This window comes from Enhydra lutris, unplaced genomic scaffold (assembly GCF_002288905.1).
Source record: "Enhydra lutris kenyoni isolate GAN:26980312 unplaced genomic scaffold, ASM228890v2 scaffoldscaffold86, whole genome shotgun sequence".
Lineage (NCBI taxonomy): Eukaryota > Metazoa > Chordata > Mammalia > Carnivora > Mustelidae > Enhydra > Enhydra lutris.
This window is the reverse complement of record NW_019154170.1, coordinates 4,741,828-4,809,379: the sequence shown is the minus strand read 5'-3', so window position 1 is coordinate 4,809,379 and position 67,552 is coordinate 4,741,828. Positions and strand designations below refer to the sequence as shown.

Below are 67,552 nucleotides of genomic sequence, written 5' to 3'. Positions count from 1 at the left end.
GTAACACATGCCTTGTCTGTGTCGACTGTTTGCAAAGACACCCCGCCTCCTGCCCTAGCCCCGGCTCCTGCCATCTCCTCTCTGCGGGGATGGGACTCCTCTGGGGCACTCCTGGGAGTGGGGTCCTGTGGGATGTGTCGTCTTGGGTCTGGCTCCTCTCCCTGAGCCCCGTGTCCTCATGGTCCCTCCGTGTTGTATCAAGTGTCAGGATTCCTTTGGGAGCAGAATAAACATGAAATGGCTAGAGGTGGGAGAAAAGGGTAGCGAGTGATGAGTTGGGGAGGAGAGTCAGGGCCAAGACTTTGAACTTGGTGCTGAGGGAAGTAAGGAGCTACTGAAAGGCAAGGGAGTAGCGCCATCATATTTGTATAGACCAGCGACTCTTCCCCTGGGCACTGCAGACATCTGGTCCCTCTCTGTGGGGGTCTCCTGGGCACTGTGTGTGATGGGGTGGTGAGCGGCACCTCTGACTCCCACCCCTTCAATGCTGAGAGCACCCTCAGCTGTGACAGCCACAAACATCCCCCAACATCTGCTCAGCGTGCCCTGGAGGCAGAATCACCCGGTGAGATCGCCGGGTCCAGGCAGATCGCTCTAACTGCATGAAAGAGGAGTAGTCTAGGGCAGGCCTGGAGTTAGCAAGAGCATCGCTAGCCCAGGGAAGCAGGAACGGCTGAGTGGTACCGCAGGAGAGGAGGAAGGTAAGCGGCTGGATTTGGAGGTGACCAGCAAGGAGGGGAAGGAAGAGGAAGTGATGGAAGGTGGGGTAGGGTGCTGTTCTAGAGCTGCTTTGGGAGAGGTGGGCCAGAACTCAGGGGAGGGAGGAGTGAGTGGCTTTGCTGGGAGAAGACACATCCCACGTGGGACACGCTGAGGTGCAGGTAGAGAGGTCCAGGTGTCTGTTCCCACCTGAAGCTCCAGGAGAGACACGAACTGGAAACTTCCATGTAGGGGTTGCTGGTGGATAAGTGATCACTGGTGCTGTGGACCCCCCCTTGGGGCAGCAGCAGAGAAAGGAGCCTCAGAGAGTGGGGCGGGAGGGGGTGTACAGATAGTGGTGACAAGGAGCTTCGGCACGGACTCTGGCATAGGAACGACAAATGCCTCGACATGCTTTGCCTTGTGGCTACTGCCACGGTCCCGATGAGATCTGCCCAGCAAGGGAGCCAGCTAGTGAGAACACAAAGACCTCCCAGGAGGCCGTTCTATCACTCCTGCGGCCTCCAGGGATCCCCTTGTCAGATTGGAAGAGGAGCTTAGGATGGCGTTTCCTCTCCGGACTGGGAGACTCCGGACTGCTGGGTGAGGCCGCGTGTCTGTGAGTCAGCGAAGGCCGTGCGGGATGGGCGCCCCGACGTGGGGGGAGCTGGAAACAGCTGGAACTCCAACACCCCTGACGTCGTGTTGACTCTAGTGTTCTTGTCTTACTGAGTCACAGCTGAAGAGGTGGGCGAGGAGCATGTCCTTGTAGAAGTCACTGAGCAGCTTTGGTCTGTCCATGAGCCACAGATCTTGATCTTGGAAGGCCAACAGCCCCATCCTGCAGCCGTTCAAGCAAAGACTGCCTCCTTCGCATGGGCAGTCCGGAAGGCCTGGCCTCTGGCAGAGCTGGGTCAGTCTGTCCTGTCCTCTCAAATTATTCCCTGCCTGTGCCCCTCACATCCACCCGGTCTCTTCCTTCGGGGCGTTGATCTCGTCCTCTTTCCTGCTGGTGGTCAAGATGGCGGCCAATGGCCGCTACTGTGAAGAAGGATGCTTGTTCCCTCGGATTATTAGCTGAAACTGTATGAAACTGCTCACGTCCCATTGTTTTTGTAGGAAAAGGGCAGCTTCATGTAGCTGAAACTCAGGGAAGAAGGTTGGCGTGCTTCCAGCACGTTCCACCCCTTGGACCAACTGCTGACTGGAGCGAGGGGCGGGCACTGTGACTGACAGGCGGGGCTCAGTGTGGCCTGGCACAGATGGGGGTGGGCATGAGAGCTGTGATTGGCAGGTCTGGTGGCCAGGTGGGTGGGCAACATGAGTGGGGTGAGCCCTCCCCAAAGAAAGGGATCGGGGAAGACAAAAATGATGTTGCCACCCCACGTGACATTGAACTGAGAACTTAAGGGATAAAGCTGACCACGGGCCATAACGAGGCCTGAAGAGGTGAACTGGCTTCCTGGGGGTCATAGAACTAGTCTGGCTAGAGCTGGCACGTGCGTTACAGTCTTCCAATGACCAGCATTCCTTCCAGTTGACTAGAGAGCACTCTGGGGGAAGGGCAGGTTCTGACTTCAGGGTTTTTTCCTACAAAGATGCCCAATGTCCTGAATCAACGACTCTCTCCTGGGTCAGCATTGCCCACAAAAAGCCCGTATAAGCTTCCTGCTGCTGCTGTAACAATGCAGGTCTACCAGATGGGGGCGGGACTGGTTGCCACCGGGGCCCCAAGGATACCCAGCTCCTGCCTTTTCTTGGCCTGTAGCCCCCCTCCATCCTCTCTGCCAGCAGTGCAGGGTCTGGCTATCTGTGGGACCCCCACCTTCTGCCTCCCTCTCATGATGACCTCATGGGGATGCCGGGCCTCCCGGGAACCCAGGGTCACCCCCACCTCTGGTGCCTTGACAAGGTCCCACCTATAAGGTCCCTTTAATGTGAGGTGACATCCAAGGTCCACGGGACGAGGACATGGACATCTTTGGGCCATTATTCCGCCTGCCACAGGGTCTAAGCAAAATGCCGTCTCTGTGAAGTGCCCAGGGACATGGTCGGATTGTTTGGACCAAACAGTCACTGCCTTTTCGGGGCCGTGCTTGGTTCAAAGGCAGATTTTGTAGCCTGATTTTTATCTGCCCTTCACCATGCCTGCCAACTGCGGGATGAGGTTTCCCTGCCCTTGGAGGAGGCCGCGTGGGGGTCGTGCCGGGGCGCGGATGCGCTGGTGCGAGTCCAGCCCAGGGTTCGTCGGGACTCGGAGGAGCAGCCAGCAGGCGGCTGGGCCCAAGTCTCCTTGTTTGCTCAGAGGCGGGCTCCTGGCTCTGCACGTTCTGGATGTTTCTGCACGGAAACAGCTCAAGTGTGTCCCACTGTTCCCCGCGGTTCTTGGCTTGCTCCGCACCTCCTCCAGTTTGTGGCATATGTGCCTCCTCTCTCTCCCTCTCCCCTGATTCCTCCCTTCCTCCTTCTGTTTCTACTTTTTTCCTTCCTTCCTTGTGGTAAAACACATGAGACATAAAATTCACCATCTCAATCATTTTAAGAGCACAGCTCAGTGGCGTGAAGCTTGTTCACCAACCCCAGCGACCACCCCCACCCTCCCCTCCATCTCCAGAAAGTTCCAACTCCCCGCACAGAGACTCTGTCCCCACAAAGCACGGACCCCCCACCCCCTCCTCTCTGTGTGCACGGGACTCCTCTGGGGACTTCCTGGGAGTAGGGTCCTGTGAGATGGGTCCTTCTGGGTCTGGCTCCTCTCACTGAGCTCTGTGTCCTCGGGGTCCCCCCGCATCGTGGCAGGGGGCAGGCTGGACTGTGTTCCGCGTGGGGATGGACCACGGTGTGTTTATCCTCCACCCACTGATAGACACTTGGGGTGTTTCCGCCTCCTGGCCGTTGTGGATGCTGCTGGCGTGAACACAGGTGTGCGAGAGCCTCACGACCCTGCTTCCGGTTCCCATATAGTGGATAATTCTATGTAATTCCCATGGTGATTGTATTTCACTGTTTGAGGAGACACCAAACCCGTTTTCCCCTGCGACCGCCCCATTTTCTGTTCCCACAAGACTTTTTTTTTTAAAGATTTTATTTATTTATTTGTCAGAGAGAGAGAGAGCACACACAAGTAGGCAGAGAGGCAGGCAGAGGCAGAGGGAGAAGCAGGCTCCCTGCCCAGCAAGGAGCCCGATGCGGGACTCGATCCCAGGACCCTGGGATCATGACCTGAGCTGAAGGCAGCGGTTTAACCCACTGAGCCATCCAGGCGCCCCCCCACAAGACTTCTGATTCCACATCCTCATCAACTCTTGTCGGTGTCTGGTTCTGGACAACAGCCCTCCTGATGGGTGTGAAAGCTCCCCCTCTTTAATTCCTCCTTTGTGAGGAGTGTACGGCCAACTGTGAAGTCGGAGGCTAAGACTGCCCCCACGTCTGATGCCGTGTGCAAGTGCTGGGGTGTTCTGCACTGAACTGTGTCCCCTCAAACTTCATGCTGAAGTCCGCACCCCCAATATCCCAGAACTGTTATTTGGAAATACGGCCTTTACAGAGGTGATCAAATTAAAATGAGGTCATGAGGGTGGGTCCTAGTCCTAGATGACTGGTGTCCTTATAAAATGGGACACTTGGACAGACATGCACAGGGAGTACATCCTGTGAAGACAGAGGCAGAGCTGAGGTGACGCTTCTACAGGCCAAGGGTCACCACGATTGCTGTGACCCGCAGGATCTAGGAGAGAGCTGGGGGCAGGTTCCCCTTCTTGGCCCCGGAAGGAACCAGCCCTGCTGCCACCTTGAATTTGGGATCTGACCTCCAGAGCTGGGAGACAATCAGTCCCTGCTGTTCGTGCCCGTCAGTTTGTAGAGCCCCATTCCGGCGGCCCCAGGAGACTCGCAGGGAGATCCCCATATGACTCTTGGCTGTGACAATTCCCTAGAACAACTCAGAACTCACTAAAAGCTGTTAGAGTTGCAGTCGCGGTTCACAGGGATTAACACGGCAGATTAAGACCAGAGAGAGGAGCACGCGGCAGAAGGTGGCTGTCTCAGGACACGCAGGCAGCTCTAGCCAGGACACCACTGCCCCAGTAGCTGATGAACAACACACCTATTTACTTCTCATGGTTCTGGAGGCTGGAAGTCCAAGTTCGAGGCACTGGCAGCTTCCATGTCTGGTGAGAACCTGCTTCCTGGTTAACAGATGGCCGTGTTCTCACCATGTCCTCACACGGAGCGGGGGGCTCTCTGGAGCCACTCTCGTAAGCGCGCTCTTCCCATTCATGGGGGCTGCACCCTATGACCTAATCCCCTCCCGGAGCCCCCACCTCCTAATACCATCACCTTGGGGAGTAGGGTTTCAGCATACGGATTTTGGGGGCACACAGCCATTAGCCCACGGCCCCAGGAGAACACCAACATGGCGCTTCCACCGCCCTCCCCCTGGGCAGTGAGGGGGTGTTGTTCTTGGGACATGTGGGACGACACACATGGAGTATCACCAATCCAGATGGCCCCCCTAACTTCCAGTTTTGGGGTTCACAGTTTTTACTGGGGCTCCACTGCATAGTCGTGACTGATTCGTTGACTGATTTGCTGATTGCCCACATGGCTGATTTCAGCCTCCAAGAGCTCACCTCCCAGGAACTGAGGGCAAAGTCTGGCCCTTCTTTTTGAGCAATCCTAAATTTTGCCTACACATCCTTTTAACAAGCTCTTTGCCCCCTTGAATTCCCCCCTCGGCTCTCTTCTGGCAAGACTGGCCTTCTCAAGACTCTTCAAGAAAAAAAAAATTTTTTTTAATTTTATTTATTTATTTGACAGACAGAGATCATAAGTAGGCAGAGAGAGAGGAAGGGAAGCAGGCTCCCTGCTGAGCAGAGAGCCCGATGTGGGACTCAATCCCAGGACCCTGGGATCATGACCTGAGCTGAAGGCAGCGGCTTAACCCACTGAGCCACCCAGGCGCCCGAGACTCTTCAAGAAAAATTTTAAAAAGAAAGCTAGCACGCTGGCCCCATGAGTACCCCATGGGCCATGGGGACTAGAAGGGGTCTTGCTTGGGACAGTAAAACCCAAAATGTGGCCTTCTCTTCCAAGGACACCAGGACTCCAGCCGCTGACCTCCATGCGGTGGATGCTGTGTGTGGGCTGAGACTGGCGATCTGTGTTTTCCAGGGAGGGTCAGTCAGATGCTGGGGACCATAGCGTTTTAGCTGGCGCCTGTCCAGCACGTGGTTTGATGTAACACTGACGGTGACCGCTAAGGACAGCTTTGGCTGCATCCAGCATTTTGTCATGAAGCATTCCCTATTGTTCAGTTCTAAATAGTTTATTGAGGGGCATCTGGTGGCTCATCAGTTAAGTGTCCGACTCTTGATCTCGGCGAAATATTTTATTTAATTGGCTATGATTTCCTCTTGGAATCATTAATATGCTAGAAGTAATTTTAGATTTTCAATTACAATTTCATTAGTTCCAGCTATCCAATTAAACTGCACTGCTGTGAGACATGTGCACTGAGGGTCGAATTTGTGGGTTTCATTGATATTTGCTTGGTGGTTAGGTACGTGGTTAACTTTTGCAAATATTTCGTGTCTGCCTAAAAAAGTAAGTTTATCTCCTAAAATAGGGAATATAGATCCATTAAGTCAACCTGTCTAGTGCTGAGTTTTGGTACCGGGTACACAAGAGTTTAGGATTTTTCTCTCTTCCCTTTTGTGCCTTTCATTTTTTACAAAAAAACACTAAAAACACCTACCTGGCTTAAAATAACAAGAAACCTAAGCTCACAAATTCTTTTAAGCTTAGAATATTTGTACTTTCCTCCCCTTCTCCTGCATTTTATATCTTTCTCGCTCTACTTTTTGGAAGCTATCGATTTCAGTTCTATTACTGAAGTTGCTCTTAAAATTTTATCACGCGTGTGCGTGCTTCATTTAACGAAGGCTGAAATTCATCACTAATCTCGCCTTTTCCCTCCGGGCCTTGGAGTCTTTCAACTGTACTCATCCCTCCGTCTTCTAGCTGGTTCAGCCTTGGGATCCGTGCACCCCAAGTTGTCATGATCGTTATTTTACAGACAGTGCTTTTCAGATGTTTCTCCACGCTTGCCAGTCTCTGGGCTCATGGTGCTGCTCGTGTCTCTCCTCTTCCTTCCGAATCCGATTTTATTCTTCCTCAGCACACCCTTTAGTAGTGTTTTCAGTGCAGGTCTGTTAGTGCCAAGTTTCTCAGTCTTCCTGCAAATGTCTGCATTTTGGTCTTTTTCCCGACCAGGTGGGTTTAGATAGACGATTGTTGATGGACCCTTATTTCCACCTAGCACTTTGAAGACGGTATTCCCTCACCTCTGGTTTCTGTTCCGACATCCACTGGTGCTCTTAACCAGCATTCCTTTGTGGGTGGCCTGTCTTTACTACCTAGTTACTTCTATAATCTTGTCACTGTTTTTATTCTGCAGATTTACTCTGAGGATTTATCTGTAATGCTTGGCACTCTGCCCTTCAAATCTGAAGATTCAGGTCTTAGGGCAGTTCTGGAAAGTTCCCAGCTACTTTCTAAGACTGACTTCATTTGTCTAGTCTCTCCTTCTCAAACTCCAGGGAGCTATGCACTCTGCTTACCTCCATGCACATCTCAGACTGCCCCTCCTCGTGATTACTGTAGTAGGCAGAATTCCAAGAAGTTCCTAAGATCTCTGCCCTGGTACACACGACCTGGATTAGCCCTTCCTCCCGAGTGAGAAGAACCACTGAAGATGACGGCACGGTCACTCCCTTAATTAGGCCACGCTAGAGCAGACGTGGCTCCTACTGTGGCCTGACATTCTGTAGAACTCCAGCCCAGTGCACTGCCGCGAGTCTCCTCTGCTGGCTCGGACAGAGGGGCTGCCGTGTTGTCAGGGGCCTGTGAGCTAAGACCAGCCCCTGGCCAACAGGCGGCAAGGAAGTGGGGGGCCTCAGCCCCATAATGCAGGGACACAAATTCTGGCAACAACAGGGAGTTCAGCAGTGGGTCCTTCCCCAGCTGAGCCTCCGGATGAGAATGCAGCCCGAGTAACACCTAACTTGGCACCTAGTGAGACCGTGAGGACCCAGCTGAGATGTGCCAGGATCCTGCACACAGAAAGTGCAAGAGACTCTGTGCTGTCGTAAGCTGCTTTGTCTGTGGTAATGTGTGGTGGCCACAGCTGGCGGACTCACGCTCTCTGCGCTGGCCCCCACTATCCCTCCTCCTGCTACAGGGCTTTATGCATCCTGTCCTCGCTGTGTGGAAATCTGCTCCTTCCATGGCCACTTACTGAGTTCCTGCTTGTCCTTCAGAACTCAGATAACACATCTCTCCCCCAGGAGGCCCTTCCTGACCACCTCCTCCCCCCCTCCCCCCCGGCTAGATCAAAGCTCCTCTTTATAGACTCAAAACCCCATGGACACATCTTGATTTTCAAACCTTAATTGCAGCTGTAATTTTAATTTATCTGGGTCCCTGCCACTGAGGTTTAGGCTCTCTGAGCGCAGAGAATCTCATCTACCTCATTCAGGGCTGGGTCCTCGGGACAGAGCATCTAGGCTTGGCCTGTCATAAACATCAGATGGCGGGAAGCCGGATGAATAGTGCTTCTATATTCGAAGCTAAACAGCACCGGCCCCTCTGCGGTGTAATGACAGCGGTGACAGGACGATTCGGAGAACACAGGCGTCCTTAGAAAACCCACGGGCTTGCGGGGGCACCGGTAGCAGGGGCAGCTGGGCTGAGTGAATATAGTGTGTGTGTGTCCGGCTGGGGGCGTGTCAATGAGCTCACACACTAAAGTTGAGTTTCCAGCCCTAATCGCAGAGGTGAATCTTGGTGTCTTTGTCCCGAAAACATTTCGTCAAGCGATTCTCGGCGATTCCCTGGCTCCTCAGAGGGCCCTGCAGCTCAAGTGTAAGAATAAAGGGGTGAGTGTTACACAGCTCCACTCCCCGCCGCCCCCACGCATCTCCCCTTTCTCATCAGCTCGGGAGGGTGGCGTTGAGGCAGGGACTGGCCATTCCCAGCAGGGACACGCTCCCTTGAGGAGGGGATACCTCGGCCGGCCCGCGCAGGGCTCCGGACTTAACAATGAACGCACAGCACAGGCTCGTAAATCTGAATTTCAAATGAGCAGCAAATGCTTTTTTTCTTAGTATGAGGATGTCTCAGATGTTGCACAAGACCCGTGAAGGGCTGTGTTAGGGAGGTTCTCTACAGACACACAGCCAGCAGGGAGGAGAGACGCGTTTAAGGAACCAGCTCACAGACCACGGGGCCGGGAGTCGGAAACCGCACGCGGACTGGAGACGGGGGGCGGAGTGGATGCTGCAGCGCCAGCCCCCTCCTCTCCTCTGAAGGCCGTCAACGGATGGTATGCGGCCCACCTGCAACCCCAACGGTCACTTGCTGACTCGACCTCTACTAGTTTGAAAGTTAATCACATCTGGGGACGCCTGGGGGGCTCAGTCGGGGAAGCGTCTGCCTTGGCTCCGGTCCTGATCCTCTGGTCCTGGGATCGAGCCCCGTCTTGGCGGGGGAGGTCCCTGCCCAGCAGGGAGCCTGCCTCCCCCTCTCCGCTCTGTGCTCTCCCCGCCCCCTCAGCTAAGTAAGATCTTAGTAAGAAAGGGAAAGGGAAGTTAGTCCCATCTAAAAACCAGCGTCAGAGGAACACCTAGAAGAGCGCTGGGCGGAAGCCAGGCGACGCGAGAAAGTGACCAGGTCGGGGACACACTTACCCCAGAAGGATGCTCTGCTCCTCGGGGACCTGAGCGTCTCCAGGCGTCCCCGAAGCCTCTCTGCGACCCGCGAGGCCCGCGCAGAGAGAGGGGTGGCAGAAGAGCCGCAGCCTGGGCGGGGGGTCCGGTTGGCACGTCCCTGGAGGGAAGGTGGGCGGCGGGACGCACTCTTCGCCCCTGACATGCGGACGCCGTGAGCCTTCCCCCGAGGGCGCGGGCGCAGGAACTGCTCGCGATGCACACGGCCTCGGAGCCCGGGGTGCAGGCTTGCGGCAAGGCCTCCTGGGTCCTCGTGGCGTCTCTTGCGAGACTGCGACGACGACGGTCTGGCCTAGTGAGTCACCCCCCCCCCCAGCTTGGGTCTCCCTCGAGACTGCCTCAAGCCCAGCCTAGTGGGGTCCCGGCGAGGTGTCTGGCGGGACCATGATCCAGGGGAGGCCTCCGCGGAGTCTCTCTGCGATCGAGGCTCCGTCTAGTGAGTCCCCATCTCAAGTCTCTCGCGAGGCTGCCATGAAGGGGCGCGAGGAGCACATGGCTGCTTCCGGTCCTTTAGGTGCCGAGGCCCTAGCGAGGCCCAGCGTCCGGCAAGCGGGCAGCGGAGGAGGCAGTGGCCTGTCCCTCCAAGGGGATGCTGCGGGTGGCTACGCAGGGCCGGGCTCCGTCTCGTTCGCTCGGTGTCCGCGGCTTCAGTGTGGTCAGGCCGAACGGCGGTCCAGGACGTGCCTGTCTCCGTCCTCGACCTGCGGACCTGTCCCCTCCTGCGGCAGAGGGGACCTCGTCAGGGCCGCGAGCTGGGGGTGACCCTGGGTTCCCGGGGCGCCCGGCGTCCTCACCAGTCCTCACGAGAGGGAGGCAGAGGACGGGGGTCCCGGAGACGGGCAGACCCCGCGCTGCCGGCGGGGAGGGTGGGGGGGCCGCGGGCCAGGAAAGGGCGGGAGCCGGGTCTCCCTGGGGCTCCGGGGGGACCAGCCCTGCCTGCGCTGGGGTTTTAAGACTTCGAGCCCGGAACTGCTCAGCAATAAATCTGGTTCCTTCTCAGCCCCGTTTGTGGCGATTTTTACAAGGGTCGTAGGAAAGCCACGCCTCCCTGGGTGGCTGCCACCCCGGGGGCCCGTGCAGAGCCCACGTGCACAGTCCCCGCCAGCTCCCGACGAACCCATGTTTTGCTCTTTTTGTTCTTGGGTTTTTTTTGTTTAAGATTTTATTTACTTGTTTATTTGTCAGAGAGGCCGAGACAGGGAGAGAACTCAAGCAGGGGCCGTAGGCAGAGGGAGAAGCAGGCTGCATGCCGGGCTGGATCCCACCCGAGCTGACGGCACAGGCTTAACCGACTGAGCCATCCAGGCGTCCCGAACCCATGTGTCACCAGGGAGATGGGCACCTAGGGCGCTGTGGAAGGCTGCCACGTCTGCACAGTGAAACCCTTGCTTAGGGGACAAGAAGTGTCCTCCAGCTCTGACCCCGTGTTTCCGTCCTTTCCTGCTGGGATCCAGGTCGCCTTCCCCGTGTCCAGGAGCCATGGAGCCCACCGCTGGTGACCTACAGCTTGTGCCTGGGCCAGCAAAGGAAGTCTCAGCTCCCGGTGCCACGTGCTGTCGTGTGGCCCTCTCCGCTGCGGTGGCCACTAGCATTGTCACGGTCACCCTGGCAGTCCTCGTGGGTAAGTGGCTGTGAACTCGCACGGGTTCACACACTGGGCGACTTGCACAAAGATGTTGAGTGGCTCGGTGGTACCCATGCTCTGACTCCAGGACCAGAGGCCTGAGCGTGCAGGCATGGACTTGAAGGCTGGCCCTCAGGTCACCAGGAGAAAAGGCAGGCAGGCCAGGAGCTGGGGCCTGGTGTGCACTGGTTGGCTGTGGGGGGCGGGTGGGTGCGTGCGGGCCCCACCGGGCATTCATGTCTCCCGCGGACTGGGCTCTCCCAGGAAGTTTTCAGCACGGGGTGAAAAAGGAGACAAATGGGGACAGTGAAATGAACTATTTTAAATATTGAAGAATTTGAGAAGCGCTTATACTTTCTGAAGCGTAAAGGACGAACAGTGGGGGCGTCTGGGTGGCTCAGTGTTAAGCGTCCGACTCTGGATTTCAGCTCAGGTCTCGACGTCAGGGTTTGGAGATCAAGTCCTGCATCAGGCTCTGCGCTGGGTGTGGCAGCAGCTTGAGATGCACGGTACAGAGAGGCCGTGATTTTGTACGGGTTCACCCAGCAGAATGATCTAGAGATGCCCACGTTAGAAGCAGAAGGGAGAGGCGCTGAATAGCAAGAAAGGAAAACCCGTCCGCCTGAGTGCGTCAGTTTTTCTGGGGGGGTGGCCCGGACCCAGGTCACCTCCGGGAGGGACAGCCCACGGGCCGGCCCAGGGGCCGTTTGTCACCAGCTGCCCTTTGATGGCTTCTGATTTTGAAGCTGTGGCTCTATCCACAGTGTCGTCTTGTTGTAAAGCACAAAACGGGTCACCGCAGCTGGCCACAGCAGCCCTGGGTCTTCCTGCGACATCTCTGTGGTTCACGGCCCCGCAGGTCTCCACACGCACGCGTTTCCGGGGTTGAGCTCTCCTGCTGTCTTGTGAGAATTCGTGAGGGGACAGCGGGGCCTGCGTGCCCTGGGGGACTTGCCCGCTCCTTCCACCGAGTGTTCTAGATTCCCCCGCATGCTTCTCTCTCTCTCTCTTTTTAGAGATTTATTTACCAGAGAGCAAGTGAGAGAGAGAGAGAGAGAGAATACGAGGGCACAAGCAGGGAGGGCGGCAGGCAGAAGGGGAAGCAGGCTCCCCGCGGAGCAGGGAGCCCGATGCGTGCTCGATCCCAGAACCCCGGGATCATGACCTGATTACCGACTGAGCCACCCAGGGGTCCCCCGTCATGTTTCTACGAACGGTCTCTGTGAGACCACGAGCCATTGTCATTCCTTCCCACCACAAAGGGCAGCTCTTCCCGTGGTGTCTGCCGCCATGTGGCCGGGGATGGCAGCGCTGAGCCCCGGGGGCTGGTTGCTGTGAAAGTCGTTAACACTAAATAGTGTTTACGAGTCAGTTCCTGGCAGGGATGAGACAGTCTCTGTCTCCGGATGGTGAGTTACTCTGAGCCCAGCGTGCAGCGTTCTTGAAAACAGAGTCCATTCCCCGTCCCCACTGACCACCTGCACGGGCAGCTCATGGAGGACACTGCCTGGACAGTGCGTGTCTAGAACATTCTGTCATCACAGGAAGCTTGCGGGGCGGCCCTGACCCGGAGCGGGCCTGTTCTGAGCTGGTGGGCTTCCGGCAGCTTCCCCTGGGGTGTGAAGGTCACCTTGCCGCCTCGAAATAGTGATGGGAAGTGGCAGTTTGGGAGAAAAGGTTCTCCTGTGGCAACACAGTAAGCTGGGAAGCCCCTGTGGGTTTCCGTGATCTGTGTTCCGTGTTGGAGACGTGTGTTACCGGAGCGGCCGGACTGCCCGGTGTCCCTGCCGCGGGGCGTGCCTGGCGGAGCCCTCTAGTGGCCGCGGGTGCGGGTGCAGGAAGGTCGGTGCTCTGGGTGCGCGCGAACGTGCGAGTGTGCGCGTGTGCGCCAGTGCGCGTGTCCTCGCGAGGGGGAGGCGCGGGCATCCCGGGAGCACACGCGTTAACAACAGCATAAACACGGCCCCCGGGACCCCTGAAACTGAGGCAGGCTTTAAGAAACACACACTTTTTAAACTTTTCTTTAATTAAAATTAAAACGTATCCCCTTCCCACCCAGCTCACGATTTGAGCCGGGGACGCCAGCCTTGGGGGAAGCTGGGTTTCCCGTGCGTCAGTCGTCATTTCAGAGGGAAAACGGGCTCGTGCGCAGGCGCCCGGCGGGCTCGGTCGGGTGAGCGACCGACTCTTGACCTTGGGCTGTGAATTCCAGAACCAGGTCGGGTGTAGTGAAACGAGAGGGAGGAAGGAGAGGCTGAGGTGGGGCGTGGGGCACGAACACTCCGGTCCACACAGCGGGTGCTCGTTTCTTTCGTTCGTGTCCCCAGTGAGAAAACAAACTGTGTTCGGGATTGGCTCCGAACCCATGTTTAAGTAAACGGGGACCCCAATACCTACCGCCGGACGGACATGCAGTCGCGACTCGTAGAATCGGGACCCAGCATGAAGGGTTAAGGTGGCCACTACTTTCACTGTTTTAATATCCTGATGATGGTCAATTTTTTGGTTAGCGTGTCTTTCTGTATGTTCTAACATATTTTCGACACATTTTCCGTGGTTGCTACTGTGTTCTTTGTTTTTAAACTTCGCGTGGCTCTTAGTCTTGGCTGTCGTGTACTCCTTGTGACGGGCAGCATGGGCGCGGGGCGGGACGTCTGCAGGCGAGTGGCCTGCGGTTGGACAGGTCTGCGCTGGTGCCGGGCTCCCCGCCCGTGCCACGCAGCCCTCCCGCGGGATCCCTGCCTCGGGCCAGCTCCTCTGCAGCCCCTCTGCCCCTCCCCACCCACCAGTGCTCCTGGGTCTGAGTCTCCGCGGCTGCGTACTTTTGACACGGTGTTTCCGACGGTTGGAAACCTGTGTTCTCTCGTGGGGTGGCATCGTGGGGCTGTGGCTGTGGTCAGGCCCCTGTGGCATCTGGTGGGAATTGCTCCAGACAGGAGGTAGGGTCTCCGGAGGCCATCTCGGCCACTTTTGGCTGAAGCCAGCTTCAGGCCCTGAGCCAGGCACACCTGGTGAGACAGGGGTGAGAAGGAGCTAGTCCTGTCCTCAAAACACTGGGGGACAGCGGGCGCCTTCAGGTGGGTGACCGTAGAGTCCGTCATCCAACCCAGAACACGTGTTGGGGGTGGGAGGGGGCACTGTGGGTGATCACTCGGGGCCTCCCAGGAAGTCGGCCCACCAGCTGTCGGGGTGATGGCCCCTGGGTGGCGGGGGCCTGGGAGGCTGACTTAACTGCACCCTGACCCCGAAGTGGGGCTCTCACGGGGCCCTGGTCTCGTCCGCAGCCTTCCTCTCTACACAGGGTGTGGACGTGGAGCACACGGCCGAGCTCCGAGGGGTCCGGTACGCCGGCAGCTTGAAGCAGACCACCTCCGACTACTACCGCGCGCTGACGTCCACGCTGGAGAGGCTGGTGAGGGCGGCCGGGGGCTGTGACCGCACCAGCAGAGCCGAGCAGGGGGGACGCCCGGGCAGGGATGAGGGCACGTGGGACGAAGAGGATGAGGCCGCTGTCCCCGGCGCTGGTGGGCTCTGGCACGCAGGGGAGTGTGGCGTCGGTGGGGACTGGCCACTGCTGGGCCCGGAGCCGCGCCGGAAGGTTGTAAGTGCTAGTCCAGTGGTGGCGTCAGAGGCCGCACACGGGGGCGGTGGGGTCCTGAAAGAGGGCAGCCGCTGCGGAAGGAGGCAGGCGGTCGGGTGGTCAAACAGGTTTCTGCGGGACCCAGCCGTTGTGTGTGCCGTGTCCACCCGAGAGAAGTGACAGTTCACGTCCACACAGAAAGCCCGCACACCCGCGTCCACACCCACGCAGCAGCACTCACAAGAGCCAAAAAGTGGAAGTGCCCAATTGCCCATGGGCGGGTGATGGCGTCAGCACAGGGAGGTCCCCACGCATGGGGGCGTCCCCAGCTGCCAGCAGGGGTGAGGCCCCCACGCGTGGCCCTGGGCACAGACCCCGAGCCCATGGCACTCAGGGAGGGACCCAGACACAGAAGGCCCCACGGGGTGTGAGTCCGTGCGTGTGACATGTCCCAAGCAGGCTCGTCCGCCGACGGGAAGGAGCTCGAGGGGCTGGGGCTGGGGAGGGGGAGACTGCTGGGGGAGACGGGGCTGCTTTCAGGCCGACAGATTGTTCAAAACTGGGCTGCGGTGATGGCAGCACAACCCCGGGAAGGCCCAGAGACCCATCCGGTGCGTTGTACGGCGCGGGGGTTACATCTCCGTGGAACAGTGTTCCGAACCTCCTGCTGGGCGGAGTCACGGTCACCGGGTGAGCAGTCGCGGTGTGAAAGGAGCCCCCTCTGCCGGGGCTGGGAGGTAGGATGAGGAAGCAGGGGCTGCGTTGCTGAGTCCCACCGTCCACTCCGGGCCAGCGCGCTTTTCCTCCAAGGCCAGACGGGCAAGGTTGTGGGCTTCGTGGGGCCAGACCCTCCGGCCCAATGACTGGGCAACTCGGCTTGGCCTAGGCAGCCGAGAAGTGCCGGGGACAGCTGACGCCTGATCTGTGGGCCCTGAAGCACACCCTTCAGCTAGCCTCCACGTGACCCGAGATCTTCCTTTTCTTTTGATTTTTCTCCAACCCTTTGAGGACGGGAACGCCATTCCGAGTTCGTGAGCTGTACACACATAGGCGATGACGTGAGTTTGGCCCATGGGTGTTGGGTTGCCGATGTCAGCCCCACACCCTGAAGCAGCGTCCAAAAGAAATAGAACGCAAGCCCCGTGCATAATTTAAAATTTTCTAGCAGCTATGTTAAGGGAAAAAGGTAAATTTAATTTTAACAATTTTTTTATGTAACTCAGAACATCTGGAATATTATCGTTCCGTGTCACTGACATCGGTAAAGTGGGGATTAAAGAGAGAGTTATATTCTTTTTTTATTTTATTTTTTTAAGATTTTATTTATTTATTTGACAGAGAGAGATCACAAGCAGGCAGAGAGGCAGGCGGGGGGGGGGTAGCAGGCTCCCCGCTGAGCAGAGTCCCATGCGGGGCTCGATCCCAGGACCCTGAGATCATGACTTGAGCTGAAGGCAGAGGCTCAACCCGCTGAGCCCCCCAGGCGCCCCTCTGTTGTAGAGTTTAAGCATGAATTAATGAAAATGTAAAAACCAGTTTCTCTGTGGTACCAGCCGTGTTTCAGAAGTGCCGTAGCCAGTGTGGCCAGTGGTGGGCCCGTGGCCAGGGCAGCAGAGAGCACCCGCTGAAATCCGAGGGCTGCGTGCGGGCTGCAGGGACGCGGACTGGAGAGCGGAAGTGAGGGAACGAGGTTGGAGGGAGTTTGAGGAGGGAGAACCGTGTACTGCGGTCTTCCGGGGCAGGTTGGCGGCCGGTTTAACAGCCACGCCGGAGCACTGACCGTGCACGGGGCCGCTGCTAGTAACTCCACTGGGAGAGCAGCTAAATTGGGACGTCTTGTCGCCCTCGGTGGAGGTCCATGAGGTGCCGGGGGCCGTAGGAACCCCCGGCCTTGACGCTGCTGGGGCAGCACCTGGAGCAACAGCCACGCCAACTCCCAGGGCGGGGCCTGTCGCTGCTAAGCCGGTACCGTCCCCGGAGAAGAGGACAGTGGTCACTTGAACAGCACACAAAGGATAAGCAAGTTCCAGTAGCATCTGTTTGCACAAAGTAGGATTTTCTTGATGTAAAATTCACATAAATTAACCACTTGTTAAGTTTATTTAAGTGATCTCTGCACCCAGTGTGGGGTTTGAACTCAGAACCCCGAAATCAAGAGTCAGATGCTCGGGGCCCCTGGGTGGCTCAGTTGGTTAAGCACCTGCTTTGGCTCGGGTCATGATCGTGGGGTCCTGGGGCTCCCTGCTCACCGGGGAGCTGCTTCTCCCTTGGCCACTCCTCCTGCTTATGCTCCCTCTGCCAAGTTAATAAGTAAATCTTCAAAAATAAAAGTCAGATGCTCTACCGACTGAGCCAGCCAGGAGCCCCCAAATTAACCATCTTTAAAGTGAACAATTCAGTGGCACTTAGTGTAGTCACAAAATCGTGCAACCATTACTTCTGTCTAGTTCCAGGACATTCCATCACTCCCAAAGCAACCCGGTCCCCGTCGGCCGTCACCCCCCTCCCCGCCCTCAGCCCCCACGAGCCCCCTTCCCGTGCGGGGAGGGGCCTGGTCTGGGCGTGTCGCACGCGTGGACTCACACCCTGCGTGGCCTCCTGTGTCTGGTTCCCTCCCTGCGCGGCATGGGCTCGGGGTCCGTCCCGGGGGCAGCACAGGGGGCCTCGCTCTTCCTGTGGATGGACCATGTCTTGTCCGTGCATCTGCTGATAGGCCGGTATTCTCACCCAGATAGTTTCAAAGTCTGCAGCTCTGTGACCGGCGCGTGTACCGGGAGAAGGGGTGCTCTCCCGCGCGCTCTGGCTCTGCGCACGCGGCAGGTCCCCGTGGGGCGCGTCTGCCCCGCGGCCTCAGGGTGTGCCGCTCGTGTTTCTGTCGCAGTTCGCAAGCAGCTTTCAGGAGACGGCGCTGGAGGCCAGCTGTGTGGGCTGCACTGTGCTGGGTTACAGGTGAGTCAGGGCCGCCTCCGGGGGAGGGGACCCCGGTGGGCTCCCGAGAGATTCCAGAAGATTCCAGCAGGAGCCCCCCCTCCACGGGCTTCTCTCTCCCTGCAGTGATGGGAATTCCAGTGTCTTCGTGCATTTCCGGCTGCACTTCCTGCTGCGAGGCCTGCGGTCCCTGAGTCTGGGCCTGGAGGAGGAGCTGCTGCAGCAGGGACTCCGGGCGCAGCTGCAGGGCCGGGGCATCCCCCTGGCCGCCCACGGCGCCATCCTGTCCGCCGAGCTCACAGGCAAGTAGGCGGCGGACACTGGAAGGATTAGGCGGCGGCCGTGGGAGAGGAAGCTGAAAGTTGCATTGAGCTCCAGGCTTCCAGGGTTGCTCCCTCCGATGACAAGTGGACGCCCCCAGGGCGCTTTACTCTGGGCAGCACAGAGCCGGTAACCGCAGCCGGTGGCGGCGGAGTGTGATTGCTTCTGCCTTGGCCGCCCTCGGGACCTCTGTTGAGACCAGTTGGCTCTGCTGTGACAGAAGCTTCCAGACGGCGCATAAACAGACGGGCCCAGCCATGTGTCGGCAAAACTGTATCTACAGAATCAGACGGGCTGCGCCTGGCTCGTAGCCATTGCTTGGCAACCCTGGTGTAGGTATAAGAGTAAACGCGATTACGCCCCAAAATCTGATGATGCAGATTCCCGTCCTGTACCAGAACCGCATTAAATCTGATGACGCGTGCATCGTGATCTGAGAGCCAGGCATGAGCTCGGCGTGCCGTCCGGTTAAACACCGATTGCACTGACCCTGCCTGCCCCGCAGGACAGGACGGTCCTTCCCCACCAGCCCTGACGTGCTAGCTGAGTCCCGGTAACCTCTCCACCAACGCGGACTGAATTCTCCTCGGTTTCTTGCCTGCGTGGCCCACAGAGGAGACCACCAGCCCCAGGTGGCTCTTGAGCGCGTGTCACACAGCCAGTGAGGCCGGGCAAGAGATCGTTTCATTGGATTTAACTTAAATTGATTTAACTTACAATTTAGGTGGCTCCCATGGTAGGCAGTGCAGCTCTCGGCTTTGCAGTCCGACGTTTTCAAAGAGCTACAGAGCTCCCTGAACGCGCCTACAGCTCTTGTCTGTTCCCTGCAGGAAGCCGGAAGGGGCCGCTGACAGAAAGAGACTTGAAGTCAGGTACGTCTTACCCTCTCACAGGGAGCTCCCCGCCCTCTGCAGGGTTTGTCTGATTGCAGGCTTGCGAAAGGTTTCCCGGACTTCTTTCCAGTACACAGAGGAGTCCCTCGAACGCAGTAAATGCTGCTTTTGCGCACCAGTCTCCTCCAGGGGGCCGGAGGGGACAGGTTCGTAGTCCTGTGTGGGCAAAGGGTTTAAAGAGGAGACACTTTGAATTACACATGGCCAGACACGAGGGAGAGAAAACATTAACGATTTTTTTTAAAAAGCGGTGGAAATCTGCTGTTGAAAGACAAAAACAATTTGGAAAAAAAGAAGCGTGGTGCTTGCCGCACAGAGTCCTCAACTAGGGGTGATCCAGGCCCCAGGGGATGCTGGGCAGCGTCCGGGGACTTCTGTGGTTCTAAGGATTGGGGCCTCCTGGAACCGAGTGGGTAGGACCAGGAGTGCTGCCCAGCCCCCACAAGGAACAGCCCCGAAGTGTGAACTGGACACTTGAAATGGTTAGCACAGTAGATTTTATGTTGTACGTATTTTACTGCAACTTGAGAAGTTCAGTTCGTCTGTATTTTGCTCTAGAAAAGCGAGGGCGCTGGAAAACGTGGGAACACAGGTGGTACACCTGTGTTTCTGCTATGTAGCCCTCGCCTTCGTGCTGGCCAGCAGGCTTGCGTTACGTCTCTGTACCAATGCTGAGAAAGTTATTTCGGGAATGTTCAGGGCTGAAAAAGTAAAAAAGAGATGTTTTCCATGCTCTAGAGGCTCTGAGTAGACCTCTTGCTGCAGCCTGGAGAGACGGAGCGGGGAGGCAGAACCTGGTTCTTCTCCACCCTCAGGTCACTGTCCTGGGAACGCCTTTTCCTGCTGGAACAGCCAGTGTGTGACCAAAGTGAACCCGGAATGCGATGACAGAATGGACTGCTCGGACGGATCTGACGAGGCTCAGTGTGGTCAGTGTCCAGTCTGGCCGGTCTCTGGGCCGTGTCCCCTTTCCAGGGTCAGCGGCTGGCTCTGCTCTCTGGCCCACTGCACACGTTACCTGTGGGCACCCGGGCACGGGATTCCCTGGAGTTGGCTGAGAAACGCGCAGGGGGCCACCCATGACATGGTGGCACAGTCAGGTGCTCCCCGAACTGTGGAGGCCACAAGAACTGGGGCTCTGTCCGACAGGCCGTGGGATTTGAGCAAGGGAGTCTTACGGTCGGAGTGCGGTAAGGGTACTTGACGTTTTCTAGCAATGCTAGCCCATGCACTAGGGTCAGAGCAGCAGTGCAGGCGTGGAGAGGAAGGGGGACAGCAGTCCTAACAGCGGGCGTGACTGTGTAAGTGAATGGATACATTGACTCAGCAGCGGCTAGAAGGTCAGTTCCCTCAGAGGGAGTGAGACAGACACCAGCAAAAGCTGTTGCTTTGCTTGATACAAGTAACAACAGGTTAGAAGAGAAAAGGCAGGGGGGCGCCTGGGTGGCTCAGTGGATTGAGCCTCTGCCTTCCGCTCAGGTCATGGTCTCAGGGTCCTGGGATCGAGCCCCGCATCGGGCTCCCTGCTCAGCAGGGAGCCTGCTTCCCCCTCTCTCTGCCTGCCTCTCTGCCTGCTTGTGATTTGTCTGTCAAATAAATAAATAAAATTAAAAAAAAAAAAGAGAGAAAAGGCAGAAAACCCCACTCGTGATCAGTAGCAACAGGAAGTAACCGTGTCAAACCTGTGACGTCATAGAGTTATAAAACTCAGACAGGACGTAGACATGGGCAAAACCAACTGAGACCGAGATTTCCTGAAGAGCGGGACATATGAGAATTTTGGAACTGGCAAAACCCACGATGAAGGGGACACTGGCTGCGTGTGGCCCCTGGCTGTGAAGGGTGGTCTGTGGGGGCTATGGTCAGGGTCCACCAGGCTACCCTGGGGGCCGTGGTCACTGAAGGCTGTCACAGAACTCGGGTGCTCGATGATGGTGACTGCGTCTTCCTGTGAAAAGGTCCTCAAAGGAAAAGGCGCACAGGCAGAGTGTGGGCGAGAGCAGGAGTGAGCCAGCGTCCAGCTGTCCTCTCCCAGTGGTGCGGTGTGGACCACCCTGAGCTAACTGTCGCGGCGGTAGCACGTGACCACACACACAAAGTGTTTCCGAGTAGGGCGGCTCACAGAGCCTTGGTGTCCAGGGTCTGTCCTGGGGGTTGCTCCCACGGCCACGTAGCCCTGGCACAGCTCGCTTTATGGAGGAGAGTCCCAGAGCTGGCAGGACCAAGTGCCATAAACGGATTGGCCGAAACAGTGGAAATGTCGCCTGTCCTGATGCGGGAGGCTGGAGGCCCGAGTTCAAGGTGTCCAAGGGTCTGGTTCCTCCTGAGCTGGTGGAGAATCGGGGTCCTGCTTCTCACCCAGCTTCTGGGGTTTGTGGGATGCCTGGCACTCGCTGGCTTGTAGAAGGGTCACCCAATCTCTGTCGTCATGTTCCCACGGTGTTCTTCCCGGGTGCCCGAGTCCAAATTTCCCCTTTTTCTGAGGACACTAGTCATTGGTTTGGGCCCTCACTCATGACTTGATCTTACCTGGGTCATCTGTGAAGTCCCTATTTCCAAATAAATCACATTCAGCCGTCCTAGGTGTTAAAACTTCATTTTTTTGGATCGTAACTCAGCCCGTAACCATTCACAGCCGCCCCAGACACCAGGCGGCTACTGCATGGCCCCCGCGTGGCCCCAGGCCATTAGTCAGTCAGTCACGCTGTAGCGTAAACTTCCTGCGTGACCTAATGCCCCAGGACAAAGCCGCTCATCGCACTCAGTATTCCGAGGGCGTAGAGGTGCCCCCCCAGGAGGTGGTCAAGGGCCAGACTTTCTTTGAAATGTGAGTGTTTGGACAGGCCGGGGCTGCTGAGTTCAGGGTTACCATGTGGCCACGTGAGCTGCGGTGGAGACCTCAGGAGCAGGGGCCCCTGGCGGGAGGAGGAGGAGGAAAGTGCCCCTGGCGGGAGGAGGAGGAGGAAAGTGCCCCTGGCAGGGAGGAGAAGGAGGAAAGTGCCCCTGGCGGGAGGAGAAGGAGGAAAGTGCCCCAGGCAGGGAGGAGAAGGAGGAAAGTGCCCCAGGCAGGGAGGAGGAGGAGGAAAGTGCCCCTGGCGGGAGGAGAAGGAGGAAAGTGCCCCTGGCGGGAGGAGAAGGAGGAAAGTGCCCCTGGCGGGAGGAGAAGGAGGAAAGTGCCCCAGGCAGGGAGGAGAAGGAGGAAAGTGCCCCTGGCGGGAGGAGGAGGAGGAAAGTGCCCCAGGCAGGGAGGAACACAAGAAAGCAAGGAGTTGACCCTTGGGTTTATGAGTTGGCACATCCCCGCATCAACTCAGAAGTGTGAGTCCCCGCCTGACCCGGCTGTGGCCGTGAGCCCTGCGACGTGTAACGCGGCAGAGTGACAGCTGCCGGACAGCTGCGCGCGAGGCGGAGCACGGGGTCCAGGTCGGCGTTCCCTGCCGCCCCCCGGTTCGTGCAGCCCTCGGGGGTCCAACCTCTGTCAGGCAGCTGGAGATGGGGCAGAGCAGGGGCGGGGAGGCCCCGAAGGTGTCGGCAAAGCCAAGTGCCAGGAATCTAGGACGTGTCTTTGAACGAGAGGTCCCACGTGGGCACTCTGGGAGCACAGTCACAGCCGAGCCTTCTGCGGCTCCTGATTGGTGACCTCTGTCTTGCAGACTGTGGGCTGCAGCCCGGCTGGAAGACGGCCGGCCGGATCGTGGGCGGCGTGGAAGCGTCCCCCGGGGAGTTCCCGTGGCAAGTCAGCCTTCGAGAAAACAATGAACACTTCTGTGGGGCTGCTGTCGTCGGGGCCCGGTGGCTGGTGTCTGCGGCCCACTGCTTCAACGAGTGAGCCCCGTACCCCTCGTTCCCATCTTTCTTCCCACTCGGGGGCACCACCTTTCCCGGCATTCTCAGAGCCTCTGGGAGCTCTCTTCTTTTCCTTTATTTCTTGTTGTTGAATCTGAATGTGTTCCTGTTATTTAATTTTTGAAATCATGGTAAAACACACGTAACATGAATTTACCACTTTAACCAGTACAGTTCAGGGGCAGGAAGCACACTCACACCATCCGGCAGCCATCCCCGCCCTCTGTCTCCAGAACCTTCCATCTCCCCACATGGCAACTCCGTCCCCACGAAGCACGGACTCCCCACCCCTGCCCTGGCTCCCACCCTGTCCTCTCCGTCTGTGCAGATGGGACTCCCCTGGGGTCCTCCCAGGAGTCAGGTCCTGCGGGATGTGTCCTGGGTCTGCCTGCTCTCGTGGAGCCCCGTGTCCTCGGGGTCCCTCCACGTGTGGCAGGGGTCAGGGTCCCTCCTTTCTTCTTCCGTCTGAGCAGTGACACTCCATTACGTGGACATACCACATGGTGTCCACTCTTCTGGTGGCAGGCGTGGGTTGTTCCCAGCTGCTGGCTCCTGTGAGTCCTGCGGCTGTTGGCAGGGCGTGCAAGTCTGTCTTCAGGTGCCCGCTTTCAGGTATCCCGGGTATAGACCAAGAAGTGGGGTTGCCGGGTCATCGGGTAATTCCGTGTTCAACCCTTGAGGGCCTTCTACCCCTGGGGGCTGCACCATTTCCCGTCACGGCCAGCTGTGCGGGAGGCTCCGGCCTCACGCCCCCGCCAGCACTTTTCCCGCCTGCCATTTTGACTTCAGCCGTCCGGCGGGGTCGCACCATGGTCATGATTTGCCTGCCCTGACGCTGAGTGACAAGGAGTGTCCTTCTGTAGGTCTCCTTCAGAGAAATGTTTGTTCAAGTCCCTTGCCCGTTTTTGAACTGGGTTGTGGTTTGTTGTTGGGGATGGTCAGAATCTTTAAGGAGCTGGTCAGAGGTGGGAGAAGGTTCTAGAAGTCTCTGCCCCAGGCATTGCTGTTTGGTAGCTGTGGTCTGGGGAGTCCTGGGAGAGGGCAGGGCAGCGGCAGCCCAGCTCCTCCCAGAGACCGTGGCCTCTCCCGTGGGGTGCTGGAGAGCGCCAAGTGTGCCCTGCTGTCTGCCTCGGGGTGACGGTCCGGGGGAGAGAGGCCAGAGACAGGGACAGCTCAGGACAGTAGGAGCTGGGAGTTTCCCCCTTGAAGTCTCCTTCCTCCCATGTGTTACGACAGTATCAAGGCAAGCAGAAGAGGAGGAAACGGTCCTGGCAATACCTGTGTTACCTCCTCCCCGATCTCGGCGAGTGGCCTCATTCTGCTGGGTCCGCGCTCCCGCCTGCGGCCTGGGCCGGAGCTGGACCTGTGCGCACTGCTGTGTGGGCGCCTTTCTTGGCCAAACCATTTGACACTGTCCCTTCTGACCACGAGGCGTCCCCCCCGACTCTGCTGCTCATGTCTGCACGGATGAGGGACGGGCCCCGCACGCCCGTGACGCAGTCACACGCCCGCAGCCGTCCGCCAGCGTCCCGTCCACATCCGACTCGCCCCGGTTGTCCCGAGGGCCTGTTCCAGCCATCGTCGTTTTTTCTTTCTTACTCTGATACAGAAAACGTGAAATTTACCACTTGAGCCATTTTAAGGCAGCGAGAGTTTTGGCCCAGCGCCGAGCAGCACGTTCGGGGAGATACGGAGCGAGGGTGGGCAAAGCGGGGCGGGCTCTGTGACGGGAACCCAGCCCTGCCCCGGGTTTCCGCCAGGGGCTGTGCTGTTCCGGCTACCGGCTGTGGGCCCAAGAGGTGCCTCGTGGGGCCGGGATTAGGGTGAGGAGAGCAAGGCACTCGCCAGGGAGGGCAAAACGTACGGGGTCGCCAGAAACCGCCATGGTGACAAGTGATATTTCACGTCATGTGGCAAAAAATACCAAAATGAGTGCAAAGATGAAAATCGGTGAACGGAATATCCAGTTGTGAAATCGAGCGCCGACCCCGCAGGCTGGGGCTCGGGGAGGGCGAGGCGGTGAGTGGAGCTGGGCCGGGCCCACCCGGCTTATGTCAGATGTACCTGCTTCGTCCACCGGGGGCCTTCAGCGTCCCTTTGGTTGTTTTCCAGTCTGTGGTCTTGGTGCCCCCTTAGCACTTCGTCCCCAGATCTGTGCTTGCCGGGGGGTCGGCCGCCGGCGCCGGCTGGATTTCTTCTGCGTCTGCTTCTTCCTGACAAGCTTGCGTGGAGACCTCGGTGGTGATGACTGGGTTTGGGGGCTCCCCCCGGGTGAGTGCCTCCCGCACCTCCCACTCCCACCTGTCCCGTGGGTGGGCCCCTGAGCCGTGGTCTGTCTGTCCTGCAGATTCCAAGACCCAAGAGAGTGGGTGGCCTACGCCGGCACGACATACCTGAGTGGCGCAGAGCCCAGCATGGTGCGGGCGCGCGTGGCCCGCATCACCCCGCACCCGCTGTACAACCCGGACACGGCCGACTTCGATGTGGCGGTGCTGCAGCTGGACAGGCCCTTGGCTTTCGGCAGGCACGTCCAACCTGTGTGCCTGCCCGCCGCCACGCACGTCTTCCCGCCCCGCAGGAAGTGCCTGATCTCCGGCTGGGGCTACCTCCGGGAGGACTTCCGTAAGTGCCGTGCTCCCGCGGCTGGGCCAGCCCCCGACCCCCTCCGGGGTCCCGGGGTTCTGTGCTCCGAGCGCCCAGCTCAGTGAGGTGCATTCACAGCCCCAGAGGGGTCCTTGCGGCGCCCTTGGGGTCACTGGCGTGCACAAGGAGCGTGCTTGTGGCCGAGGCCGACCAGGCATCGTGCCACCTTACTCTTCCAGCTCAAACCAGAAAGCAACGCCCCTTGCATTTTTGTGCTTTCGGAGGGTAATTTCTGAAAGGGCCCCTAGAGCAGGGGTGGGTGCTTGCCGGTGTCCGGAAGTGCAGGGAGGCTGGGGTGCATCTGTGCGGAAACGTGCGGTCCGTCAGCCGCCTTCAGCGTGCGTGGCCGAGTGGTGGCCCGCGTGCAGGTGGGCAACCCCACGGTGTGCGTCAACGAGGGTGCGTTTAGGCAGAAGCCGCGTAACACGAGGTTCCGTATTGGTTCACGAAAACGTGGGGACCAGAGGCTCGCAGGAACCTGTCCGGGAGCCCCACTAGCCTTGCTTCCTGCTCACTGCACCAGGCTTGGCGGTGACCACACAGAGCGGGACGGCCTCGGGAGAGAGCCAAGTGTCACGTTGCGGGGAACCCGAGATGGGCTGGGGGACCGCTGTAGGGAAGGCCCCCGGACAGACGCCCCAGCTCCAAGCTGGCGGAGGAGGCAGAGCCGCGGGACGGGAGGGTGTCCTGCAGCGAGCCCGCCCATCGTCGTGGAACGTGCTACGGCCGATGCCATCTAGAGCGTTCCAGAGCAAACCGGCCAACACAGTAGCCACGAGCCACGGGCAGGCTCAGTGGCCGTGCAGGTTTCCATGGACAGCGCACGGGAGTGAGAGCTCCCTGGGGCCCCCGGTGTTCGGGGCTGCTCTGCCCTGTGTGAAGGTTCTGGGGACCCAGCGGCTGACCTCCCTCGCACAGCCTGCCGCCTGCGTTCTGGGGCTTTCCCGGGTCCCTTTCTATCTGACGTAGAAGGAAGGAAAAGTGCTGGTGATTCTTACACCTTCTGGGAAGGGAAGGCGTTGGCCACGTGGACCCCGCGAGGAAGGAGATAATCCAGACACATTCGGGCCTCCCCGGCTCACCGAGCACTGGTCCCGGGCCCGGGCTGGGAGCAGAACAGAGACTCCCTGTGTGGGGCTCAGCCCAGACCTGCGTCATGCAAGAGCGCTTGCCTTGGGGCGACTGTGCTTTCCTAAGCTTGTGTCACCTGCTGTAGGAACCACCAGCCCCTGCAGTGTGGCCCGTATGGCTCAGAAACGCGGTTGTACGTTTTATTTCCTTTCAACGCATTTAGATCTGTGTTTAAGTAGCCACCTGTAGCCGGCGGCTACCGTTCTGGACCGCACAGCTCTAGAGGGAAGTAGGTCATAAGGACGGTAGATGGGGATAAAGACAGCAGAGGAAAGTAAGGCAGGGTGGGGTGGGGGTAAAGAGGCAGTCAGGAGGGGCTTCCTGAGGAAGGAGATGAGGGAGGAAGACAGGCAGATTCTGTAGGGACAACATTCCAGGCAGCTGGAGTGGCTTATGCAAAGGCCCTGGGGTCGGTGGTCAGACTTGGACTTTTCGTTTGAGCTGGGGGAGGGGGAGGGCGCCCCGGAAGATTTGAGGAGGGGCAACATAACGATTTCACATTTAGCAGAGATGAACCGTAGATCAGCCAGGGTCGGGCCGAGGAAAGCTTTCTGCAAAGTAGCACAAGAAGAGCTGCAGAGCTGGGTGAGGGGAGGCTCGGGCAGAGGGGTCTTCGGAGGGAGATGAGGTGTCCAGTCAGATGCCTCCTTGGCGTCTGGGCCTGGAGGTTACCGCTGAGCGCTTGTAGCGCGTGGCCTCCGCTGGTTTCTGAGCAGCTGCTGCAGTGAGTGCCCTCCAGCAGGAGACACGGGGTCGGTGCGGACACGTCCCGCGGCCCCCAGGCTCATGCTGCCGGTCTCCCCCTGTCCCGGGCAGTGGTGAAGCCAGAAACACTGCAGAAAGCCACTGTGGAGCTGCTGGACCAGGGCCTGTGTGCCAGCCTGTACGGCCACTCGCTCACCGACAGGATGGTGTGTGCCGGGTACCTGGACGGGAAGGTGGACTCCTGCCAGGTGAGCCTGCGGCCCACACCTGCCCCGCCTGCCCCAGGCCCCGTCCACCGCCCAGACGTCCCCTACCGGACTCTGAGCACGGCTGCGGACTGCCTTCGTTTTAGCTCCTGCCCTTGGTCTTATCTCAGCAGCCAGATGGGGAGAAGGTGGGGGAGGTCGTTGCAGGTGGCCAGGAAGCCACAGCCGAACCAAGTCTGAGAGAGCGCTGGGGAAGGGGGGCGGGAGCTTGTGTCCCAGTGAGCCGCCAGCCGTGTGCGGAGAAGGGGAAGGGCAGCAGGACTGGGCACGAGCGTGGAGCAGGCCCTTGGGGAAGTGCAGCGGCCGTCCTGTCCCCCTGTCCATCTAGCAGGTGCTCACATCGTCACGCATCTGGTGGGCTAAGGAGATGGATGGGTGTTTATCTGGGGTAGGTCTTTAGCTGCCCACGGTGGAACTGGAAGCAGTCTTAGCCCATTGAACTTTTACAGAAGAGAAAGCCGGTTCTGATTTGTGGACGGTCGGCCCACCTCTGCTCCGTGAGCTCGTGGGCAGGGAGCTCTCAGAAGTCCGACTCCGCAGGCCTGGGATTGGGGCTGGCTGCGGCCTGGGCCCGACCCCCACTGAAGGCGTCCCTTTGTCTCCTAGGGGGACTCAGGAGGCCCCCTGGTCTGCGAGGAGCCCTCCGGCAGGTTCTTCCTGGCCGGCGTCGTAAGCTGGGGGATCGGCTGTGCGGAAGCCCGGCGCCCCGGGGTCTACGCCCGTGTGACCAGGCTGCGGGACTGGATCCTGGAGGCCATCACCATGGCGAGCAAGCCTCTGGCCCCCACTGTGGCTCCTGCCTCCGCTACCCCCAGCACGGCCTGGCCCACCAGTCCTGAGAGCCCGGTGGTCCACACCCCCACCAGACCGACGCGGGGTCCCAGCACGGCGCCTCCTGATCCGGTGACCGCCTCTAAGCCGCAAGGTATTTGCTGGGGACACAGGCGGCCGTCGGCGTCCACTCCCTGCAGGGGTGGGTCAATTGGTATTGGGGAGCGGAGGGCGGATGGGCTAGTGATGTCTGCCGTGGGCACAGGTGAAGGTGTGCCGGGTCCTTCAGACCATGCGGCCAAGTCAGGCAGCTCACGGGGACGCCCATGGGATGTCCTCCAGGGGCATCCGGGGACTGGCGACTTTGAGCTGTGCCCTCGGGGTCCTTCCAGACACACCACACACACACACGTGCACACACACGGACCCTTTAACATCCGAGAACCTGCGGTTCTCTTTTTTTTTTTTTTTCTCAAATTTTCCTGCACACATTTGCGTGCTCCTTTTCCAGGAGAGGAGCAACGTCTGCTTATCTGGTTTTTAATTTTCATTTGATCTTTAACTGCCGTGTCAAACACCTAAAATGGGCCGTCCTGAGCTGCTTGCCCGTCTAGGTCGGTGGCCTTACGTATCCTCACCTTGTGCAGCAAGTCTCCAGAACTTTCCACCTGAAGCTCCACGCCCTCCACATAGCAGCCCGCCCTGCCCTGCCCCTAGCCCTCGGCCGCCTCCGCACCGCACCGGTGACTGGCGACCGGCTGTCCGCTCCCTCCCAGGAGCCGCGGCACGTCGGTCCTTTTGTGATGGGCTCGGTTCACTCCGTGCTCCCCGTTTTACACAGTCAGAGTTACGGCTGGGCCTGGGGAGAACCCGCGTCTTCACGTCTCCCCCGGGCGGACCTCCCTGTGCAGGGACCGGCATGTCTTTCCCTGTCTCTCCGCATCTCCCCGCCTTCCCCGGTGCCCCTCTGCGGGGTGTTTGCGCGGGAGCAGGCCCGGTCCTTGCTAACGGTGGCGGCGTCGGGGCAGACGGGAGATTTCTGCCGTGTTCTCTGCTAGTTTGCAGTCCAGCGGCTCACAGAGCGGCAACTCCCGAGCCGTTCCCGAGAGACAGCAGACCTGGGCGAGGCCAGCGCGAGGTGTGCAGGCACCGGCCCCTGAGGACACTCCACGGGGCACTGCGGGGGCCCCTCCTGCTTTCTTTCCCTCCACAAGCTCTCCTGTGGCCTCTTCCAGCAGCGCTCAGTGACGGTCACACCCGCATTCTCACTCGGGGCCCCTGTGTCTTCGGCCCCGGGAAGCTGCCCCAGTTACGACCTGGGGCTGAGCTGCAGAGATGGGGTTTCTGGACACAGTGGTCTGTGTCTGTCTTCTCTGGTCTCCAAGGACCCAGACAAGATGCAAGTCCACCTTCATGGTCCCCCACACCTGCGATGCGGAGCCTGTTAGAGCCCCGCTTCGTTTAAATGTCAGCTACCCCCACCCCGTCCCCAGATCCCACAGCGCCCAGTTCCCCCGGGTCCTCCCGTGTGCACTCCCTCCTCGCGGCGAGCCCGTCAGCCCGACCTCGTGGGCCGCAGGTCTGTGTCTGGTGGGCTTGGGCCCTCAGACCCAAGACACTCTATGACCGTATCTTCTCCTGAGTCCACCTGCGCCCGCTGTGCCATGTCCTTGCTGCAAGACCGGAGGCCACCATTAGGCCTCAGTTTCTTCATCTGTATAATGGGGAGGCAGCGCTCTGGTGTCCAAGCCCCCAGGCTCCCACTCTGGGCTGCGATGCCAAGACCCTCTTCTCTCGTCCCTCACAGAGTGTGGGGCCAGGCCGGCCATGGAGAAACCCACGCGGATCGTGGGCGGGCTGGGGGCCGCCTCTGGGGAGGTGCCCTGGCAGGTCAGCCTGAAGGAAGGTTCCCGGCATTTCTGCGGCGCGACCGTGGTGGGCGACCGCTGGCTGCTGTCGGCCGCCCACTGCTTCAACCAGTAAGGCCCGCCCCCTCCACAGCCAGGTGTCCCCAGCAGCTCCTGCCCCTGTGCACTGGGGTGGCCCTGGGCTCGTCCAGCCGCAACACAGGGGGAGCAGGAGAAGGAGGGGTTATGGGGGCCTTCTCAGGAGGAGAGCCTGCGGAACTGGCCTCTGGGGACAGAGCGGGGCTAAGTAGAGGAGGGGACGAGGGCCCCTCCCCCCGGGCTCCCGGCATCCGTGCTTGACGCCCCTAGAGTGCCAGGAGCCACTCACTCTCGTCACAGCCCAGGGGAAGGGCTTCCTGCCTTGCCTGGCCCCCAGCTCAGGCGCTTTGGGGGAGCAGCCGTGTGGGCCCTCTGTCCTCCTGGTGCCCTGCCCAGGCCCGGGGCGCCGCCCAGCTCCCTGGGGGCAGTGGGGGTGCCGGCAGGTGTCTGAGCGGCCCCTGTCAGCAGCACGAGGGTGGAGCTGGTGCGGGCCCAGCTGGGCACCGCGTCCCTCGCGGGCGTCGGCGGCACCCCGGTGAAGGTGGGGCTCAGGAGGGCGGTGCTGCACCCCCAGTACAACCCCGGCATCCTGGACTTCGACGTGGCCGTGCTGGAGCTGGCCAGGCCCCTGGGTTTCAACCCGTTCATCCAGCCGGTGTGCCTGCCGCTGGCCATCCAGAAGTTCCCGGTGGGCCGCCGCTGCGTGGTCTCCGGCTGGGGCAGCACGCAGGAGGGCAACGGTGAGCCCCGGCCGCGTGCCTGGTCCCCCGTCTGCAGACCCCTCACTTCCCCCCTCCTCCGGGGCCCACGGACGCCCGCCCACGGCCCTGCCCACTCGCTTACGGCCGTCCCGGGGCTTTCCTGCCACAAGAACCTGGTCTCCCTGGTGCTGGGCCCTTCCAAGCGCCCTGAGCTCCTCCAGCTCGTGCCAGCTTTGAAGCCTCAGAACGGCCTTCCTGCAGGTCCCCTGCGGCGCTGGGGAGAGTGCAGGGGGCGGCGGGGAGGGTCTCGGGCGGGCGTGAGGAGGGCCAGGGTCAGCTTCCTCCTCACCCCGTGACTTGGCAGGAATCCCTGCAGCCCTGCGGGTTCGTCCACGGGCCGGGGATGGCGCCGCCTCTCGGGGGTGCTGCTGGCTGAACCGCGTCGGGGGCTCTCCTCTCCTCGCAGCTACCAAGCCCGACATTCTGCAGAGAGCGTCCGTGGGCATCATAGACCAGAAGGCCTGCAGCGCCCTCTACAACTTCTCCCTCACGGACCGGATGCTCTGCGCAGGCTTCCTGGAGGGCAAGGTCGACTCCTGCCAGGTGAGCGGCGGAGCAGCCGCCCACGCCCTTCCGCCCGGCCGTCCCTCCTCCTCGCTCCCATCCAGGTTTCCACAGCGCTCGACGGGGGACACACAGACAGCAGGGAAGGAGCTGTCAGGGGACACAGCGAACAGGGAAACCCTTCCGAGAACCCAAATGTCTTTCACGTTGCTTCAGAGAAATGTCCTTTCCAAGCACGTTCCGGGTGTGTGCTCCAGGCACAGGAGGCTCAGACGTGATGGTGTGCTCCCAGGAGGCGAAGCCGGTGCAGACAGCGGCCTGGGCCGGCCCTCATCCGCGGGGCGACAGTGAAAGCCGAAATCCATGGCTGAGAGATTACAGACCGGTCTTACCTAGAAACGCCAGCGCAAAACCCTTGGTAGACGTTGGCAGATTAACTCTAGGAATGTGCTAAAAGGAAAACAAGTCAGCCGCGGTGCGTCTGTCTCCTAAGAGGGCCGGTCGGACGCGGGAGAACCCAGTACCCCCATCATCACACTCATGGACTGCAGGGGAGAAACAGCGGCGTCTCCACAGCCCCAGAGAAAGGCATTCGATAATTTTTTTTTCCAAAGATTTTATTAATTTATTTTACAGAGAGAGATCACAAGCAGGCAGAGAGGCAGGGAGAGAGAGAGGGGGAAGCAGGCTCTTCGCCGAGCAGAGAGCCCAATGCGGGGCTCGGTCCCAGGACCCTGGGATCATGACCTGAGCCGAAGGCAGAGGCTTTAACCCACCGAGCCCCCCAGGCACCTCGGCATTCGATAATTTTTGAAAGGACTTGTTTTAGAGAGATTTATCTAATAAATTAAAAATAATTTATTGACTACTTAAAAGACGTACACATTTCGGGGGCACAGAGGGAGACTCTCACGCGGACTGCTGAACGCAGAGCCCTGCGGGGCTCGATCCCGCAGCCCTGACCGCTGGCCCCAAGCCGCACCAAGAGTCGGCGCCACCCAGGTGCCCCAGCACTTGGTAGTTTTTAGCCACCGTTTCTAGTTACATTTTAAGCAGTTATAGCCCGATGACAGCTGGAGAACAGAAAACTACCGCAGACCCCAAGCTCGGTGGCGAAGCAGCTTCCCTCGGCCACGGGGCCTGCTGTTGCCTGTCTGGATTCACCCAGAAAGTCAGGAGGAAAGGAAGGAAGGAGAGACGGCATTTGTGGACAGAAGTGTGACCCGCGGGAACATAACTGACCACCCAAACAGAAGACCGTACATGCTAGAAACACACCAGCCGGCGGAGAAATGGCGACTCGCGAGTGTCGCCGCCCGGCTTGAACGAGGGCCTCACATGGGGTCAAGAGCTGTTCTTCCAGCAAACGCCAGCGGCCTGGACGAGGGGTCCCACTGACCGTTGGACCAGCATCCGTCTGGTGTCCAGAAGTAAACTCTAAAAGGTGTTCAGGGTTTCATCGAGGAAATCACGAAACTCAGAAGAAAATTAAAAGGTCTGAACAGATAGAACAGCGCGCTGACGGCCAGGAGGACCCGGTGCCACGAACACCCGCTTCTCCCCATTTTCCCTACTCGCCAGTGCAGCTCCGGGCCGGTCCCAGCAGCGGCTGCCGTGTGACTCGGCAAAGTTACGCACACGGCGGGGCGGGATGATTCTGATGAAGGAGAATGGGGGGGAGCGTGGGTACCGCCAGGAACAGCGACGTGAAAGCACCCAGGAGAGAACACCCAGGGCGGTGTCGATAGCCCCAGCCGCGGGCTGCCGGGTTTCGGGCTCTCCCAGCTGTCGCTCAAGGTCCACCTCCGGGGGTGCACTCATGCGGCGGGGGTGCGGCTCCCCGGCTTCCTCCCCACCCGGCACCGGCTTCCGAGCACGGTATCCACGCGGGGCAGCCTCCGCCGGGGCAGCTCTGAGGCCGGTGGGCCGGGAGCAGTGGACAGCGCGTCCCCTGGCGCTGCGGGTGCCGGCCGTGGGCGAGGGTCTCCGCGGCACCCTACATGCAGCCTCCCCACGGGGTCTCCGCCCAGAACCCTCCAAAGGCGGCAGCGGGCTTCCGCGAGCAAGTAGCTCCGGGGGCAGCATTTGCCTGACCTTACTTTGGAAGTCACCCAGCGTCGCTGTCCCCACGGCCTGGGGCTAAAGGCAGTCGCAGAGGCCGCCCGGGGCGGCGGGCAGAGTGGGGGGGTGGGCCGAGAGAGGCCCTCCTGACAGCTCTGGGAAGACGCGGCCTGAGCCTTGCTGCGAGGTTCCGGATTCTTGGAGAAAAGCCCTGGGTCACTGGTGTGCCTCCTTCAGCACCGTCAGGAGCGAGGCCGGCAGGAACGAGCAGCGATTAATTCCAGGCGGTGGGAATACCCGTGACCACGATCGTCTTTAGAGTTTTCTGCATTTTTCTTCACGTCCCCCAAACAAAAGCAAGAACAACTGGAACTTGGAGAGAAGCGACTGGATCAGGGTCACCCAGGCGGGTGTGGGGCTGAAGCCGGATGTCCTGGGCCCCCGCTGGGGTGATGTGGGAACGGGAGTGCCTGGCAGAGCCCGGAGCAGAGGGCGCCGGCGGTCCGCGGTCACAGCCAGCCCTCCCTCCGTTTCCCCACCTCCGTCACCGTGTCTGCGGCAGCTTGGCCATGAGCTGGCTCCCACCCTCCCCCTCCTCCCTTCCCTTGCAGGGCGACTCGGGAGGACCCCTGGCCTGCGAGGAGGCCCCCGGCGTGTTTTACCTGGCGGGGATCGTGAGCTGGGGGGTCGGCTGCGCTCAGGCCGGGAGGCCGGGCGTGTACACGCGCGTCACCAGGCTGAAGGGCTGGATCCTGGACACCATGTCCTCGGGCCACCCACCCAGCCCTCGCCCGCCCACCACGGGACCCCCGCCCGCCACCAGACCTTCCTCCAGGACGGTGGCTGGCCCCATGGCCCCAGGGGTCCTGGCCAGCAGAGCCACCCCATGGGCCACTAGCCCGGCAACCAGCCAACCTACCAGCAGGACTGCCACCACTGCGAGCGCCACCGCAGGGGGACAGACACCGCTTCCAAGTGCCCCCGGCACCACCGTGGGCTTCCAGCCACCAGGTAGTGGGAGGGACGGAGGGACATGTGGGTGGCAGGGTCCTGCATCCGTTGTGACAACAGCAGACATTTATTCTCTCCCGGTGCTGGAGGTCAGAAGTCTGCGTGGACGCTGTCCTCTCTCCCTGTCCTCACGGGCTTGTCCCTCTGTCTGTCTCGTGTCCTCACTATGTCACGGCCCGCCTGGGACCTTGTTCTAAGTTCACGATCTTTTTAAAGACCTGCGTCCCCATGTCCCATCCTAAGCTCCCGGGGGCTCCGACTTCGCTGTAGGATTCTGGAGGACACGAGTCAGCCCACGATAGGCCCTGAAAGCTGGGGACGCAGGCCCTGGTCAGACACCCTTGGCGGGAGGGTCCCCACCGCTCTGTCCATCCAACCAGTGTTCACAAAACCCTCCCGTGTGCGCCCTGTGCTAAGTCTGGGGTGCCGTGGGGAACCCACGCAGGAAGATGGCAGCAGGAGTGAGGAGAGCAAGCCGGGCCCACAGGCTCCCATGCGGGGCCTCAGGGGACGCCCTGGCTGAGGCGCAGCCCTGCTCGGCCCAGCTGGCCCGCAGGACGCTGACTGACACCGCACCCGGGAGACCTTGGAGCTTCTCAAGTGCCCAGTTAGGTTTTATGGAGCATTAAGTGGAAGTGAAACGTGTCTGCGGGCCCCAGGTAAAACCCATCAGATGCGGCCCGTTTCACGGAGTCAGACCGAGACCCGCCCGCGGGCACTGGCTGCGGGGAACTAAGGGGAGAACCAGGCCTGGATTCTGCGGGACACGTAGTGGCCCCCCGTGTTAGCGGCCAGCCCACTTCTCCCACCCAGCCTCGGTTCTGAGAGATGGGATGGTCACCCGAGCGGGACACAGAGGCAAGCAAGTGGCTCTCTAGAGAAAGGGGAGGCAGCGTGGGGTGGGGACCGGGGGCCGGAGCAGCAGGAAGGCCCCGGCAAGAGCCCCCTGGCTCGGCTCCTCCGTGCACACGGCCCCTCCCCGCCGCGGCGGACGCGAGCTCTCGCTCTCAGCCGGAAGCTGAGGGACAGTCTCTGGTCTGGCTTCGTTCAGGTGGGGAGGCGGGTCGCAGGGACCGGACGTGCTTCCGGGAGCTGCCCCCAGAGCAGGTGCTCGGCGCGGGGCTGCCGGTCTGTCGCCCCAATTCGCTGCTGGCTCACGAGCTTCCCAGAACCCCCGGCTGTTCCGTGCCCCCACCCTGCATTCTCACAACCTCCCTCCAGAGACTCTGACCCCCGGACCTTCCCCTGCTGTCCTCCTCCATCGGTGTCCCCTCCCGACCTCCCTAGGTCCCCGTCGTCCTTGTGTCCAGGGAGTGTGTGTGACGGAACCTGTGACACACAGGCGTAGTAGTCCTCTGGCCCGTCCCAACCATTAGTATGCGTCCCCGAGGCTGTCCTCCTCCTTTCCCCTGGCGCACGTGTCCGGTGTCCAGGCCCGAGGAGCTGGAGCTGCCCGGGGCGTGCAGTCCCCACGAAGTCAGGCTGATGCGCTCCTGCCTCAGGCAGCCCGCACGCCATCAGAGCCACAGGAAGAGGCAGGCCGCTGCGGGCTCTGGGTGCATAGAGGAGGTTGGAAGGAAGCGTCTTGCTTGGCTAGGGGTACAGTCGACCGCGGGCCGAGGGTCTGTGAGGGGTTTCCTGGGGAGCCGCAGAGTGGAGGCAGAGCGTCTGGTCCAGAGCCCCCTGAGGCTCTGCACCTGGGCTAGAAAGCTAGCGTCCCCGGGACTAGCGTGCCCGGCCAGAGGGGCAGCTCCCCCACCCCCTCCCCGCCACCGACTCCCCGCGGCAGGTGCTGCGGGTCCGACGGCAGCGCAGTCTCCAGCAGAGCCGCTCCGAGAGCAGGCGTGTGTCTCCCTGGCTCTGCAGCTGGCTTGCTCTGCGTCTGGCCTCCCGTCTCGGTGACATACCGTTCCCAGCCCCCAAGTTCTGAGCCTGGGGTCCAGAAGAGGGCAGGAAGCCCCTGGAAATGGCACACATGGCTGCCTTGTTCCGCGGGGGGCAGCATTTCCAGAAAGGAGCCGTTTCCATCCGATCCTCCAGGCTTCTTGGTCGGGCCCTCGGGACTGAGAGGGAACGGGGCGGGTGGCCTCTCGTCTCCCCCTTCTTCCCTTCCGGCTCCGGCTGGGGGGCAGGGAAGGCACGTGGGGAGTGGGACAGCAGGCTGGGGAAGGGGGGCCATTCTGGAGGAGGAGGATTCCCTGTGGGAATGACCAGGCACGTCCCCGCGTGCCCCCATGGGTGGTGACGGGTTCCCGCAGCACCTGCTGAAACCACCACTTTGTTCTCTCTGCTGCTGTGCTCTGAGCGCGCCTTGTTCTGGGGTCGCGGCAGGTGTCAGTACCCTGGGAAGGAGAACCAGGGAGGGCATCCAGGGAGACCAGGCAGCGCAGGAGCCGCAGGGACAGGGCAGGGCCTGCTGGGCAGCAGCCGAGGGTGGGCAGAGGCGCAGGGAACTTGGCTCCCGCTCGCAGAGATGCGTGGGGAGAGGGAGACGAGAGGAGTGCGGGCCGGACCTTCAGCCAGGAAGGCGGCCAGTTGAAATGCATTCCAGATGTTCCTGCAGAAGCACCCAGAGAGGGCTCATTTGCAGGACCAAGTGCCTGGGGGGTTTACCCAGGGCAGGACCCCCAACCCTTTGCCCACTAGTCCTGCCCTAGGCACATGCACTGTGGGAGGCGGGGGATGGGAGGCGGGGTCTGAGCCCTGCTGAGCAGTCCCCCAACTCCCCCTCAGACTGTGGCCTGGCACCCATGTCAGCGATGACCAGGATTGTGGGCGGCAGCAACGCGGGCCGGGGGGAGTGGCCGTGGCAGGTGAGCCTGTGGCTGCGGCGCCGGGAACACCGCTGCGGGGCCGTCCTGGTGGCGGAGAGGTGGCTGCTGTCTGCGGCACACTGCTTTGATGTGTGAGTCTGGCCAGCCTGTGGGGTTCGCTGGGCCAACTTTCTGAGTCACCCCTCCATGCCTTGGCCATGAAGTACCCCCCACCCCCCGGGCACCCACTGCCCCAGGCCATCTCCCCCTTCATACAGCCCTCCCCTGCACAGGAACCACCTCGAGCTGGACCCCCACCAAACCCTGGGCACAGCCTCTCCCAACAGCTGGGGTCAGGCCTGTGGGGACACGGTGGGGCAGGGGTGTCTGGGGAACCTTTGGGCCCTCCCATCCCTGGCTCACCCCACTGGGACTTGGCACCAGACCTAAAGGGGCAGGGCACTCTGAAGGGTGGACAGGGCTATGGCCCCCGTCCTCCAGGGGGACAGCCAGCGGAAGGGAGCACCGTGCACCTCTGGGGGTCATGGTCCAAGGGGGTGGGCATGTAAGACCCCCAGATACAGCTTGTGGGGGTCCCGTCAGTGCGTGGGAGCAGGCGGGGGCTCCGGCCAACGCCTGTCCCGTGCCCCCGCAGCTACGGGGACCCCAAGCAGTGGGCAGCCTTCCTGGGCACGCCGTTCCTGAGCGGCGCCGAGGGGCAGCTGGAGCGCGTGGCGCGCATCTTCAAGCACCCCTTCTACAACCTCTACACGCTCGACTACGACGTGGCGCTGCTCGAGCTGGCGGGGCCCGTGCGCCGCAGCCGCCTGGTGCGGCCCATCTGCCTGCCCGAGCCCACGCCGCGGCCCCCTGACGGCGCGCGCTGCGTCATCACCGGCTGGGGCTCCGTGCGCGAGGGAGGTAGGCGCGGCCGCCCCCCGCCCAGCCCCGCGCCCCGGGCGGTGTCGAGCACGCCCCGGCCCATCCAGCTCCGTGTCGCCCGCAGGCTCGATGGCGCGGCAGCTGCAGAAAGCGTCTGTGCGCCTCCTCAGCGAGCAGACGTGCCGCCGCTTCTACCCGGTGCAGATCAGCAGCCGCATGCTGTGCGCCGGCTTCCCGCAGGGCGGCGTGGACAGCTGCTCGGTGAGCGCAACGGGCCAAAGCGGAGGGCGGCGGGTGGGGGGTGGGGACGCAGTTCTCACCGCCGTGGGCCCTACTAGCCAGGGGCCACCCTCCAGCGCCCGCTTCTGCAGCCCGCCAAGTAGGGCACCGATTCCGGCCTCGAATTCTCAGTCCACCACCGTTTATTGGGCAACCTGCCCCTGGACCCTGCAGGGGCAGCCCGGGACCAAGGCCCAGTGTCTGGACCGGTCTGCCAGCCAAAGGAGCGGGTGGTCCTAACAGAACCCACTTCCCAGGAACTAGAAGGCTCCCCGGGAAAGGGGCCCTGGCCCAAGTGCTGCGGTGGGGGAGGTGCTGGGCTGCTCTAAGGCCGTTCCTCTCCTCCAGGGTGACGCTGGGGGACCCCTGGCCTGCAGGGAGCCCTCTGGCAGGTGGGTGCTAACTGGGGTCACTAGCTGGGGTTACGGCTGCGGACGGCCCCACTTCCCCGGTGTCTACACCCGGGTTGCTGCTGTGAGAAGCTGGATCGGGCAGAACATCCAGGAGTGACCAGCCAGTGGACACGAGAGGTGAAGGCAGCAGGAAGCAGCTGACCCCTCTGCCTGAGGAGGGGAGTCTGGGGCGCGAGCGGGAGGTGAGGGACTGCGGATAACCGGGTGCAGTCTCACTGCGTATTTTGTTGCAATAAACAGCCCCTCGTCCCAAGCCTACCGGCTCAGCACCTCCATGTCCCAGCAAGGAACCCCTACCCACCCCTCAGCCCGGACTCGGGGTGGGAGGAAGGATGCCAGGAGGGCCAGCGAGGCCTCCTGGAGCGAGGACCACCCTCCAAGGCTTTGGCGGCGCCGCAGCTGGGGAGGGAGCTGGCGAGCCTCGTCTTCCAAGGAAGGTCCCCTTGGCGCAAGCACCGTGTTCCCAGTCATCGCGAAAGCCCAGCCGCGCAGAGGGAAGGCGGGGTGGGGGTCGGGAGGAAGAGACTCAGGCTGGCGGGGCGCCCAGGAACACGCGCTACCCACTCCGGCAGAGACCCCCTGCAGGGCGGACCGCCCGGGTTCTCCCTGCCCCCCATCCCGAGGTCCATATGCGGATTCTCCGCCCAAGGCACGAGGCGGGATGCGGGCGCTTGGCGCAGTCCCAGGCCCCCCCGACCCACGCCGCGCTCGCTGGCAGGCGGGAGGGGAGCAGCGTCCCGAGCGCCGCGGCGCCGGTCTCCGCAGAAGCACGGGCAGGAAGGACGCACGAGCGGCCCCGCTTCGCAAAGGGCATTTATGGAAACGGAACGGGGGTGAGGGCCGGGCGCGGCGCGCCGGGGTCACATGTTGGCTCGTTCTCGCTGCAGTCGCGAGTTGTAGGCGCGGGACACGGTGTTCCAGGCGTCCATGTAGCGGTCCATGCACATGGCGATGCACTTCTGCAGGCGGGGAGGGCGCGCGGCTCAGCTCCGGCCCCGACCCGCGCCCCCGCCCCAGGACAGCGGGCTGCGCACGCGCAAAGGTCCCCGCGCGACGGCCCGCGCACGCGCAGCGGCCTCCCCGCGGCCCCGCCGGTCTCACCTGTTCCGAGTTGTCCAGGGAGCCCCCAGGCTTCCCGATGCACTTCCGGAAGCACTTGTCCGTCATCCTCTGTGGGGACACGCGAGCTCAGCCGCGACAGCCGCCCCCAGCAGACCCCCACCGCCCTGGGCGCCCGCCCCGGCCCGCCCCCGGACCTGCAGCAGCTCCTGCGCGTTAGCCACGGCGATCTGCACCTTCACCTGCTCCATGATGAGCCCCGGGTCCAGCTTGCCGCCGCCGGAGCTCCCGAAATCGGAGCCGAAGCCACCCTCCATGGCTCCACAAAGTCAACCGAACCGTGACCGCGTGCGCCGACCCGTACCCACGCCGGAAGTCGGCCGCCCAGGGCGCCACGGGAAATGGAGTCCAGGTGTGCTGGTAGAGGAGCCGGACTACAACTACCACAAGGCCGTGCGCCCTCCACCCGTGCGCGGGGGAGCGGGTAGCCTCACAGAGCGGGGTATTTACGCGAGCCGATAGGTCGTCCCCAGCTCGCCCTGCAGAGGGTGCCGCGCATGCGCGCGGGTCGGCAAGCACGTCACGTGACCCGCGGCGGGGGCCGACCCGCGGCGGTGTCTGACGCCGGTCTCCGGCGGGGCCAGGGCAGCTTGGTCAGAGCGCACGCGGGGGCACCAGTAAAACCAAATGTTTATTGGCGTGTTGTACAAAAGTGTCCGGTCGTAAAACGCGTATTACAAACACGGGAGAAAGGAAAGACCACATGTTTGGCATGCAAGTTCACGGACGCCGGTGGCCCCCTGCCCATCCCCCGCAGGTCGTGCTGGTGCTCCCGCGGGGCGCGCCCGAGGCCGGGCCGCGGGGGGCCTGGCCGAGGGAACCGTCTCCGGGTCCTTTAAAGCGGCTTAAACCTAAGAATGCGGACAACTACGAACTGCTTCCCGGGCGGGGCGCGGACACACGGGACCCCCGCACGGCTCACCGGCACCCCCCCACTCCCCCGGGCCCGTCAGGCCCACCACGGGGCGGGCGTAAGGCGGGGAACCGGCTGGCCCCCGATCCGCACTCCCAAGACACATCGCAGGACGCGGCCGAGGCCAGAGCGCACTATCTGGACAACCCCGGCCCCACGCTCCGGAGGCCTTGGCCTCCGCGGTCCAGGCCCGCAGTGGGCGAGGCGGGATGGGGATGGGGGACGCACAGCCTGCGGCTCTCCTGGGAAAGGTCCTGCGTGGGGCGGGGCGAGCTCCCCAGGGACCCCCAGAAAGGCGGGGAATGGTGGTGAGCCGTTTCTGTCCACGAGAAGAACCGACCTCGGGCCTGGGTACCGGGCAGCCATGGAAAGAACTAGAACTCAAGCAAGGGGTTGCGGGCAGATTCTCGGTGCAGAAGCCTCGACCCTCCGGCCACAAGCAGGTTCCGAGGGACGGGAGACGGACCGCCCGAGGCGGGAGGCAAGCGTGCTGCGGAACTAGGGCGGCGTCGGGCGAGCTGGGAAGGGCCGGCTGCGGGCTGCTTGTAAACGGGCTGCCTTCTGGGGGCAGCTGCCTCCGTGGCTCAGTGTGACGTCTTTAAGACTTGAGCTGCGCTTTCTGAAGGAATTTGCCGTCTGGGCCTCAGATGTCACCAAGATGGCCCCCCTCAACTCCAGCCCCTGGGGGGGGGGGGGGCTGTCCCAGGGACGCTGGCATGAGGCCTGAAGCGGGATCCGGCAATCTGAGTACTGACCAATGTAAAAAAATAAATATCCATTAAAAAAATAACTTCTGTGTATCTGTGTGGGAGGGGTACACACGGTGAGGGACCGCCAAGGCGGCATGGCAGCCAGGAGCTGGGTGGGGGGTCGTGGAGCCGTCCTGTGGAATCAGCCAGCACTGGCCTCTGAGAAACAGCATCTCAGCGAAAAGGTCGCCACAGAAGCTAGGACAGACAACAAGACACGCACAGAGCATACGGGACATGGTGGGGGTCAGGACTCAGCCCCATGCACAAGGCACAGAGTGGGAGAACAGCTTGTGGGTGGCCCAGTGGCTCACGGTCAAGTCCCCCTCTTCACCGAGGGAGGGCAGGAAGAGGCTGTGCCCTGTGGACAGTGGCTTTGAGACCCGGGGGACACTTGCTTCCCAGGTGATCCCACTTCCCCTTCCACCTGCACCCTGGCTGATTACCTGGTGACAAGTCTCCAAACGGAGCTGTCCCTGTTCCCTGGGTTTCCAGCTCTCTCCTGCCTCGAGGTCCTGCAAGCTTAGGAACTGGACTACAGAAAGCTCCAGAAACCCAAGGGCCAGACAGCCAGGAAGGGAAAAGGCGGCCCACGGCTGAGTGCCCCAGTATGGCCTGTGGCAGCTCTCCATCACACCAGGAAGTACACCAGAGCCCCAGAGCCCAGGCCGAGCAGCCAAAACCCACACCCAGGCCCCTGCCACACCTGCGGCCGGGCCACCGAAATGCCACAGGGGATGCGCCTGCCGCCCCCAAGGTCAGAACCTGGCTTCTGGACGGGGCTCTTAAGGAGCTTCATTGGACACGGCAGCCCTGCTCTCCGTGCACTCGAGGCCCACAGGGCGGACCCCAGCAGCCGGTTGTGCGGGGGAGGCAGAGGGACAGCAGTCCCTGAGCCCAGCCCCGGCCCGGCCTTCCAACCTCCACACCCAACCCCCGTCAGCCATTCCGTCCTTGGCCTCGAATTCAACCAAATGGTGAAATGGGGCACCAAAAAAATGTCTGGCCAGTGGCGATGAAGGAAGTGTCCGAGGGAGCCCACCCGCAGTAAAGACCCCGGACACCCAGCCCGCGTTCTGGCAGTACGCTTAGAAATCCTCTAGAAATGTTATCAAGGAGTAAAGACAGCCAATGATAGAAAAATAGTTTTCAGTGGCTCTGGGTAAAGACAAGTGATGAGGCGTGTTCCGTTCACATCACGCGGCAGCCTCTCGAGGTGGTCCTGGGGTCCCCCTGGAAAGGAAGGCCGGCAGCCTAAGAGGAACGCACAAGCCCACTGGGCCACGCAGCTCCCACCCCCGGGACACCAGCTCCCAGCAAACTGATGGGGCCAGCGGCTTCAGCCTCAACTGTCCCTGTTCCAGAACCTTCCACATCCGCCTTGCTTCTGTTCCAAGCACACAGGCCGTCACAAGTCGTACCATGCAGAGGGGCTGTAGCTCGGCCCCAGGCCTCAGGAGCCGTCCCCCCCAAAACCCATCACTGAAGCCCGGAGATCCCAGGCAGGAGCAGCAGTGGCCTCAGAGCCCGCTCACTGGGGACCCTCAGGGCTACACCGGTGCCGCCTGGTGGTGTTTGGGGTTCAACACCCCACTCCTGGGGGCCCCGGGCCACCACCCTGAGGTCCACACAGGGGCAAGAGCCAGGAGGTGAGGGCGGTCCCCTGACAGGCCATCTCTGGCAGCGGGCGGTGTGGCCTGGGGTTGGCTGGCGGGGGAGGCCTGGGCGGTGGCCAAGCAGCTGGTGGGCAGCACGGCCCTGGGGACCCGGCGGGCAGGCGTGCACGTGTGCGCTGAGGGTGCGTCCACGTGAGCCACCCGGGAGCCTCTACCTGTTGATGGAAAAGATCCTCCTCGCCAAACTCCGCGGCCTCCTCTTCTCCCTCCTCCCCGTTCTCCGTCTCCCGCACCACTGAGGACTGCTTCACAGTTCTCATGGCTACCTCCTGCGCAAGAGAAAGGACACTTGAACACTTGACCCCTTGGGCAGCGGGGGCCACCTGTCTCGGTGACGGGCAGGCGGGATGCTCTGGCCGAGAGCCACATCGCAAACCCCAGGTCGCACACTCCCTGGCCTGTGGGCCAAAGCTGCACCCCAGAGCTCCTGCCCAGCCTGTGGTGCAGTAAGGGTGAGGCAGGGAGCCCCCAGGAGCGACCCCAGGGCAAGGAGACGGTGGCCCCCAGCAAGGCTCAGGCACCTACCTCCCCGTCGGCGTTGACCAGGACGGTCCGGAAGCTCTCGCCCGTGCCCCAGCTGTCCTGGCTCTTCCACACAAGCGTTGAGGGGGGGCTGTGGGCCACTCCCGCACCAGCTGCCCACACCTGGGGACACAGCAGGGCCTCCCCATCAGTGCTGGCTCTGGGCCCAGTACATGCCACCAGTTAGTTCCTGGTCCCTGCCCCCTGGGTCCCGCTGGAGGAGGACAGTTGAGAGGGTATAGGGGACACTGAGGTGCGGTGCCCAAGGACTCATGTCAGCAAACGTAGGCTGAGCAGCGACCAGAGGCCCATCAGCCTCAGGGGTCCACACCTGTGATCTTCTGTCTCTGCCAGCGCCCGCCAGCCCAGACAGCCCAGACCCTCTTCCACTGTGAGAGGCTGACAGGTTACCCCAGGGCTCCACAGGGCTCCAGGGACAGTCCAAGGGCACAACGGCACACAGGTGTCCAGTGACAGGACACAGCTGTTCTCAGAGCCAAGTCACCCCATCCCAAACCACTGCCTGCTTCCCAAGAACCCCCCACATCCCAGCCCGCACCACCGCCCCCCATGGCCACCCTCCCCACCGCTGGCCCTCCCGCAGCCACCTACCGTGACCGTCTGGCCGGCACGTAGCACGTACTTGGGCGTGAACTTGTAGGAGATCTCCTCCCCTTCCAGGATCTGCCTCTTGATCCTCCAGTTCCCCAGAGACTGGTCCTGGCACAGGGGACGTGGTGCCTGACGCACAGCTCGGGGAGGGCGCCCCCAGCTCTGCACCCCTGCCCCGGACGCCCCTCACCTTGTCCGAGCTGTTCTTCAGCTGCACGAACCTGCCCTCCAGGTCGATCTCGTCGATGCTGACGCCGCCCGAAGCCGAGGCCTGCTGCGCCAGGTGGAAGCTGGTGCTGCTGCTGCTGCTGCCCGTGCCGATGCCGCTCGAGCCCGGAGACTCCTCCACCTCCAGCCGCTTGCGCTTGCTGCGGCCCGAGCGCCCGGCCGTGGACACGCTGCTGCTGCTGCTGCTTGACGTGGCCCGCGACACTGCGATCCGCGACGATGGGCTGGGGGTCAGCTTCAGCCTGCGGGACGGAGGGGACGGCGGGCCCAACACACTCGCTAGCCCGGTAGGGGGAGGGGGCGCTTCTCGCCTGGCCCCGCCCCCCGCCCCCTCCCACTCCGGCCCCGCCCCCTCCCCAGAGCACGCCCACCTCTCCTCCTCGCCCTCCAGGAGCTTGCGGTAGGCGCTGATCTCCATGTCCAGGGCCAGCTTGACGTCGAGCAGCTCCTGGTACTCGGCCAGCTGCTGCTGCATCACGTCCCGCATCTCGGTCATCTCCTGCTCCTTGGCGTCCAGCATCTTGCGGAACTTGTCCCGCTCCCCAGCCATGGTCTCCTCGAGCTCGCGAATCCGGTCCTCTGCGGCACTGGCCTGGCGGGCAGGGGTCCGGGCAGCCGGGTCAGGCCGGCCTCTGCGGGTCACGCAGAGAAGCGCACCGGCTTGCGGGGTTTTTCCCCGCCTGCTGCGGACGCGGGCGGGCCCCGACTGCGGGCAGGAGGCCTTGGTGGGGTGGGGCCGGGGGCTCCGGAGGCCGGTGGGCCCAACAGCCCCGCGGGCCAGGAGGGAAGGGGTGCTGCGTCACCCACGCTGCCGCTCCGGCTCGCCTACACCCGACGCCGGGAGGGCGGGCCCGCAGCAGCGGCGGGCCGGCGGCGGGGCAGGCCCTGGGAGTCACCTGCTTCTGGAGGCTGGACAGCTGGTAGCTGAGAGACTCGAGCCGCACGCGCGCTTCCTGCAGCTCCTCCCGGGCGGCGCTGGCGGCCTTGTCGTTCTGGTCGGAGCTCAGCTTGGCGCTGTCGAGCTGGACGGGCCCGGACAGCGGTGTGAGGGGCCCGCCGCGGGCAGGGAGCCCCCGCTGCCCCCCGCCGCCCCCGCCGCCCCCGCCGGCCCGCACCTTGGCCTGGTAGGTCTGCTCCAGCTCCAGCTTGTACAGGCGCACCTGCTCGTCGTGCTGGCTGCGCAGCTCGTCCAGCGCCTGGGCCATCTTGAAGTCGTACTCCTGCTGCCGGCTGCTGTCCACCTCCACCAGGCGGCGCTCGTGCCGCCGCCGCGTCTCCCGCACCTCCTGCCGGGGGCCGCGGTCAGTGCCCCGCCCTGGGGCCCCGCACCACCCACCCCACCCCCGGCCTCCCCGACCCCAATTCTCCCCCCTCCCCGAGCCCCAAGTCCACGTGGGCGCCCAGACCCCCGAACCGCTGCGGAGTCACGGCCACCAGAGCGGACCCGGCCCCGGCGTCCCCCACTGGCAAGCAGATAAATAAAACGTGCCCCCGCCCCCTCACAGGGGAACTACCCGGCCGCGACCGGGAGCCAGGCGCCCCCACGCGCTGCCCCGGGGACGGCCCCGAGCCCACGGCCGCAGGGAGGGAAACACACAGGACGACGCACGGGGTGTGAGTCCACGCGGGTGACCCGCCCAGACCAGGACGGGAAGGGGGATCGAGCCGCTGGGGGGAGCGGGGAGGGGGGAGGGGGGGTTGACGGCTGACAGGGACCGGGTTGCTTTGGGGCCGACAGAACGGTCTAGTTAGAGATGAAGTTTGGGCAGTTCTGAAAACGTACTAAAACCAGCCAAACTGTACAAGTTTTCTAGAACAGGAACATTCCAATAAAGCTGTTGTTAAAAGAACTCCTGACAAGGGGCTCCTGGAGGGGGGCTCATTCAGCATCATTACCTCAGGGTGGTGGGATCCGGCCCCACGTCCAGCTGTGCACTTGGTGGGGACCCAACCTGAGATTCTCTCCCACTCCCTTTCCCTCTGCCTCTCCCCCTGCTCGCACACTCAGGCACTCCTCCTCCCGCTCTCTCAAATAACTCCATGAATAAAATCTTAAAGTAAGGGGGCGCCTGGGTGGCTCAGTGGGTTAAAGCCTCTGCCTTCGGCTCAGGTCATGAACCCAGGGTCCTGGGATCGAGCCCCGCATCGGGCTCTCTGCTCAGCGGGGAGCCTGCTTCTCCCTCTCTCTCTGCCTACTTGGATCTCTGTCAAATAAATAAATAAAAATCTAAAAAAAAAAAAAAAAAATCTTAAAGTAAGAATTCCTGCTGAGCCCGTCCCAGGTACCTGGGGACAGAGGCATAGAGACCCAGGCCTCAGGTCAGTGGCCGGACACCACAGCGACACTGTCAGCAGCCGGACACCACAGCGACACTAAACCCAGCGGGAGGTCTAGGCCCCAGAGCACAGCTGCCTCAGATACAGGTGCGGGCGGAGGGCGCCGTTCCCCAGCCTTAGGCTCTGAGGGAAGGAGAAACTCGCTCCGAACGGCCGGCCGTCACTCACACTGTGCCAAGAGCTTGTAAGACCAAGAGGACTGCTTCTCAAGGAAGCCAGTCCTGTTCTCAAAGAACCCGTGAACCTCGGGGAACGCTGGACCAGGACACCCACCTTCACGGCGGCCCCCATGGTGGCTCCCCGCCAGGAGCCCTTCCAGGTTGTCCTGCGGGCTCCCCTCACAGGTCCCTGCATGGCTCTCTTCCTGGGATCCTTCCTCACAAGTACGGACCCCCTCAAAGGCTCAGGGTCTCCAGCGGATGCCTTCAGGGGCTCCCCCCTAGCTGTCCTGGCCCTGGCTCTCAGGGGGCCGGGCTGGAGCTGGAGCCCACTCCTCAGGTGTATGGGCATCGGTCCTGCCAGCCCCCACCTGCGCCCGGGGCACTGCAGCCCCAGGGTTCCGTTGTGGGCCGTGACAGGACAATGAGCTCTGTGATGATGAGCTGGGAGGGGCCCCGATGCCACATCCCCTCCCAGAGGACACAGAAACCCCAGCTCTAGCTGCCAGAAGGGCAGGTGGGCCCACCATACCCCAGAGCCTGGGGCCAGTTCCAAGCTTGGGGGCAGGGGCCAGGAAGCAAGGGATGCAGATGGGCCCTCCCCTGCCCTTTCACAGAGAGGGTCTGCCGTGTGTTCAACAGTGGCACCCCAAAAGATGTGTCCACGTCCTAATCCCCAGAAGCGGGAGTGTGACCTTATTTGGAAAGGGGGGCTTGGGAGATGGGACTTATAAGAGTCTCCAAATCCAAGCTTCTGGATCATCCCGGTGGGCCCTACACCAATGACAAGTATCCTCATGAGAGACAGGAGAGCAGAGACGGGGGAAGCAAATGAAGACGGAGGCACTCGTGGAGGGATGTGGCCACGAGCCTGGGGAGGCACCTAGAGCCCCCCAGCCCCCGGGGCTGGGAGAGGCAGCAGGACCCTCCCCCGGATTGGGTTCCTGAGCTCCAGGAGGTGGCAGGATGCCGCCACCGCCATGCGGGGTGCGAGCCGCACCCAGACCCACCTCCTCGAAGACGTTCTTGCGGAAGTCGAGCTCCTCCTGCAGACTCTGACAGCGGTTCTCCAGGTCCACACGCGTCAGCGTCTCCTTCTCCAACTGCTTTTTGGCCACCGCGTGACCGTCCTCTGCCTGGGACACAGGACAGAAGCTGAGGTGACTGTCTACTGCACCGTGTGGCCTCTCGGGGCCCAGAGATCCCCTTACACACACACACACACACACACACACACACACACACACACACTCCAGGGGGTGTCAAGGGCTTGGGGACCAGCAGACACAGGCATCCTGGCCCTGGGCCGCTCCCCTATGATGGGACGTCCGGCCGCCGCCCCAGACCCCTGCACTCGCCACTGGGGCCGCTGGAAACCCACCTTAGCCAGCTGGGCCCGCAGCTCGGCCACGTCGCTCTCCAGGCCACGCTTTTCACTGAGGGCGGCGGCCAGCTCTGCCTCACTCCGGTGGAACAGGGACTCCAGATCCTTCACGCGGCCCTGAGCCACCGCGAGCTCACCCTCCCTCTTCTTGGAGCTAGGAGTCAAGGGCAGGCGTTAGCCAGGAGCAGGCAGCACGAGCCGTCGGGCACGATGGGGGTCTCTGGCAGTGCCAGGAAGCCCCAGGACCGGCTCCCTCCCGCCTCTGAGCCGTGCGCACCTCCCCTGAGGTAACGGGGCCTGGGCCGCCGGCACAAAAGGCGTCCCTTCCTCAGACCCGCTCTGCACACCAGGACTCCACCAGCTGACAAGTACAAGCGCTCAAAAAGACCTCAAGGAAAGAGCTTTAATGTCTTTTTTTTTTTTTTTTTGACAGAGATCACAAGAAGGCAGAGAGGCAGAGAGAGAGGGGGAAGCAAGCTCCTCGCTGAGCAGAGAGCCCGATGCGGGGCTGGAACCCAGGACCTTGAGACCATGGCAGAGGCTTCACCCACTGAGCCACCCAGGCTCCCCTTTAATGTCATTTTTGTGTAATTTTTGGACATGGGGGGGATCACGTAAGGGAGAATGATGTTTTAAAAAACGTATAATTTAGTAAAGTTGCAGGTTACAATGTTGCCCTTTGAAAAGTCGATCTCACTTGTAAACTTAATGCACTTCTCGAAACAGGTCCAGCTGACGCCCCAGGAGACAATTTCCCCGACTTTAAAGAGGCAAACAGATTCTTTAACGCCCAGCTGTCTGCAGCACAGGCCTGGGGCTCCTGGTCGTTTCTCAAAGGAATTCGCCACCTTCCAGGAGCAGAATGTACGCCACCCCCCACCCAGGAGCCGAGGGAGCCGTCCCCAACAAGGGGACAGTCTCCCCCAAATGCTGCTCACACAGGGGTGCTATGGGGGCCAAGCAGCGTCCCTGGGTCCAGCCCCCCAACCGCACACCCAGTGAGAACCGCTGGGGAAGCAGCTTCCGCTGCACGAGGTTGGGGGGGGGGGATGGCATAGGGACCCGTGGCTTCGGCCGCCAAGCTGCCGTGTCCTCAGCAGCAGCCCTGGAACACAGAGCTCCAGCCGCGCCTCTGACTGCCATCCTCCATGAGGGTCTCGGGGTCCCCGCAGTCCTCACCCCTGAGCTTACGCCACACGGTCCTGGCTCTCCTGCCCACAGCGGAACTGAAACCCTAAGCCCCTGGAGCAGCTTCTGCAGGGGTTTGGGAAAACAAGTCCCTCGTCTGAACCCGTCACCGAGAGCCTGCTTTGTGGGGACGGGCCCCCTCGCGCCAGAGATGCACCTGGGAGCACCGGGCTCTCCTGGGGCAGAACTTTCTCGTGGGTGGAGCTGACAGTGAAGCCCGCGAACCCGCATCAGGAGGGCAGAGAAGCGGGACAGGAGGTGAGGGAGGGGCACGAGCCACCTGGGAACCCCCACTTTCAAGGTGTACAGCCCTGCCTGGGGTCGCCCTGGAAACAGACCTGGATGAGGGGAGCATTAAGAACGAGCCAGAGCAAGGGACACCTGGAGGGCTCAGTTGGTTAAGCCTCTGCCTTCGGCTCAGGTCATGGTCTCAGGGTCCTGGGATCGAGCCCCGCATCGGGCTCCCTGCTTAGCGGGAAGCCTGCTTCCCCCCTCTCTCTGCCTGCCTCTCTGCCTACTTGTGATCTATCAAATAAATAAATAAACTCTTAAAAAAAAAAAAAAAAAAAAGAACAAACCAGATCTATTATTTCCAGGAGAGGAGCACTCAGGCAGAGGAAGCAGAAGTGCAAAGGCCCTAGGGTCAGGTGTACCTGGCAAGTTTAAGATCAGCCACAAAGCCAGGGTGACTGGAACAGAGGCATCAGGTGATGTGGAAAAAAATTTTTTTTAAGTTCATTTGAATAGTCTCTAAACCCATCGTGGGGCTTGACCAAATAAGCCCAACACACGCTCTCCCGCCGGGGTGACACAGCCACCTTGATGCGGAAAATCTCTAAACACCTTTATCCAATATTCGCATTCTGCAAAACTACACAGAACGGCCCAGAAAGCAGGGGCACCAGGGGCTCCCACGGGCCACGTCTCCCGAGCATCAAGCTGAACGCGGCTTCCTCATCTGTGGGACAGTCCTGGAGAGTTGAGTGGGAGCATCTGACCTATCGGTCGGGTCCTCCACGCAGCCACCCACGCTCCTGTCCTCGCCGAGATGTGCTGATAAACGGGTCAGGAAGAGAACCCACTCGACCTAAGCGCAGCCGGCTCCCTGCCCGGGAAGGGCTCCTGCGGCGGGGCAGGAAGCGCGGGAACGGAGGGCGGCACCTGCAGCCTCTGCTGGCCAGAGGGCGGCCGCCGGACAGGAGGCCTTCCCAGTGGAGCAGGGGCCTCCACTGAAAGTGACGGCCCAGACGTGCAGAGTCCCTACCGCCAGCCCCGCTGCACTGGCCGCTCCTTGTGTCCTGTCTGCCGCCCGCCGCCCGCCGCACCCAGCATCAGGCCGAGGGAAGCGGCGGACAATGGGCACAGCTGTCACCCACAGAAGCCGTCACGGAACAATGGGACCAGCCTCTCACAGCCACGGCTCCCCTGGTGAACCTGTCCCGGGTGCGGGAACATCCCAGTGGCTGGGATAAAATCCCAGCACGGAGGACACCCAATGACTCTGGGGGGACATCCACGAGAGGCTTGTGGCCTCCCAAGCCCAACCTTGCCGGTGTATCCGGCGTCCGCCGTGAGTTTATGGAAGGCCGTGCGGGTGCTCACACCGGCCCCGCGGTCGGTCTGGGGCAAGGCTGCCGCAGACTTTTACTTTTCTCCTTACACTAGCTTGAATTTTCCACTTTCTCGCTAGTGAGCACCTGGGACCGCAAAGCAGGAAAAATCAAGACTTCTTGGCCCAGACAAGGAGCCACACCAGAGTCCCAGGTGTGTGGAGGCTTCTGGAATCCTCAGTGGCCACAGGGAAAGCAGTGCTGACTCTGGAATTCCCTCAATCTTCCCCAAGAAGCACAAATCCCTTTTTAATTAAAAAACCTATGATAGGGCGCCTGGGTGGCTCAGTGGGTTAAAGCCTCTGCCTTCGGCTCAGGTCATGATCTCAGGGTCCTGGGATCGAGCCCCGCATTGGGCGCTCTGCTCAGCAGGGAGCCTGCTTCCCCCCCACCCCCCACCCCGCACCCCCCGCTCTGTCTGCCTCTCTGCCTACTTGTGATCTCTGTCAAATAAATGAATAAAATCTTTAAAAAACAAAAACAAAAATCCTATGAAACTGGTGGGCTATAGTCTACCCTGGGTCTAGCGTTGCTCCCTGGCTGAGGACCAGGCTCCGGACCCCGCGGGGCCACCCCGCGCACGCTTCCACTCCAGTGGCTCTCCACGGAGGGACCCCCGAGGCGCGTCCCTGAGCCAGAGCAGCTGGGCTGAGGCCACACTCGGGCTCCGAGTCTGGGACGTTCTGGAAAAGGCAAGACCGCGGTGGCCGGGACGGAGAGACGGGGAAACACGGGATTTTTAGGGCAGCAAAGCCGTAAGGGCAGACGCGTCTTCATGACGGCGTCCGAGCTCGTGGAAGGCACCTCCCGCTGGGAGGGAAGCCTCATGTCCACTCGGGCTCTGGTTAGCGGCGCTACATGGTGCCGTGTGTGAGTCAGACGGCGGAGCTCGCCCGCTCCTGGGCGGGGAAACCAGAGCAGAGACTTTGGAAACTCTGGCCTTTCCACTCATTTTCTTAGACACGCAAAACTGCCTAAACCCAAAAATGGAGAAGAAGGAAAACATCCCACAAACGTGAAGGTGACTCTGTCAGCAGCTGGGACCGTGAACGGGGCTTGGGAGCCAGGCCTCGGTCCAGGTCACCGCCAACCCGAGGGGCCCTGGACGAGCCTGGCCCGGTTTGCCACCGCCCCCCACACACACTGGGGCGGGGACAACGACAGTCCAGGCCTGGTCACGTGTGGCCGCCGGTGTCATCGCGGCGTCATGGTGTCTTCTACCCAGCACTCAGTCTGGTGCCGTCCCCGCCACAGCACCTGGCTCTCCACACTGTGCGCCCGGGCCTGTCTCTCATGAGCACCAGAGAAGACAAAGCACTTTGGAAGAAGAGAAAAGGCCGGGCCTGAAGGCTGCCAGCCCGGCCCAGCGGGGACCGCAGCCTGGATGTGGCGCGGGGACGGAGGCGGGCAGCCCCACAGCCCCACAGGAGCCTTGGAGGATGAGGGTCCCCACGCCACACGTGAGGCAGCGCGCCAAGGTCTGTGGGGCCCGCGGCCTGGCGGCGGGGAGGGTAGCACACCGGTGGCTCCCAAACTCAGGGCGGAGAGGGGAGGCTGGGCCGCGTGGCCCGGGGCCGTCCTTTCCCTGAGGGAGTGGGGGGAGCCGCTCAGGTCTATTTTTTATTTTTATTTTTTAAAGATTTTATTTATTTATTTGACACAGACAGAGATCGCAAGTAGGCAGAGAGGCAGGCAGGGAGAGAGGGGGAAGCAGGCTCCCTGCGGAGCAGAGAGCCCGATTCGGGGCTCGATCCCAGGACCCCGAGATCATGACCCGAGCCGAAGGCAGAGGCTTAACCCGCTGAGCCCTCCAGGCGCCCCGGCCGCTCAGGTTTAAAAGCTTCCCTGGGCTGAGTGATGCTGGGGGACCAAAGGTGGTGGGAAGGGCCGGCTGGAGGCCCAGGCCACAGAGCATGCCCCCGCCAGCGGCCAGCCCGCCCGACCCGCACCAGCAGTGTCCAGGGTGCCCGAGGGCCGCACGCCTACCCCTTGTTGGCCTCCTCCAGCTCCGCCTTCAGCTTCCCCAGCTCGATCTGCAGCCGCGCCCGCTCCCGCGCCGTCTCGTCCAGCACCCGGCGGGCGTCCGCCAGCTCCGACTCGTACAGCGTCTTGATGCCGCTCACCTGCGGGGTTGCAGCCAGGCCCAGGTCAAGGACAGACCCCTCCCCACCGACAGCGGGCCCTCCCGGCCCGGACACGGCTCCTCCCGAGGCCCCCCACCCCCACCCCAGGGGCACCCCAGCCGGCCCGAGCTCTCCGGGTCCCGGGTCCCCCACCAACTGCGCACACAGCTCATGCTTCTCGCCGCCTTCTCGCTCCCAACCTTCCCCCGCGTCCACACGCGGAGGGCCAGGCACGGGTGTGACAAACATCTGGAACCAAACAAGGGCCGTGAGGGAGCCCCTCCGTCCCCCTAGGGCGGCCAGAGTCCAAGAGACAAAGGGTAACAAACGCTGGTGGCAACACCGGGAAACCTCGGGCCCCCACGGGCAGCGGGCGGGAGTGGGAAACGGGCCTGGCGCCGGGCAGCCAGGTGGGCAGCGGACCCTGGAACCCAGCGACCCCACAGCTGGGACCTCCATGCCCGGAGAAGACGCGCGTGTACACGAAGCTGCGTGTTCGCGGCTCAGCCCACCGAAGCCAGGAGGTATAAGCAAGCCCAACGTTCTCCCGCCGACCAGCAGATGCACACGGCGCATCCCCATGCGCACGAGCGTCCCCGGCCACCACCAGCAGCAGGGTCCCCACGCGCTGCCCGGGGGACAGATCGCAAGCCCACAACACGCAGGGAGGGAGCCAGACACAGAAGGGCACGTGGGGTGTGAGTCCACGCGTGTGACACACCCAGACCAGGCTCCTCCACGGACGGGAAGGGGACTCATGGGGGCCGAGGAGGGCTGGGGGTGACAACTGATGGGGACGGGGCTTCTTTTGGGAAAGCGGCAATGTTCGGAGGGGATGGCTGTGCACCTCTCCCCACGCACCAGCCGCTGACCTGCGGAGCGTCGGAGCCACAGGCGCTGGGAACTCCAGCTCAGTGACCTGAGGGCGCAGAAGGCGGATGGAGGACGACACAGAGCTGCCGCTCAAAGCGGCACCACGTCCCCTCCCATGAAATGCCAGCAGGTGGGGGGGGGGTGCAGGTGCGGCCGGGACCCTTCCTCCCACAGGAAGGCCCCAGAGCAGAGGGGACTGCCGGGAGCGGCCGACAACCTGCTGCACGGTCAGGTAAGCAGCATCCCGCTGCCCAGGGACCAAGGGGCCTCCAGGAGGGGGGACGCTTCAGAAGAGTGGGGGTTTTAACAGCCAGTCTGAGCCCCCCCCCCCCACTGGCCTGGGCATCCTGGGCCTCAAGACAGCAGCTCCCAGTCACTTCATCCCATAGGTGAGACGGGATATGGGCTCCTGGCCCTATCTCACACATGGGGAAACTGAGGCATGGAATAGGAAACTGGTCTCTCCGGACCCATCACGTATAGGGCAGAGGATGTCCACTGGGGGCGATTCCAAGAGGACACACAATAGGGGAGCAGAGACAACCTTCTCCCTTCTGTCCCCTGGCTGTGGCCATCACCCACCCCCGGACAGCAAGGCTCCTCCCCCGCACAGAGCTGGTGGCCTGTGGCCACGCCCGATGTTTGCTCCTCTGGGAACTGGATTGTGGAATCAAGCTCAGTTCACAAAAGTGACCGCTCCTGTCTCCAAGCGTACCTGGGTTTACCGTGTGTCCTTGTTCTGCCTCCTGCCATCTCACCTTCCAGAACTCTCCTAAGCCTGAGGAAGGGCACGCACAAGATCCCCTGCCCTGACCCCCACCCTTTCTCTCACACCTTCCCCTCACCAGGCAGGGGTCCCGGGATGACTAGTGACCAACACGACAGTCACTAAGGCTACCGAGCCCTGAGCCAGGTTGGGGCATGGGGCAGGAGAAGCCAGCAGTGGTGACACTGTACGTAAGTTCTCGATACTTCATTCCCAGGGCGGGTTTTGCACTAACTTTAATTTTTTTTTTTTTTTTTTTAAGTAAACTCTACCCCCAACATGGGGCTCAAACTCACACTTCTGAGACTAGGATTCACACACGCCACTGAGTGAGCCAGCCAGGTGTGCCACTAATTTTAATTTTTTAAACAATCCATTAAAATATTATTGGGCCCCCTGCCTGGCCTAACCATGAGGAAACACCAGCCTGCCCCCAAACTCCTAACCAGCGCTCCTCATGGCTACCGGGGGACATCGACCCCTGGGAATCTCAGAAACGCTCTCGGTCCAGAGGGGCCCAAGGAGACGTGACACCTGAACACCGTGTGAGGTCCCGAGGGCGTCCCGGGCCAGAGGAGTGGGGGACACGGAGGACATCCAAATAGCATGGGTGTTCGCCCAGGATGTCGCTACAGCATCAACGCTGATACAACCACTGTGACAGAGACATGACTGTGAGACGCTAACAGAACTGTGCTGGGGGACGTGGGACCCTGCACGTCCTTGGCCATTTTCGTGTAAATCCAATACTAGCCTGACAAGGTTGAGTAAGTAAAAATACATCGTATTGTTTGTCTCCACAACTGAGACTTCTGGGTCCCCCCTGGATTCACTCATCCTGAGTGCTCTGGGCTCTGAGGCCACGCTCTCGCAGTCACCTCAAGTGTCCTGGTTCAAGTCCCAGGTTCTGGGGCGCCTGGCTGGCTGTCCTGCGGCTGGGTGTCAGGGCGGAAGTTCGGGCCGCATGGGCACAGAGATTAGTAGCTACGGGTACAAAGTTCACGCAGCGTTTCACGCCCCCACGTGCAGGCGCACACGTGCGGGCGCACGTCCCTTTGTCTTCACACGCGCTCACCGGCAGCTGGGCCGGCACACCCGGGCCGCGGCCAAAGCCATCCCGCCCTCTGCGTGTGTCCAGCCTGCAAGCCCAGAGTAGTTTCTACATCAGTCCGTGGCTGAGGGGAAGAAAAGAGAAAGAGATTTTGTGACACAGGCCGGTGACAGGAATTCAGTGTGTATAAATAAAGTTTTCTTGGCACACGGCCTGGCCCGTTCCTTCATGTAGTGTCTGTGGCAGCTTCCACTCCAACTGCTGAGTTGAGGAGCCACGGCGGAGACTTCCAGCCCACAGAGCTGAAAATGCAGACTCCGGCCCTCTGCAGAGAACATCTGCCAACCCCACTCTGTGGCCCTGGGACGATTCAGAAAACTCTTGTGGAGGACACACACACACAGCGTCTTTCAGAGCCCGAACAGGTGCTCTGCTGGCCCCTGGCCCCTGCGGCCCGGCCCCTGCGACGGCCCCTGCGGCCCGGCCACAGCCGACCGGAGACCGATGGCCGGGGCCTTTTGTTTTGTCTTTTATGGCATTATTCAAGTACCAAGAATGAACAAATGTGTTAGCATGTGTTGGCCAGGGAGCGGGAGCATGGTGGGGGCGGGGGTGTCCAGATAACCCGAGGTGGCCTTTTCCTGTTCCTGCGTCTCCAGGGGATGGAACCTTCCCAGCCGGGAACCACGGTTCTGCAGGCAATCCCCGCACACAGACAGCCCATAGGGCTACTTTCTCCCACCCGGCTCCCCGTGCCGCGCCCCTGCTCCCAGGGTCCACCCGGGGGGGGGCGCCCTACCTGCCCCCACCCCCCAGCAGCAACAGGACACCTGGGCAGGTGAGAGAAAAGAAACCGAAGGTCGGAGGAACTTAACACCTGAGTGGGGATGCTCCTTGGAGAACTGCCTCTCCCTCTTGGCTCCCCCCTCTCCCGGCCAGCACCCAAGACCTCGCTCAAACAGAAATCGAGCCTGGCCCCAGCCCTTCCAGAAGCCCTCCAGTGACACGAGCACGTGGCTCTTCAGCACAGAGCGGCCGGTGGGACCCGTATGTGGCACGTGCGGGAGGGTGGCAAGGGCTTGGAAGCTTCTGTCTTCCCTCACGCACCTCCACTGTCTGGATTTTGTTACATGCTCGGGGCACGCTTAGGACACTGTAAAAGGCATCTTCAAAGGGGTCCGTAAGTGGCTTCTCCTAATGGGATTTGGGGTTGGAACATCTCTGGGATGGGGTCATCCTGAGCACTGGGGGGCGGATGGGAGTGAGCAGTACCCCTTCCCCCACCCACTCCATGCCAGGAGCGCCCCAGCGTGATGACCACCATCCTCCTGGGGGTACCAGGCACCCGGCTCCGCCCACATCCCTCCTGGAGCCACCATCCAGTCCCAGCCCCCATCCCGCTTCTGCCCACCCACCTCTCAGGGCCCCTCCAGCCTGGGCCCCACTGTAGCCAAGGCCATTACCAGGGTGCTCTCCGAAAGCCTGTGACAGCGCCCCCCACTGACCCCCCCCACCCCCGCGCCGACTGCTCCAGCGCCCCTCCTTCCCCAGGCGCCAGCTCCCTCCACTGCCCAGTTCCCAGGGGCACTGATCACCTGGCCGCAGGGGCACTAGAGGCTCCAGGAGAACCTGCTGGTGGCAAGTCCCCAGCTCCAGCTGGTAGCCTGACCCTCAGCCCGGGGACACCCGGAGCCCCTGGCCTGCCCCTGAGCCCAGGGTGGGGCAGGTTTACCATAGGCGGCAACACATCCTTTGTTCCCAGGAGCCGTCAGAGACTGGGAGACCTCACCTCACCAGCTGGGAAGGGAACGGCCCCTCCCAGACCAGCGGGATCCGGTTCCCCAGGCCCTCCTGCTGGCGCTCTAGGTACAACACCCACCCAGCGCCAGGGGGCTCCCATGCCGTGGGCCCAGCCGGCCCATCACCCTCAGAGGGCTGCCTGCCAGCACCACACCTGCAAGGCCAGGAGAAAGACAAGGCACCCCAGCAGGCAGGAACCGGACCCGCACCCTGAATACCCCAGCACCGCTCTGGAAGGTGGCCACCTGGTGGGGGGGTGCGGACAATTCTAGCCTCATGAGACTGATGACAAAACCTGCCCAAGGTCACACAGACTCAAAGCACTTTGCACGAGTTTGCATCAGAGTTTGAATCCAGTCCCCGCACCCACTCCCGCAACACCGACAGCACCACCTTCCAGCGAAACCTCCTCCCCGTCGTCACCCAGGCCACTTTCTGAGCCGACCCGTCCTGGCTACTGTTAATCAGGGGCGACAACCCACGGTCCCCCCGGGCGCCCATCCTTTATTCTACAAAACGCACATTAACACGCCCGGCCAGCCAGTTAGAACAAAACGGGGGTGGCTCTGTCATCTCCATTTTACAGAAGAGGCACTGAGACCCAGGGAGTTTAAATGACTTGCCCAGGGTCACCCAAAGGGTAAGTGGCTCCCCAAAATGACCCCCACAAGACTGTCACATGGTCCACGGTCAGGACAGGGGCCTGGCTCTCCTAGGGGGCCCTCAGGGGGAACCACAAGGTGAGCACTCTCCCACCAGCCATCCTGATTCCCAGCAATCACACTTGGTTTTGGAAAGGGGCCAGCAGGGGTCCAGCTAAGTGAGAAGAGAGCCTGGGGCCCGGGGGAACCGGGGGAGAGTTGGGTTGGAGCCACAGTCCCCAAGCAAGGAAAGAACCCACCCAGGACCCCCAGACACAGGCCTTCCCATGCCCCTAGAGGGCGGGGGTTACCCAGCCCCTTCTCCCTCAGTCTGCAGTGAAGCCCTGGGACCCACCTGGAATCCCAAACTTCCCACTGGATCCCCAAGACCAGACATCTCCCCATCCCCACCAGGCTCCAGCCCATCGGCCAAGCGGGTACCCCAGGGCCCAACTGAGGACCTCTCAAATTTCCCATGGGACCCCGGGGCATCGGACCCCCTCCCCTCCCGTGCCCACCCACCCCAGGTGCCAGTAAGAGATGGAGCCTACAGCCTAACCACCTCTCTAGTCCCTCAACTCCCCAGAATTCATCCCAGGACCCTTGGAGAGTTCCGCAGAGAAGAGCACCGTGCCCCCCCCAGACCTCCCCCCAACTGAGGTCCTCCACCCCTCCTCGGGGTCCCTTCAGAGAGCTTGAACTCAGGCTCCTCTGAGACCACAGAACCCCACCAGATTTCCTCCCGGGACGCCAGGACACCCTAACACAGCCCCGAGACTCTCCGCCTCTCCCTTAGGGGCGGGGCTTTCTCTGGCTCACACCCTCTCGACCACGGGATCCCCAGATACCCCCCGACCACTCAGGGCTCGGGCTTGCCCCCCATCCACCAGTCGCACAGGGGGCCCCTGATCCCTTGGGGGATCCCTCAGAGGACGGGTCTACCCCAGACTGCGCTCCTCACTCGGTGGGCTCACGAACCGCTCTGTGGGCCCCTCGGCGGGCGGGGCTTGTCCCAGGGCGCACCCCTCGCTCACAGGTCCTCCGAAAAGCCCTGGGGAACCTTCAGTGGGCGGGGCCTGCTCCAGGGTGCGCCCCTCGCTCCGAGGTCCCCGAAAAATCCCTCGGACGCCGCGGTGGGCGGGGCCTGCCCCAGTCTGCACCACTCGCCTGGGGCACCCCCGAGACCTCTGAGGATCCCCTCTATGGGCAGGGCCCGCCCGGCCTCCGAGCCTCACCCACGGGAGGTCCCCGAAACCCCACGGGTACCCTCAGAGGCCAAGGCCTAGCCCCGCGTGCGCCCCTAGGGCCCCCCGAAACCCCGGGGACCCCCCCGGTGGGCGGGGCCTGCCCGGTGTCCCTTCTCGCGCACGGGAACCCCCGGGGACCCTCCGAGGCCGAAGCCCCGGCTGAGCGCCCACCTCGCGCGTGGTCACCTCCTCCCTCTCGGAGATCTTGAGCAGCAGCCGGTCGTTCTCGAGCTCGAGCGCGCGGACACGGTCGATGTAGTGCGCCAGGCGGTCATTGAGCTCGCGCAGCTCCTCCTTCTCCTGCAGCCGCGACAGGCGCGTGGGCGACAGCGGCGTGGCGGGCCCGCCCCCGCGGCCGGGCAGCGGCGTGGCCATGGCGGCGGTGGCGGCGGCGGCGGCGGCGGCGGCTCGGGGCCCGCGCGGCTCGGGACGGCGGCCGCGGCGCGGCGGGCTCATTCAATCCGCGCCGCCGACCAAGATGGCGCCCGGCGCCCGCCGCCGCGGAGCAGCCTGGGACTTGTAGTCTGTCGCGGCTGCGCGGGGCAAGCCGGGAGCTGTAGTTTCCCGCGCCCGCAAGGCTCCTCTCGCCTCCCGCTCCGCCTCCCGCTCCGCTTCCCGCTCTGTCCATCGCTGTTCCTGAAACCGCTAGCGTTCAGGGCCAGGCCCCCGGACCTGCAACTCCCAGCTCGCCCCCGAGGGACAGCGGGCTTCTTTCCAATGCCCACCTTCCCCACTTGTACAACCTCCCTCCCTCCTTGGAGTCCTATTAAAATGAACGGTGAAGGGACCTCGCAAACACGCTCAGGGATGTCACTTACAGGTACGATCAAAATAAAATAATGGTAAGATAAGATAAATAACAGCTCACAGCGGCGCCAGGCTGGCTCAGCCGGAAGAGTATACGACTCCAGCATTGTGAGTCCAAGCCCCCAGCTTGGCTGTAGAGATTACGAAAAAAACAAAAAATTAAGTTAAAAAAAAAAAACTGAGCTCGCAGATGCAGAGAACAGGTTGTGGGAGGTTGCGGGTGGAGGGGTGGGAGGTGGGCAACACAGGCGAAGCCGTCAAAAGACACAAACTTCCAGTTATAAAATAAGTAAGTGCCAGGGATATAAGGCGCAGCGCGGTGGCTGAGGTTAATAACACTATATTGTAGGTCAGAAAGTAACTATGTGCGTTGACGGATACCAACCACACCTACTGTTATCGTTTCAACAATGCACGCAAACCTCAGATCAGCAGGTCGTGCACCTGCAACTTCCACAACGTAACATATCAATGACACCTCAATTTAAGAAAAGAAAAGAAACACCTCACTGAAAAGCCAGGCACGAAGGGCCACATACTACCCAATCCCACTTATGTAAGACATCCCGCGGAGGGGAATCTATAGGCCCGGTCTCGGCACACCACCCAGGGCCCCGTTGTTCTCTGTGGTGGGGCAGGATGTGGAGGACCACCTCTGGGCGCCCCAGCCTCCACCTGATGCCAGCAGCACCGCTGCCCCACTCCAGTCCGAATAATGTCTAGTCACTTCCCCCTGTCATCGCCCCCAGTGGAGAAACACTTCCTTCCCCTCACCCTGGAACTTGCGGGGAGAACTCCTCCTTCCCAGACATCCCACCTTGGGGAATTGGGCTGAAACAGCCTCGCTTGGGGACTCCCGCAAATGTCACACGAGAACGTGATTGCCCTTCCAGCCCTCGGAGGGCCGGGATGCTCACCTGTCTTCAACACCTGAAACTCACTCTGTATTCCCCTCTCACCAAAAGCCAAGGGCCCCCCCTTAGAACCCAGTCAGGAACAGTCCCCACCTAGACTGTCACTGTGCTGCCTTCTCAAAAGTGACTTTGTGCTTGAAACCCGGTATCGGTGCCTGTGCCGTCATCACACAGAGGAGACGGTGGGTAGGATGTAGGGTGCGAGGGCACTTAAAACGGAGAACGAATCCGTGATACTGCAGGGGGCAGGGCCGGAGCGGGAGGAAAGTGACTGAGGTTTGAGGGTGGCATGGGGTCACCTTGTCAGCGCTCCCCGCCCCCAGACCCAGCTGCAGCCCCCTCCTCACCAGAGCTCCGCTGACCGCTGCCCAGAGCCCTGGCCGACCTGGCCCCCCCGCTCAGGGCCCTGCAGGGTCCCACCCGCCGCGAACGGCTCTCGCCCCTCTCCGCCTCCCCGTCTTTCCCGGGCCAGGAGGCCAGTCCCCTCCCGGCGGCACGGGCTGCCCGGACAGGCCTGGGCCTCAGCCCTCGCGTCTGTAAAACGAGTCTGGCCCCTACTCCCCACCCCGACCCCTCGGCGCTGGGCGGGGCTCGGGTGCCCCGAGCACCCCCTACGCACGCGGGACCCCCGGGGGCTGGACTCCAAGTCCCAGAAAGCCCTGCGCTTCCCGTGGGTGGGGCCCTGGGCTCCCCCTTCCCCGCGCGGTTTGGGAGGTGACCGCAATTTTCAAATTTTGGCGCTGGACGGGCGGGGCGGGGACCGCGGCTGCCAGGCCCCCGCCCCCCTCCTCTGCGGAGCCGGAAGTCCGGGCTCCCCCCTCCCGCCGCCCCGCCAGGCTGGGCTGCCCCCTGCGCCGGCTGCCCCCGCCAGGCACGCAGCAGGACGCTCCGGGGCAAGGCCGGCGGGGGAAACTAAGGCACGGAACCCCCAGCGGGGCGGGGCGGGGCGCAGGCGGGACGCGAACCCCCCACCCGCCGGCCCCGGGGCGCAAGAGAGTTGATGACTGTCTGCTCTGGGGACGGGGGTGCGGGTACGGGGTAGGAGGGTCCGCGCCCGCACGGTGCAGCCCGTCAGGCCCCGTCCCGGCCGTGCGCTCCGCGCCCCTCCCGCCGCCGCGCTCGCCCCGCGCAGGGTTTGGCGCCACATCTTTCAAAAACCTCCGTCCAACGGCTGCCACTGGCTCCGGGCCCGGCTCGAGAACCCGGATCCTGAATTCCGGAGCCTGGATCTGTGAGGCCGGGATTCCGGAGCCCGGGGAAGGGCCGGACGCCGGAGCCTGGCTGGGCGGCGCGGCGTATTCCCGAGCCCGGAGGGGACTGGGGGCTCCGGACCCCTGGTTCCAGAGCCCTGCGCTAACCCTGGAGTCTAGGAGCCGACTTCGGGGACCTGGGGGGCTGGAACCTATAATCGCAGGTGGAAGCTGGGCGGGAAGGGGGACGCTGAGGCTGGCAGGAAGCCGTGGGTTTAGGGAGCGGACTGCATTAGAGACAGGGACGAATCCTGGCGAACTTCTCCCCGAGCCAGGCACTGGCGCTGGGGCAATTCGGCCCCAACAAAGCTCCCTGCTCGGAGGCAGGGGGCACGGGGGGAGCTGAGAGACAGGACACAGACACACACAGCACAAATAAGCAAATGACATGGAGTATGGGAAATGGGGGAAAACAAGGTTGAACGGGTTTGGGGGGGCAGTGGGGTGTGTGGGGATGCGTTTTAAAATTGGGTGGGTCCCTCTGCAGAAGGCTGGGCTTTGACTTGGAGAAGCTGACATTTAAGCCAGGACTCAGAGAGAAGGAGGAGATCAGCCTCCTGGTCTGAACGTGCAGAGAGAAAGCCTCCCAGGGAACGGGACCAGGCGGACTCTGAATCTAGTCCTGCAGGTCAGGGCACTGGGGGAGAACTTCCAGCAGGTGGAGATGTCCAAAATCAACCTTGGAGCTTCGGGCCACCGTAATAACACTAAGCCAAGAGTTTGGGATAAAGAGGGACAATAACTTTATTGCGATGCCCGGCAAAGGAGGCTACGGCTGGCGGCAGCCTTCAGAAACCTTGGGCCCTCCCCAAGGAAGGCGCTGGGGCGTTTTGCAGGGAAGCACAGGATCTAGCAGGAATTGGGTTTGTGCTATCAGCCGTTTTCGTGGCGGTTCTGGGTTCCTGAAACAGAAGGATAAGAAGGGAGGAGGGGAGGTTTGCAGAAGAAAGGAAAAGCTGACTTTAAAATCAAGCTTTGGCAAAGCTTAGTGCAGCCATTTTATTTTTGCTCAACTTGACAATTTTAAGTGGCTTCAGGGACAGATATTAAAGAGGGAGACAAACATGTAATCGGACATTGGCGTAGTAGCTAGCTACTGCTGCGTAACAGGTAGCCCCAAATGCAGACGCTTAAAGCAACTCCCATTTCTTCTCTCCGTTTCCAGGGCTCAGGAATCCGAATGCAGCTTAGCTGGGTCCTCTGGCCGGGGCTTCACAAAAATTCCCTTCCAGCTGGTTCGCACTATTGGTGGAAGGATTCAAGTCCTTGCAGTCTATAGGCCTGAGAGTGTCAGGGTCTTACAGGCTGTTGTCCGAGGGCTGTCTCAAGTCCTCATCCCATAACAGAAGATCTCGTTTGGGTTTTGAAACCCTCACTGCTTGTCGTAATAGGGAACCAAAACCCCAAAACAACCCAAATATCCATCAAACAATGGGCCCACAGCTCCCTGTATATTTATGCTATGGAATATTATACAGCGGTGAAGAGGAAAGTGCCTCGGGGAACACCCAGTCACGGAATGGCCTCCCAGACGTAAGATTGTGCAAAGAAAGCAAAGCGCAGAAGAAATCCAACACTATTCTACCATGTTTATGAGAATTCCAAACCTGGCTGACCCGGCCGATGTGTCATTTAGGGGTCCTACAAACACGATAGAATTGGAAGGAAAAGCGGACACAGCGGTTTTGTCTGGTGACGGAGATGGTGGCACGTGGGGACAGGTAGAGACAGTGGGGCTTCAACATGGTGGTCACATTCGATTTTGTAAGCCTGCTGGTTGTGAAGGTTCTATTGTATATGCCGGACATACAAGTTATAGATGGTGGTTCTGTGTTTGATAGATTTCATCTTTCAAAAATGAAAAAAAAAAAATAAAAAAGAAAAAGCCTCCTTGGGACTGCTATGCAGAGCAATGTGGTCCCAGTAGAAACAGACTATCCTACCACAAAAGAGGAATGGTAGTCGTGTGACCTCACAGAGGTGCTAAGTAAACTATGGTGCTATTCACGTGGAGATATTTAAATGTATCAATCAGCACACATTGTACACCTTAAGGTTACACAACGGTTATATGTCAATTATATGTCAATTAAAAAAAAAAAAAGAATAGGGGTGCCTGGGTGGCTCAGTAGGTTAACTGTCTGCCTTCGGCTCAGGTCCTGATCTCCGGGTAATGGGATCGAGCCCCGCATCGTGCTTTCTGCTCAGTGGGAAGCCTGCTTCCCCCTCTGTCTCTGCCTGCCTCTCTGCCTCCTTGTGATCTCTGTCTGTCAAATAAACAAACAAACAAAAATCTTTTAAAAAATTGGGAGGTATGTTTTAAAAATAAATAAATAAAATATTTTAAAATAAATAAAATAAAATAAAATTTGGTTTCAGGATGGCTGGCCGGCTCAGTTGGGAGTACATGCAACTCTTGATCTCAGGGTCGTGCATTTGAGCTATGTTGGGTGTAGAGTAAAAAATAAAACTCAAAAAAAAAAAAGGCGTTTCTCAGTCACACCAGCCATATTTTAAGGGCTCAGTAGCCACACACAGCTGCTCGCCACCGGCCAGAGCAGGTGACGCGGAGGCTGGGAAATACCCCTGGGGAGGGCCTGCAGCGGCCCGGGCGGTGGCTGGTGGTGCAGTTAGACCTGGCCCGTGTCCCTTTCCGGACCTCTCCCTACACCTCCTCTTCTACACTTCACCCCAATACCCAGGACTCAGAATCACCTGTTCCGGCACCGGGCGGATCTCGCCCTCTTGGGCAGCCTCCCAAGGGCACACTCCCCGGACTCGGGTAGCAAAGGGCAGCTGGCTGGCGTTTGCAGGGGCAGAGGGAAAGGAAGCGTGTGCTGAGCTGCCACCTGTGTGCGGGTGAGGACCCTTCTCACAGTGAACAAACTGCCGGGAGAGAAACAGAGGCAGGCGGCAGGGACCTAGGGCTGGCTCTCTCCATGCCCCAGGGTCTGGGGCAGAGCCGCGAGGAATGGAGAGCTTTAACTGTGAAGCAGGCTTGCCAGGAAGGTTTGAAGGGGTGAGTCCTGGGCTATCTCCGTGTAACCAGCGGCCTCCAGACTTTATTACCACTCACAGTTCCGGGAGCCGGGAATGTGGCTCAGCCGAGTGGTTCTTCTGTCCAAGGCAGGGGTGATAGGAGTCATTGGTGGCGTCTAACTCACAGGTGGGCTGAGCTGGGGCCTCAGGCAGCCTCTCTCCCCTTCTGTGTGGTCGCATGTCCCCAGGGCTGCGGCCAGTGGGACTTCTTAGGTGGGATCCCAGGAGTCCCCGAGAACCGGACAGGAGCTCCAGGCCTCTTGAAAGTTAGGCCTGCCTCGGGCAGGGCCCCTTCCCTCGTGCCCCGTCGGTCAGCAAGTCACAGATGCAGCCCAGATGTGCTGAAGGGGAGGGGAAATGGGATCCAACAATGGGATGAATGTCCAGGCACTGCGACTGGGCTTTTCTTTTTTCCTAACGACTTTACTGAGATGTAATTAACATACCGTACAATTCACACCCTCAAGGGCACAGTTCAGTGGTTGGTTTTGTTTTCCATATTCACAGCTGTACTATATTCACCACAATCAAGGTTCGAACATTCCATCACCCCCAAAAGAGGTCCCATTCCTTCCCTTCCCTCAGCCCCCGGCCCCCACGAGCCCCCTTCCAGTCCGTGGAAGAGCCTGGTCTGAGCGTGTCACATGCGTGGACTCACACCCCGCGCGGCCGTCTGTGTCGGTTCCCTCCCCGAGCGTCGTGGACTCGGGGTCCGTCCCTGGGGCAGCGCGTGGACGTCTCGCCCCTGTTCGTGGGTGACTGAGTTTTGGGGTGTGGGTGAATGACAACGTTTTCACCCCTCATCAGCTCATGGACGTCTGGGCTGACGGCCCGTTTTGGACTTCACAAACGCTGCCGCTGTTAACACTCGTAAGTAGGCTTTTGCGCAGACAATGGTTCTCAGCCCTCCAGGGTGGACTGGTCAGGTCAGATGGTAATCCCACACTCACCCCTTGCAGGAGCTACCAGACTTGACTTTTCCTTTTTTAAAGGATTTTATTCATTCATTTGACAGAGAGAGATCACAAGTAGGCGGAGAGGCAGGCAGAGAGGGAGGGGGAAGCAGGCTCCCCGCTGAGCAGAGAGCCCGATGTCGGGCTCCATCCCAGGACCCTGAGATCATGACCTGAGCCGAAGGCAGAGGCTTAACCCACTGAGCCACCCAGGCGCCCCTACCAGACTTTTCCACGGTGGCTGCGCTACTTCACGTTCCTACCAGCGCATGCACGTGCGAGGGTCCCAATGTCTCCACATCCTCCCCAGCACTGGTTATCACCTGTGTTCCCTATTGTAACTGTCCCCTTGACCATGAAGCTGATGGTCCCGACACGCGTCTCTCATCCCCAGGAGTGTCTATCCCGATGGGAGGACAGAACACGCCTGGGTGGCATTTTCTTATTTGGTGCACAGGCTTTTGAACCCTAAGAGGTGGGTTTTCGGTGTCTCCCCCCGAATTCTTGCTCTGGGTCCCACAAATGTTAGAAGCAGCCTCGCCAGTGGTGCCCCCGGAGGCCGGAGGGAAGGGATTTGACATCTGTCCCAGAGCTGGAGTTGAGGAGTTAGCCACTGCGGGCCGGGGAGCAGGGGGTGTGGAGGGGACCTCCACCCCACCCGGCCTGTCTGCGCATCTGGCTCTCCTCCAGCCTGCGAGCCCCAAATCTTTGCTGGGTGTTGGAGCAAATGGTGTCTCCCCACCGCAAACTCCTGCCCACTTGGAACCCATGAGTGGGACCTCATTTGGG

The 67,552-nt window shown here is 61.4% G+C and overlaps 3 protein-coding genes across 3 annotated transcripts; 1 reads left to right on the top strand and 2 right to left on the bottom strand.

Annotated features, from left to right (window-relative positions):
• The first annotated feature begins 10,964 nt into the window (after nt 1-10,964).
• On the top strand, nt 10,965-39,536 carry LOC111161773 (transmembrane protease, serine 9). Its single transcript, XM_022525710.1, has 17 exons — nt 10,965-11,106; nt 14,394-14,520; nt 17,777-17,923; nt 18,773-18,810; nt 19,647-19,760; nt 22,485-22,656; nt 25,025-25,299; nt 27,268-27,404; nt 28,029-28,347; nt 30,001-30,172; nt 30,608-30,879; nt 31,307-31,443; nt 34,077-34,476; nt 37,210-37,381; nt 37,885-38,150; nt 38,236-38,372; nt 38,739-39,536. Exons 1-17 carry the CDS (start codon nt 10,965-10,967, stop codon nt 38,898-38,900), a joined length of 3,189 nt encoding a protein of 1,062 aa, XP_022381418.1. The 3' UTR covers nt 38,901-39,536.
• Nucleotides 39,537-39,598: 62 nt separating this feature from the next.
• On the bottom strand, nt 39,599-40,257 carry LOC111161774 (translocase of inner mitochondrial membrane 13). The gene is made up of 3 exons (XM_022525711.1): nt 40,060-40,257; nt 39,905-39,973; nt 39,599-39,762 (listed from the first exon to the last, which is right to left on the bottom strand). The coding sequence occupies exons 1-3, from the start codon at nt 40,177-40,179 to the stop codon at nt 39,664-39,666; spliced, it is 288 nt and encodes a 95-aa protein (XP_022381419.1). The 5' UTR covers nt 40,180-40,257; the 3' UTR covers nt 39,599-39,663.
• Nucleotides 40,258-42,716: 2,459 nt separating this feature from the next.
• Nucleotides 42,717-60,256, bottom strand: LOC111161851 (lamin B2). The gene is made up of 12 exons (XM_022525861.1): nt 59,972-60,256; nt 53,286-53,422; nt 48,499-48,655; nt 48,128-48,253; nt 45,738-45,908; nt 45,519-45,644; nt 44,994-45,214; nt 44,585-44,864; nt 44,395-44,502; nt 43,786-43,905; nt 43,416-43,529; nt 42,717-42,817 (listed from the first exon to the last, which is right to left on the bottom strand). Exons 1-12 carry the CDS (start codon nt 60,254-60,256, stop codon nt 42,776-42,778), a joined length of 1,887 nt encoding a protein of 628 aa, XP_022381569.1. The 3' UTR covers nt 42,717-42,775.
• Nucleotides 60,257-67,552: the final 7,296 nt, after the last annotated feature.

What these genes read in the sequence shown, in the direction of transcription:
- LOC111161773 (XM_022525710.1), top strand. Translation starts at nt 10,965, where the DNA reads ATGGAGCCCACCGCTGGTGACCTACAGCTTGTGCCTGGGCCAGCAAAG. An exon ending in GGAAGGTGGACTCCTGCCAG is followed by an intron (nt 27,405 to 28,028) that starts GTGAGCCTGCGG and finishes TTTGTCTCCTAG; the next exon opens with GGGGACTCAGGAGGCCCCCT. An exon ending in GCGGCGTGGACAGCTGCTCG is followed by an intron (nt 38,373 to 38,738) that starts GTGAGCGCAACG and finishes CCTCTCCTCCAG; the next exon opens with GGTGACGCTGGGGGACCCCT.
- LOC111161774 (XM_022525711.1), bottom strand. Translation starts at nt 40,179, where the DNA reads ATGGAGGGTGGCTTCGGCTCCGATTTCGGGAGCTCCGGCGGCGGCAAG. An exon ending in ACGCGCAGGAGCTGCTGCAG is followed by an intron (nt 39,974 to 40,059) that starts GTCCGGGGGCGG and finishes GTGTCCCCACAG; the next exon opens with AGGATGACGGACAAGTGCTT. An exon ending in CCCTGGACAACTCGGAACAG is followed by an intron (nt 39,763 to 39,904) that starts GTGAGACCGGCG and finishes CCCCGCCTGCAG; the next exon opens with AAGTGCATCGCCATGTGCAT.
- LOC111161851 (XM_022525861.1), bottom strand. Translation starts at nt 60,256, where the DNA reads ATGAGCCCGCCGCGCCGCGGCCGCCGTCCCGAGCCGCGCGGGCCCCGA. An exon ending in AGCAGACCTACCAGGCCAAG is followed by an intron (nt 45,645 to 45,737) that starts GTGCGGGCCGGC and finishes GGGCCCGTCCAG; the next exon opens with CTCGACAGCGCCAAGCTGAG. An exon ending in GTGCCGGCCAGACGGTCACG is followed by an intron (nt 43,906 to 44,394) that starts GTAGGTGGCTGC and finishes CTGTGTCCCCAG; the next exon opens with GTGTGGGCAGCTGGTGCGGG.